The 63,516-nt window shown below is 43.3% G+C and overlaps 19 protein-coding genes across 19 annotated transcripts; 9 read left to right on the forward strand and 10 right to left on the reverse strand.

Moving 5' to 3' along the window:
* Positions 1–12: 12 nt before the first annotated feature.
* Positions 13–380, forward strand: BDB00DRAFT_875964 (uncharacterized protein; the record flags this gene model as incomplete). The annotated part of the gene is made up of 2 exons (XM_053127429.1): positions 13–227; positions 362–380. The coding sequence occupies 2 exons, from the start codon at positions 13–15 to the stop codon at positions 378–380; spliced, it is 234 nt and encodes a 77-aa protein (XP_052976001.1).
* An 84-nt stretch (positions 381–464) lies between these two features.
* BDB00DRAFT_841156 (Septin-domain-containing protein) lies at positions 465–3,035 on the reverse strand. Its single transcript, XM_053124806.1, has 7 exons — positions 2,744–3,035; positions 2,308–2,439; positions 1,925–2,141; positions 1,707–1,824; positions 1,229–1,572; positions 1,034–1,145; positions 465–954 (listed from the first exon to the last, which is right to left on the reverse strand). The coding sequence occupies exons 1-7, from the start codon at positions 2,850–2,852 to the stop codon at positions 832–834; spliced, it is 1,155 nt and encodes a 384-aa protein (XP_052976002.1). The 5' UTR covers positions 2,853–3,035; the 3' UTR covers positions 465–831.
* Positions 3,036–3,727: 692 nt separating this feature from the next.
* On the forward strand, positions 3,728–5,170 carry BDB00DRAFT_841164 (uncharacterized protein). The gene is made up of 2 exons (XM_053124807.1): positions 3,728–4,511; positions 4,649–5,170. The coding sequence occupies exons 1-2, from the start codon at positions 3,783–3,785 to the stop codon at positions 5,096–5,098; spliced, it is 1,179 nt and encodes a 392-aa protein (XP_052976003.1). The 5' UTR covers positions 3,728–3,782; the 3' UTR covers positions 5,099–5,170.
* Positions 5,171–5,683: 513 nt separating this feature from the next.
* Positions 5,684–8,394, reverse strand: BDB00DRAFT_841172 (P-loop containing nucleoside triphosphate hydrolase protein). The gene is made up of 9 exons (XM_053124808.1): positions 8,348–8,394; positions 8,235–8,273; positions 8,057–8,139; positions 7,600–7,972; positions 7,005–7,496; positions 6,809–6,930; positions 6,470–6,703; positions 6,314–6,381; positions 5,684–6,186 (listed from the first exon to the last, which is right to left on the reverse strand). Exons 1-9 carry the CDS (start codon positions 8,358–8,360, stop codon positions 5,838–5,840), a joined length of 1,773 nt encoding a protein of 590 aa, XP_052976004.1. The 5' UTR covers positions 8,361–8,394; the 3' UTR covers positions 5,684–5,837.
* Positions 8,395–8,397: 3 nt separating this feature from the next.
* Positions 8,398–9,983, reverse strand: BDB00DRAFT_597454 (uncharacterized protein). Its single transcript, XM_053117979.1, has 3 exons — positions 9,418–9,983; positions 8,699–9,308; positions 8,398–8,622 (listed from the first exon to the last, which is right to left on the reverse strand). The coding sequence occupies exons 1-3, from the start codon at positions 9,860–9,862 to the stop codon at positions 8,454–8,456; spliced, it is 1,224 nt and encodes a 407-aa protein (XP_052976005.1). The 5' UTR covers positions 9,863–9,983; the 3' UTR covers positions 8,398–8,453.
* Positions 9,984–10,111: 128 nt separating this feature from the next.
* On the reverse strand, positions 10,112–11,206 carry BDB00DRAFT_597374 (uncharacterized protein). The gene is made up of 2 exons (XM_053117978.1): positions 11,191–11,206; positions 10,112–11,110 (listed from the first exon to the last, which is right to left on the reverse strand). Exon 2 carries the CDS (start codon positions 10,905–10,907, stop codon positions 10,143–10,145), a length of 765 nt encoding a protein of 254 aa, XP_052976006.1. The 5' UTR covers positions 10,908–11,110; positions 11,191–11,206; the 3' UTR covers positions 10,112–10,142.
* An 899-nt stretch (positions 11,207–12,105) lies between these two features.
* On the forward strand, positions 12,106–13,625 carry BDB00DRAFT_841181 (uncharacterized protein). The gene is made up of 7 exons (XM_053124809.1): positions 12,106–12,261; positions 12,410–12,512; positions 12,681–12,721; positions 12,877–12,983; positions 13,054–13,141; positions 13,216–13,352; positions 13,445–13,625. Exons 1-7 carry the CDS (start codon positions 12,151–12,153, stop codon positions 13,479–13,481), a joined length of 624 nt encoding a protein of 207 aa, XP_052976007.1. The 5' UTR covers positions 12,106–12,150; the 3' UTR covers positions 13,482–13,625.
* Positions 13,626–13,700: 75 nt separating this feature from the next.
* BDB00DRAFT_931712 (uncharacterized protein) lies at positions 13,701–15,390 on the forward strand (the record flags this gene model as incomplete). Its single annotated transcript, XM_053129049.1, has 5 exons — positions 13,701–13,714; positions 13,786–14,491; positions 14,722–14,982; positions 15,171–15,284; positions 15,368–15,390. The coding sequence occupies exons 2-5, from the start codon at positions 13,966–13,968 to the stop codon at positions 15,388–15,390; spliced, it is 924 nt and encodes a 307-aa protein (XP_052976008.1). The 5' UTR covers positions 13,701–13,714; positions 13,786–13,965.
* A 4,164-nt stretch (positions 15,391–19,554) lies between these two features.
* On the forward strand, positions 19,555–20,411 carry BDB00DRAFT_841194 (cytochrome c). Its single transcript, XM_053124810.1, has 3 exons — positions 19,555–19,690; positions 19,804–20,034; positions 20,136–20,411. The coding sequence occupies exons 1-3, from the start codon at positions 19,610–19,612 to the stop codon at positions 20,148–20,150; spliced, it is 327 nt and encodes a 108-aa protein (XP_052976009.1). The 5' UTR covers positions 19,555–19,609; the 3' UTR covers positions 20,151–20,411.
* On the forward strand, positions 20,412–21,664 carry BDB00DRAFT_841198 (uncharacterized protein). Its single transcript, XM_053124811.1, has 2 exons — positions 20,412–20,444; positions 20,562–21,664. The coding sequence occupies exon 2, from the start codon at positions 20,686–20,688 to the stop codon at positions 21,166–21,168; it is 483 nt and encodes a 160-aa protein (XP_052976010.1). The 5' UTR covers positions 20,412–20,444; positions 20,562–20,685; the 3' UTR covers positions 21,169–21,664.
* A 1,352-nt stretch (positions 21,665–23,016) lies between these two features.
* Positions 23,017–24,684, reverse strand: BDB00DRAFT_770011 (general substrate transporter; the record flags this gene model as incomplete). Its single annotated transcript, XM_053119857.1, has 3 exons — positions 23,017–24,055; positions 24,169–24,310; positions 24,390–24,684. The coding sequence occupies 3 exons, from the start codon at positions 24,682–24,684 to the stop codon at positions 23,017–23,019; spliced, it is 1,476 nt and encodes a 491-aa protein (XP_052976011.1).
* Positions 24,685–27,560: 2,876 nt separating this feature from the next.
* On the forward strand, positions 27,561–28,692 carry BDB00DRAFT_875974 (uncharacterized protein; the record flags this gene model as incomplete). The annotated part of the gene is made up of 5 exons (XM_053127430.1): positions 27,561–27,734; positions 27,900–28,119; positions 28,252–28,397; positions 28,482–28,550; positions 28,633–28,692. 5 exons carry the CDS (start codon positions 27,561–27,563, stop codon positions 28,690–28,692), a joined length of 669 nt encoding a protein of 222 aa, XP_052976012.1.
* A 333-nt stretch (positions 28,693–29,025) lies between these two features.
* BDB00DRAFT_841204 (P-loop containing nucleoside triphosphate hydrolase protein) lies at positions 29,026–32,360 on the reverse strand (the record flags this gene model as incomplete). The annotated part of the gene is made up of 1 exon (XM_053124812.1): positions 29,026–32,360. Exon 1 carries the CDS (start codon positions 32,199–32,201, stop codon positions 29,028–29,030), a length of 3,174 nt encoding a protein of 1,057 aa, XP_052976013.1. The 5' UTR covers positions 32,202–32,360.
* A 2,059-nt stretch (positions 32,361–34,419) lies between these two features.
* BDB00DRAFT_841206 (phosphate transporter) lies at positions 34,420–36,412 on the reverse strand. The gene is made up of 2 exons (XM_053124813.1): positions 36,015–36,412; positions 34,420–35,937 (listed from the first exon to the last, which is right to left on the reverse strand). The coding sequence occupies exons 1-2, from the start codon at positions 36,325–36,327 to the stop codon at positions 34,613–34,615; spliced, it is 1,638 nt and encodes a 545-aa protein (XP_052976014.1). The 5' UTR covers positions 36,328–36,412; the 3' UTR covers positions 34,420–34,612.
* Positions 36,413–39,960: 3,548 nt separating this feature from the next.
* Positions 39,961–41,252, forward strand: BDB00DRAFT_770001 (arsenical-resistance protein; the record flags this gene model as incomplete). Its single annotated transcript, XM_053119854.1, has 4 exons — positions 39,961–40,082; positions 40,159–40,344; positions 40,430–41,052; positions 41,146–41,252. The coding sequence occupies 4 exons, from the start codon at positions 39,961–39,963 to the stop codon at positions 41,250–41,252; spliced, it is 1,038 nt and encodes a 345-aa protein (XP_052976015.1).
* A 286-nt stretch (positions 41,253–41,538) lies between these two features.
* BDB00DRAFT_790812 (beta-lactamase/transpeptidase-like protein) lies at positions 41,539–43,338 on the reverse strand (the record flags this gene model as incomplete). The annotated part of the gene is made up of 5 exons (XM_053120989.1): positions 41,539–41,901; positions 41,972–42,220; positions 42,301–42,549; positions 42,639–42,758; positions 42,835–43,338. 5 exons carry the CDS (start codon positions 43,336–43,338, stop codon positions 41,539–41,541), a joined length of 1,485 nt encoding a protein of 494 aa, XP_052976016.1.
* A 4,184-nt stretch (positions 43,339–47,522) lies between these two features.
* Positions 47,523–50,736, forward strand: BDB00DRAFT_841224 (WD40-repeat-containing domain protein). Its single transcript, XM_053124814.1, has 11 exons — positions 47,523–48,139; positions 48,317–48,604; positions 48,695–48,792; positions 48,899–49,043; positions 49,170–49,305; positions 49,394–49,519; positions 49,613–49,729; positions 49,804–49,952; positions 50,041–50,255; positions 50,336–50,480; positions 50,552–50,736. The coding sequence occupies exons 1-11, from the start codon at positions 47,949–47,951 to the stop codon at positions 50,601–50,603; spliced, it is 1,662 nt and encodes a 553-aa protein (XP_052976017.1). The 5' UTR covers positions 47,523–47,948; the 3' UTR covers positions 50,604–50,736.
* A 1-nt stretch (position 50,737) lies between these two features.
* Positions 50,738–53,307, reverse strand: BDB00DRAFT_841231 (Poly(A) polymerase central domain-containing protein). Its single transcript, XM_053124815.1, has 10 exons — positions 53,154–53,307; positions 52,749–52,998; positions 52,587–52,640; positions 52,366–52,477; positions 51,977–52,299; positions 51,755–51,869; positions 51,516–51,657; positions 51,171–51,433; positions 50,985–51,102; positions 50,738–50,901 (listed from the first exon to the last, which is right to left on the reverse strand). Exons 1-10 carry the CDS (start codon positions 53,225–53,227, stop codon positions 50,862–50,864), a joined length of 1,491 nt encoding a protein of 496 aa, XP_052976018.1. The 5' UTR covers positions 53,228–53,307; the 3' UTR covers positions 50,738–50,861.
* Positions 53,308–60,441: 7,134 nt separating this feature from the next.
* Positions 60,442–61,658, reverse strand: BDB00DRAFT_841234 (Ser-Thr-rich glycosyl-phosphatidyl-inositol-anchored membrane family-domain-containing protein). Its single transcript, XM_053124816.1, has 4 exons — positions 61,448–61,658; positions 61,207–61,361; positions 61,055–61,129; positions 60,442–60,930 (listed from the first exon to the last, which is right to left on the reverse strand). Exons 1-4 carry the CDS (start codon positions 61,579–61,581, stop codon positions 60,683–60,685), a joined length of 612 nt encoding a protein of 203 aa, XP_052976019.1. The 5' UTR covers positions 61,582–61,658; the 3' UTR covers positions 60,442–60,682.
* Positions 61,659–63,516: the final 1,858 nt, after the last annotated feature.

A 63,516-nucleotide genomic window follows, 5' to 3' on the forward strand; every position in this document is an offset into this window, starting at 1 on the left:
CAAGGACTGTCGATGGCCCTTTTCCTGTGTGCAGCAGCCGGTAATCTGACGTATACCTTGGGCATCTTTTCCAATCCCCATCAGACCCGGCAGACACTGTTGGAGGCTGTGCCGTACATCCTCGGCAGTGCAGGAACCCTGTGCTTTGATTTGACTATTTATATCCAATACCTCATTTACAACAACAATACCCAAGAGAAGAAGCCGGCGGCAGATGGCGTGCAGCCGTGAAAAGTCCCAGCTTTGTGTTTTTTTCCTTAACGTTTGTAAATTTTGTATATACTTTTTTTTTTTCCAACCATTTGCCCACACGTCCACTTGTCATTCTCCTTCACTTCATAACTCCACATACACCACTTAGAGAACCCGCCACTTGGTAATTATACCTGTTATCGTCCCATCCACCCAATCAACTCAATAAATCATAGTTTTCAAATTATAAATAGTAATAATAATAGTAATGTAATTATAGTAGTTATAGATTAATCGTTAGTTGGCGGCCCCGGGGGTTATTGTTGTAAGATTCCCTTTATGTGATCTGGAAAGTGTAGAGTGACAAAGAGGAAAAAATTTAGAGTGGAATAAGAAAATAACTTTACTGGAGACATTGGAGGCGTTGTGAAGAAGTGTGTTTCTCTTGATGAGGTATGTACACCAGCTACTATGATGATTCCTGCACGCAACGACATGCATGATTAGAACAAAAGAGAGATAAAGAGGTCGTTATGGATAATGTGAGGCATGGCATGGTGGGGGTGATATTAAGTGAGAGGGGTAGACAGTTTGCTGCTTTTGTTTGTTCTTCGTTCGTTCGTTCGTTCGTCCGTCGTCCTACCTTCTCAGCGTACCACGGCCTTGCTGATGGTACAATTGCTCAAGATCACTTTCAAGTGCCTTGATCTGTGCGTGCTGGGATTCCAAATCCTTATTCAGACGATCACGCTCTTGGATAAGCTATTTGACATTAACAGTGCTGTTTTAGTTTCTCTCTCTCCCTCTCTTTGCTGACACACATACACAGAGCGCATCTTACCTGCTGTTCCCACTGGCGGAAGCGATTCTCCTCTGACTTGACTTGCTCGGTAAACACCTTGCGCAACGAATCTTCCTTTTCTCGATGCTTGGGGTTCTCATACTTTTTGATCCTATCCCCAAAAACCAACAACCCCCATCAGCCCACTTCTTTTTCCCACTTTGTAATCAGAATGGAGGGAGGGAGAAACTTTACTTTGGCTCGCCAAACTTGCGTGTGGCCATCTGCTGTTGACGATAGTTCTCATAGTGGATCTCTTCCGTGGACGAAATCAGATCCAGCATGTGGGAACGAACAAGCAGGTTGCGCAGCTTTTTGAAATCACAGTGCTGCTCATTTTCGACTTGGGCACATCCCCAAGAGTATTGGCGACCGAGTACTTGGCGGTTATCGGGCGTGCGGACGGTCTGGGTCGAGCCAATGATGGAGAACGGCATGGCTGACATGATGTCCATGTTGCGCTTCGTCACATCCTCGTCGTCGCTCTCAATGGGGCACGAGTAGACGCGGATGTTTTGGGCTTCAATCACTTCGAGAATCTACGGAAAGAAACCGGTTTCCCTTTTTTAATCTTCCTCCTCCTCTCCACCCTTTGCCTCCTTCCGAAGCTATCCGGTGTTTCCCTGCTTCCTCTCTCTCTCTCTCCGGACAAAGGAGGAGATCGTAGACTTACTCGTTGCTTGAATTGAGCCAGATCCTTGGGTGTCAGCGTATCTGCCTTGGCAATGACAGGAATCAAATTGACACGTGAGCCGAGGCGTTTCATGATTTCAATATCCAAAGGCTTCAAACTAGCAGCAGCACACGCAATGATCAGAACTTTTTTTCCATCTCCATTGCTTGTATGCCCTCCCCTTTTTATCATTTTTGCTCTTGAAGAGATTGACTTACCCATGGCCATTGGGTCGGATAAAGTACAGACATACATGAACACGCATATCAGTCATGCCTCGACGACTAGGCTGTTGTTCCTGGCGCATGTAATTCTCGTGTTGATCGTCGATAAACTCAATCACCGGCAACCAGCTGTCGTAATTGTTGACATAGTCACCAAAGCCAGGTGTGTCAATGACGCTCAGCTTCACATTGAACATTTGTTCCTCGAGCTCTAATATCATCATCATCATCATCGGTAAAAGGGGAGGGGGGGTAATCAATGATATATTTGTCAGTATTTCCTTATTCTACACGAAAAACGCATCTTTCCCTTTTCCTTTGTCGAAAAAGTGTAGTAGTGAATAAAGCTTATATCTGTCATAATTCTGGGACTTTACCAGCTTTGGTGATTTCAATCTCGACAGTTCTGTCGAGTTGCTTCTCATGACGTTTGGCGGGATTCTTGTACTCCTTGATGGACGTGGTGAAAAGTGTGTTGACAAAGGTGGTTTTACCAACACCAGATTCACCTAGTGGGTATGTGGGAGCAAGTTTCGAGGAAAGGAGGAGGGGATCAATCAACTACACATTGTTGTCAAGCATTTCTAAAAAGCCATCTCTTTTAATCTCTCTCTCTCTCTCTCTCATTTTTATTTTTCTCTCTTGCTCGCGCGCTCCTCTCCAAGGAGTGTCTCTCTCTCTCTCTCTCTGTGTTTCTTCTATAGTCATTGCTTCCTCCCCTCCCCTCACCCGCCCGGTCAAACTACCTCTCCTTTCCCTTTTCTTTCCCGAGATGAACCACCAAGAATGAATAATAGTAAAAAAAACACTTACCACACACCATCACTGTAAAGTTGCAACCGCGGTTCGTGACAATTTTATGCCTCTGGTTCGGCAAATGCGCGACGCCGATACCAGAGGAAGAAACGGTAACTGGAGCCATGGATGACGGAGTCGATTAAAAGATTGTTGGAGAGCAAGTTGTAGCGAGCTAAAGGGAAAAGCAAAGTTAAAAAAGAGAAGAAAAAAAGAGAGGAAAGGGAACAAAAAGAAAGGGAGCCCCACACCCAGACAGGTCCTCTCTCTATTCTCATCTTCTTCACCTAGCACACACACACACACACACACAAAATAAATCTCATTTTGCTTTGTGTGACCTTGACAACTTGCCCAATATGGCTCCCGGCTCTTTATTAAGCTAGAACCCACAGCAATTTCCCCGGTGTTGCAACTTCCCGCTTCTCTTTAAATGGTTCGCCGGAGAACGTGCCAGGCAATCATTGCGACATGGCTCACGCTAACTCTGGTGTCTACATTCTATTACACTTACCACATTCGGTACCTTGATATTGGCCCTATCTCTTCTTATACATGTACTGGCACATCTGCCCGGACACGGCAATGTGTCGTCGAAAACTTTTGTATAGACCATAAAGGTAATTTGGATTAACTGCTTTCTTTTTTTCTTTTTCTCGAATCAAATCTCGGTCAAAAAAGTGTATTTTTTTTTTCTCAGTGAGACTTGTTGACTCCTTTTATATATAACGAGAAATAAAATACAATAAATAGGCGGGTTTGTCGTTGCGGATACATATGAACAAAAGAAACAGTTCCTCAATGATCTCAACATCAACGTGATCAGTGCAGATCAAGAAGGTGATGCCTACTATCGACCACAAGTCAAGTGGCGACACGCCAACGCAGGTGTGCCTGTTCGAAACGATACATTATTTGTCTATGGCTTGTATTCGCCCGAACATTTTGCCCATATGCTCTTCAATGGCTTAATGCCTCTTTACAAGTAACTATTTTGCTGCAAAAGAAAAAAAATGGGAAAGCTAATATTAAAAAAAATCTTAAAACGTATAGCACAATGAAGAAACATGGTGCGTCAAGAGACAGCTGGATGTATCGTGCAATGACTTCGGCCTCCTACCCATTTATGGGACAGCCATTATTCACAGCCGATTTCTTCAGCGACGGCAGAGACATTGTCACTGATACCCACAGCTTGACGAGCGATCAACAACTTGTATTGAAACGTGGCGAAACTGTATGCTTTTCAAAAGCCGTGATCGGCGCAGGCGTAGCATGCTCGCTTTCCTATTATTGCGAACAGCCAATCGACTCTGACATTTATGCGTCGTTCCGAGACGAAGCCGTTGATTACTATGTCACGCAAGGACGATGGCAGCAGCACAATGAACACAGCTTATTGCACGACGCTAACCGAGACGACCAAGCATGTGTGGAATCGATGCAGGTCCACGCACCACCCAATACCATGAACAACACCAGAGTGATTGCCATTCTCAACCGCAGCAAAAACCGCAGGATCACCAATGAGCAAGAGATTGTGGATGCCCTGAAATCTAAATACATTATCAAATTGCTCAGTTTCGATAAAGGCTGCTCGTTGGCATCTTCAGCGTACTTGCTGCATGATGTGGATGTCCTGATTTCACCGCACGGGTCACAGGAAGGTGCAGCTATCTTCATGAAGGATAATTCGGTCGTGCTGAGCGTCGATTCGCGCGGATACTCGGAGGATTGGTTTGCCTATCCATTCACTGCCATGGGCCGACGGTTCTATAATTTCGAGGTAAGGGTCTCTCTATCCCTGTATAGCCTAGATCAAACTTGAAACATTCATACGTTCATCTAAGAACAATAACCTTTTTACAACCCCCCCCTTATTTCCACCTCTCTCCTCTCCCTTCGCGTTTCCCCCTTTATTAGTGCCAAGCCATGAATTGCGTGGATACAGATGTTGCATTGGCCAAGCGCAAATTCGAAGAGGTGGGCGTATATCTTCCGTCGCTGGATGCAGTGCAGGAGTGCGCTTCTTGGTCAAACAATCGATCCCCGGATGCATGCATCAAGGAGTATCTTGGCGACACTGTGGATTCGGAAAAGGCTTCAAAAGCGTCGCTCCACTATCTCAAAGACGCACCACGACGCGCAGATATGAGTCGTCTGGTGCCATTTATCACCAATGTCATGCGAGAATTCGATGATTTCCGGGACATGTCCTACCGCCAGATTTGTGATATGGAGAAATGCTGTGGATATAACTGTGGCTATGCGCTTGGTACGAATGTCTATGGCACGGACCGTGGAGGACAGATGAAAGCATGGCCGCAAGACCCGATCACTAGCGAGAGAAAGAACAGCTGGGTCGTACATTAAAGAAGAATGACCAACGATCACCAAAACTCAAATGTATTAGTAGAAAGCAAAGTAGAGAATGTATAAACACTTTAATAATTGTAGTTTACGTAATAATCATATGTACAGAAAGAATCAAACCGGTGGTTATATTTTTTTACATGCAGAATGGGTCATATCAAAAGGTGAAAGAAAGGGGCTTTTAGTTGGTGTTGCTGTGTGAGTCAGTATTGAGAGAAATAGGGTCTTTAGTTCCATGAACTGGCAACAAGGTCTTTCTGAACAAAGTCGTCTGTGGGTTGCGTGGACATGCCAAACGTGGACCGTGGCCGCTTCGCAGGGATGTCTGTGGGGAAAGCGGTTCTTGTGGAGCAGGTGGTCATGATGGCCGAGCCAAGTTCTTCCCGAGGCTCGCTCATGGTTGATGATTGGCGTTGGCCCGAGTGCTTGACATGCACACGCAGTTGGTTGAAGAAGGCTGAAAGCATGGTGGACAAGATATTTCGGATTTTATGCAGTAGTAGAAATAGTAGTAGTGATAGTAGTAGTAGTAATTGATGCTGTTATGCTTGTTGTTTGATTGATATGTAAAACAAAAAAAAGAGTACAGAAAAAAGAATAAAAAACTCTGGAGATGCTGATTATTTATACGGGGAGAGGAGGAGGAGGGGGGAGGGGGGGAGGTGATAGTTGATATTAGAGAGGGTCGGATAACTTTAAGGAAATCGGTGCGACACGCAAAAACCCGCGCACCAATGAATTACAAATCTTCATCTTCATCGTCAGGGAGTAGTTGCACGTCGTTTGTCATCATTGCCATTGGCTCGTCTTCTTCCTTGGCCATGGCAAACCCGTAGTCGCCTTCGTTGCTCTCACCATCACCACCCTGCGTCTGCTTGCGCAGCTTCTTTTGCATCTGCTTACGTTCCTTGGCAAGCATCTGGTTGCGCTGAAGACTGTTCATCAGCTCTTCTTCCATGGCCGTAAACACCCGCTGCGGCTGGCCAGATCCCGCGCCTTTCTTTTTCATGCGCATGCGCTCGAGCTGCACTGTCAATCCGGATGAATTCACTGCTTCGCCAGAGTCATCCATCATCATGCTGCCAGTCCTACATCATCAACACAACAAGTAAATAGATGAGCAAATGGGGTCCAACAAAAAAAAAAAGACATGTTTCTCCTTTTGCTCTCGCGTTCTTGTGTGTGTGAGGAGGGGGGAGAGGTAGAGAGACTTACTCTGACGGGGTAGTAGTAGTAGCAGCAGTGTCGTCATGGGCATCCATCATGTCCAAATCGGTCGTTTGCTGATACAAGATATTAAATTTAGTTTCCGTGCCATTTCTCTTTCCACCCAAATCCGGCTAAACTCTTAAAGTCAAAAAATCAGCTCACCATTACTACCGCATTACCACCAAAATCGGCAGAGCCTCGCAATCCGCTCAACACTGACTGGTCAGCGGCTTGCAGCTGGTCAATGTTAATTTCTTGTCCCCACGAAGAGACAATGGCACTGCCCAGATCGTGCGATGGCTTGTTTGCTGGCGGAAGGGTATAAAAGGGGATCTTGCCGCCATTCCAGTCTTGCAGAACCGCTCGCGCCACTAGATGGATATCGGATACACCACCCTAAAATCAAACAAACATGTCACGTTAGCATTACAATGAATAGTAGGTAGGTTGATTGGCAATAGAGAAATCACCCCACACGCTTCCAAGTGTATGCTCTCTCACCTTTTTCAGCTTTCCACGCTGCTGTGCGAGTAATACCAGAAATTCATGTGCGTTGTTAAAGTATCCAACGTCATACATCATCATCAGCTGCTCGGTAGGGATCTTTGATACAATTACTTCCACTAGAAGATGCGTGGCGTGAGATATCTCTGCCTTTCCTTTTCTCTCTCTCCCCCCCCCACCCTCAATTTCTTACCTGGTGTTACTGGATCCTCTAATAACTCAACCTTGATACAGTTCCGCAAAACAATCTCGGCATCGCTCTTGCCATCTTGTCCTTGGGTTGCAAATACGATACCAGGGCAATCGAGAAGTTTAATGTTCTTATCGAGCGTAATCTGTTGTGCAACCTTTGTAAAACCAGGCGTCGACCCCACGCCGCACACCTTGGCCCGTGCTAACGAGTTGATCACAGACGATTTGCCCACGTTTGGATAGCCAATGATACCGACATTGATTGACGTCTTGATCTGTGCACTTCGACAATAGTTCTTCAACAGAGCCATCAACGCATCCGCACCCAAACACTCGGAGCCGCTCAACAAATGCTCGGCTGCCTCGTCAGCTGAGACATTTACGCGCCCCAAGTTCCGTCGTTGGCTTTGGGTCGATGATTTAAAAGCGATGGCCGGGTATTCGTTGCGTAGATACTTTAACCACTGTTCAACGTTTTCCTTGGGCACCAAATCTACATTGTAAATATATCAAGTCAACAACAGCGCCTTAACCGTAATAACATACTGCTCTTGACCATTCCCAACCACCGATACGGAGAGAGAGAGTAAACTTACCAATCTTGTTCAGCACCAGGATAATCTTCTTATTTGTACCACTTTCCATAATCATGCGCTCCACATGGCGTGTTCGAGTACCAAGAGGATCGCGTGCATCCAGAATTTCCAATACCACATCCGCATGCTCGAGCACCTTTTTAAATTCACGGAAATAGGCCTTTTTCGAGTTATCCTTTTCACCCGTCAATGCGGCATCCTTTAGCATTTTGCCCTCATCAGCCAACTGACTTTCATGTTGATCGTCAAATGCTTGTCCTCGTTGCTGAGCGTTCTGAACCATATCTAATAATGACGCGCTTTGTCCGAACTTTCTGTTTTTGTTCTGTAGTTGTTGACGTGCTTGTGATTGTCGTTCTTTCGCTGCGGCAGCCTATATAGAATACATCCACATTATATCATGTACATTAGCCTCTTTCTCCCTACTAACATATCACACACGGGTCTATCCGGGTACCTTTTTCCGGCGTTCTTCTTCTTTGTTGGCCTGTTTCTTTTTGAAATGATCCAGATTTGGGATACCGGGATCTTTCTTTATTCCTATCGAATCAAGAGCAATAGAAAACGAGATCAGTCAGTTTGGAAAAACAGTATAAGATCGATTAATGACAGACAGGCAAAGAGAGTCGACTTACGGCCAGTCTGGCGTTTAACATCACGAGCATTTTTCTTTCCTAAAACATTAAAAATTGGGATCCATGTCTTAATATAATGTCCAAAACAAAGAGCAAGATCAATTCATGCGTACCTATGGCTCCCATTGTTAATGATAACTTTTGTTATATGCAACAGAGCAAAAAAAAAAAGTTTTTTGCTTTAATTTTATTTTTCCAAGTTTGCGGAGTTACAGAGTTTTATTGTGGCAATTTTCTAAAGTCATGTGGAAGCAACGCCTCAGGATTAGACTTCCAGGAAACCACCGCGATTTCCAAGTATGGTGCGCACATTTTCCCAAAAGACTTTATCGTAAAGGACAGACTCTTGCTTCTGCTTCCTGCTACGATAGTAATAAGGCATTGACCACTTCTTGCGGGCACGTAGAACTTTGAGTGATGGGGTCTTTTCCACCAATCGAACCACGACATCAGCGGGGACATACATTTCCAAAAACGTTAGCTTGGCTAACTGGTCCTTTCCATCGTGTCCCGTAAAATGATTGAGGATTCCCAAACTCGTGTATTGGACAGGACAAGCAATCTTGATGTGTTGGATATGGGGACACCGAGTGGCGATCGTTTTCAACATGGTGTCTGTTGCGGTAACGTAGTTGTAGTAACGGCAAATGTGTTCATCGTCGAAATACTTGATGCAACTATTGATATCGATCACAATCACTTCCAAAGCAGGGCAGTAGCCAAAGAGCGTGTCCAGATTTTCTTGCGCGCAAGAGGTTGCTCCTCTGAATCCTTCGTAGGTGGGCTTGCTGTTTTCAGTGGAGATACGTAGTTCTCGTAGGGAGGGTGCGTATCCGAGGCATCTTAATGCTTGCGTGTTGACAAAGTATCCATCAAAATAAAGGTACAAGAGCTCTAATGTTGCACGATTCATACTAAAGATTGACATTATGCCGTAACCGGCGTCGTGGAAATCGTTCTCGTTCCCCTCGCTATAGCTGATCCAGTGACCTGAAACCACGTATCGACGCAATCTTTTAGTGTCCCAAGATATCTGCTTCTTGGTTGCTGCTTCTGCTTCTATCCTTTCTGCATCTGATGTAGTTAACAAATTGGAAAGCATCATTTGTTAGTAGTGTTTTTGAGAGTGAAAGCAGTAGGTTGATTCTGCGTCATATGTGGTCACTAGGTTTAATCATGTTACCGTTTCTCTCGTTGTTGCTACTGCTACTGCTTTTAAAGTCGTTGTTAGCGTAGCTTTCCGCAAACGTTTCTTCCACATCCTTATCAATTTGGCGCTGATGATCCAAGATAGTCGGTGGCATTTCTGCATAGGGTGCTACTACCAATGTTTCGAGAAGAGGACAATGATCGAGCGCATGCTGAAAGCAAATGCCGTGACGGACACTGTCTTCAGGGTCCAGAAACAAATGCTTCAGGCTGGGACACCGACCGAGAATAGCAGCTAGCCAAAATGTAGTGGAACCATGGAATCCTTGCTTAGATAGCTTCAGGTACGTAAGCCGGGGAAACGCGTATTCTTTCAAATGAACGGAAATTTGTGGAAAAGTAACGAGTCTGTAAAATTTAAGCGTGTCGTCTTCAATGTCGCATCGATATTCTGTGATCCTCGAAAACGAAACCCGCATTAGGTCTGAACAGCAAGTTAACAAGGGGACGAGTGTTTTACAGGCTGGAATCAGGCAATCCCGAAACTCTACAGCTTTTATTCTTGATCCGATCGTTCGTAAGTCTTGTGCCAACAGGTTAACGGGTTTGTTGCGAGGAGTGTTTCTTAGATCCAGTTTTGAAAGACCTTGCAAAAAGCAGAGACCACGCCAAAAAAAAAAAAAAACAAGAAAAAAGTTGTTTTTTTAAAATAAGAATCATAAGAGTGCCTTTTCTCTATTATAGCAACAACATCGTCTTCTAAACACACTTACATAGCTCTTGTATTGAAGGACAACTGTCCGAGTCCGTCAAAAATGTCAACAGTTCACAAAGTACGTCAATATGCATTGGCCCCTCCAAGTGAAGAACGCGTATTTGGTGACGGCACATTAAGGGAATCAGTGGAGACGCGTGTATGACTTCTGGACAGGAAGGTATATAGGTCGGCACTTTTTCCCAAAATGGGAGCCACGCGACCACAAACTCGGCCCACGCTTGACATGCCTGTGCACACCGTAACATGTCCATGAATTCCAAATCCTGGAATATCAGCACAAGAAGCTCGTAGGGCAGCAACTGCTGGAAACGGTGATTATAGTATACCAGGGCGGATCGTGTCTCTCGTCTCTTATTTTCCAAGTCTGTGTGCTGAGGGTTGTTGGGTGATACGTGCTGTAATCCTTCTTCATACACTTTTAACGCGGCTCGGATATTGCCTTGCGCTCTGTGGACTTTTGCAGATGCAAGATAGCCCTTGACTGATGTCGGGTCCTTGACAATGAGGCGTTGAGCCACCCGTTGCTCTATCTTTTGTTTGGCAGCTTGGCTGAGCTGGAGCAGTAGTATGTCTGGAATAAGCGCATCAGAAGCTGTCACAACCGCTTCTTGAGCCCATCGAAGAAAAGGTTGTGTTGGCGAGGCTGTGGTGGTGGTGGTTACGGTTTCTATGATCGTATCATCTTGGCGGTGTCGCCGGCGACGAAAAGGTTTAGTGAATATCTTTGTGTTGACCCTATTATACATGGAGGAGGTAGAAAGGAAAGAAAAATAAGTGATTGGGTGTCAAACGATTTGTGTAAAACTCTACTTATGCTAGAATCTGTTGGGAAATCCCATGACTAGGGTGCGCCGTCGTCGGTGTGTATGTATGTCATTTGATCCATGCACTGTGTATCACCTCAAAAGCGAAATTAATGTTCTTCTTGATGTATTCTCGAACGTGAAGACTGCAAGGCATAGTTAACACCGCTATAAAATATGTTGTATGATAGATCAACCTTATTTTCATTACATACAACAAGCTTACATGATGATTTTGCGAGAATTACATGATTCGCTTATAGTAGCTGATAAACTGTGTACAATATAGAAAGCCATCATCAGCTATTTCTGCATAATCAAAGGCCATTTGCCGTGCTCCTGCTTGGTGGAAGAATTATATTACGACTCTTTTGCAAGCAGCAACATGAAGCTCTTTCAATGCAAAAGTTCTCTTCATCAGCTAAGGTTATACGTTGCCAAGGAAGAAAGCTTGAATTATCATGCTATATGTGCGTTTCTCTGGTAACCAGTAACAATAGTGATATGGCATACCAAGGGAACGTTGCAGACATCACGGAACATCTGGCTTTATAGTGCAAAAGAATCAAGTCGCCTCATAATTTCAGTCCCCAACGCTATTATAATCGAGCGGCATACTGAAATAGAACCAGCGCCGTTTTGACGCAAACTAGCGTACACAATGGCAAAGCAGTTGTCGGTGGAAATAGGTGTCACCAATGCATTGATCCATGTGTAACTAAGAAATTGCTCCCAACCATTTATCTTAGTAGCGGTGACGCTAGCCATAGCCAATTGAGTATGTTATGTCTAAGCGACCACAAATCTGAAAATGTAAATGTTCTATCTCGGTGCTCACAGGGGCGATGCAAAGACAAAAGGCTACATCATATTCATTTCGGTACTGTCCAGTAACAACGATGAAAACAATTGTAATGATCTGGTCACAGCAATTACTACCACCTTATACATAACGCCACTGTTTAGTTTGTTTGTTGCAAGACAATGACCATCAATTGGATAGGGTCTATCAAAACATGGATCGACAGCAGTTGTACTAATTGCTCGAGGTAAAAGGTTTATGTATGTGCCTTTTAAAAGTCAGCTACGATTTTCTTGTTATTTCTAGCGCCAGCGCCCAGTGAGACGAAAAAAAAAAGACGCTTTTTGCAAACCCCACCCACCAACACACACATTAATTAAAAAAATGAGTCAACCAGAGCCCAAAACCGCGACTCCCACTGACGAGCCTACGATCAATCAAGAAGAAGAGAACCCTACCGTTGAAGAAGGTGAATCGGGCGGTGATGTTGACAAGGTAAACACAAAAAATGGATTCTACCTTTTTTGATTTTGACACAATGCTTGCAAGAAAGGTGTATACGTTTTTGTGCGCAATGTGTCAAACCTCTGAGGAAGAGTAAAAAGTTGAATTTTTGGTATCTTTTTTCTCTTTCTCTCTACAGGAATTGGAAGCCATGAAGGAACGAGTTAAAGAAATGGAAGATGAGGCTGCTAAATTACGCGAGATGCAGGCTGAAGTAGAGAAATCAATGAATCCAGAAGAAGGTTAGTTTTTATTTTCTCCCCTGGTTTTGATCCTTTCCACCTTTTCCAATCATAAAAATAGTCAAAAAGAGGGGGAAAAAAAGAAAGAAAAAAAAAGAGAAACTGACCAACGTAAAAAAAAAAATATGTATGAAAAAAAAACGTACGCGTTTTTTCTCCCCTAAACAGACAAAGAGGCGGTTGATTCGCGCTCTGTATATGTTGGCAATGTAAAAATCATATGAACAAACATTGAAGAGAAAAGAGGACATAAAGGAGGATGAGGATAGTTTTAGGGAGAAATCGCTTGATACGATCATGGTTAATGACTGACACGCGTATGTTACATTGGATTATGCTATGCGTTACTCTTTTTGCTCTTTAGGTGGACTATGGATCATCACCTGAAGAACTGCAAGCTCACTTCCAGTCTTGTGGCACCATTAACCGAGTGACAATTCTCTGTGACAAGTTCAGCGGTCAGCCCAAAGGGTAAGTCTGCTATGCTATGTCTACTGAAGAATTTGAATGTGCTGTGACTAATCTATTTTTTATATAATAGCTTCGCATATATCGAATTTGCTGAACCAGCATTCATCAATGCCGCCGTCGCATTGAATGAGAGCTTGTTCCGTGGTCGTTTGTTAAAGGTGAGGAAGAAGCATACAGGCGTGCATGGTTGAAATGCTGAATTCTTCTACCTTGTATTACATCCGATGTATAGGTTTCGCCAAAGCGGACAAACGTTCCTGGATTTGCCCAGCGTGGCCGCGGCCGTGGTGGTTTCCGTGGTGGTTTCCGTGGCGGAATGATGCCGTACTATGGCCATTCACCAGCATATGGCCATCGTGGTCGTGGCAGGTAATGTGGTCTACGGAAATTGGGTTGCCGTTGTGGTGTACGACAAGTTATACTGATCTTTCAAACACACATTCTGTTATTGCTTTGTACAGAGGCCGTGGCCGTGGTGGTTACTATGCTCCTTATTAGTGTGTAGACAAAACTTGTTGCTTTTTTTCCGAGGATGGGTAGTCTGTTCAGTATCTTGCGTTTTATCGAAACGAACTATAAAAAGATCTTCTGTTTATACTCTCTTTAGAACAACCTCTTTGGATGTGTTATGTATGTAACTAGGCAAAGTGTTGCCATGGTGACATATCCGAGGAACACATTGTCATGGATCATCTTAAACGCAGTGTGCATGTATACAAAGTTTATCCTTGGTAATACATGGAGAGATTATTTAGGGACCTCATGACATGTACACACACACACAAGATTTAAAAAAGCGCAGTCAAAAAGACCGCAACTTTCCTTTTTTTTTTTCATTGAAATCCAAGTTCTCTCGTTTTTTACAAAAGGAGGAACCCAAAGACACGGGAAACAAGCAAGTCTGGGTTGAAGAAGAGAGAAAAAAGAAAAAACCCACCCCACCCACAAAGCGCATAAAACCACTGTCCTTAATATTACTCTAATGAACTCAATGAACTCGAATTCTGGTCTGGATGAACCCAAGAGCAACAGGCGCAACAGTGCCTATGTTCCTGTCCACCGTCGTACGAGCAGCATTTCTGACCGTCCCCAGGATGATGAACAACTGAAGCGTCTTTCCCGAAAATCTGAAGACACCTATGACTCCCGAAGGTCGTCCCGCCAGTTCGCATGGAGCCGTCAACAGCAACAGCAGCAGCAACAACAACAGCGCAATAACCAGCGATATTTCGACGATGGAGACGATTCAGATGATGTCAGCATCGCCTCTACACCCGCCAACCGCTTCTCACGCGGTATCGGTGGTGGCGGCAACGACATTGATAGACGAAGCGCTGACAAGCTACATTATGCACTTGAGAATCTCTTAATACATGAGGAGCAGCAGCAGGACTGGGAGGAACTGCTGCGTCAGTACGATCGCTACGAGGATGTCGAGGACATCAAGGCGGCCAACCGACGAAGCAAGCGAGCGAGTCGTATCATGGATCCTTTCAGCGAGCCTCCTGGTAAGAAGTCATTTTAAGGGGGGAGGGGGCAGAATGGATAATGAGGGCGCATTTTTTCTGGAGGTTATATATGCGTATATATTTAGCTACAAACACAGCGTCAAGAGAGAGAGAGAGGATGTGTGCATTAGATGTGTTGTGTGTGTGTGTGTAAGAGTAGGAGGAGTCTTCCATACGTCTTGTTTTGTGTATGCATATTCACACACATATATTTCCAAACAAAACAACAGCGGAGGTACCTCTGGCGGAAGAGCCAACAGTTATCCTGGACTGCCATGACTTTCCGTCGGCATTCAAGACCCATCACTTGCACGACATTTTCCGCGAGTACGAAAACATGCGTGGCGGTTATAGGATCAAGTGGATGGATGATACCCGTGCTTTGATTATCTTTGAGCACCACACAACTGCCAAGAAGGCCTACATCGACAACGTCTCGAATCCGCTGGCAAAGATTCGCCCTTACAATGGGCCGACTGACTTTTTGAAATGTAAGTGCTTCGACCATGATTAATAACACTCCCTCTCCTTTATTTTTTGTGTGGCTCTCACATTCTTAAACACACGCCCTTATTCTCTCCCCCCCTCCTCGTTCCATCAACCCCCCTGCTATGTCTAATGCTTTATTGACGTGTGTTAATAACGATTCGCCACACATATTTTTCATACATACATGCAGCCCCCACCGTCACTCAATCGCCACGCCGCCCTACGTCCATTGACGTCAAGAGAGCCAGCTATGGCGGATTTGGTCTCAAGTCGCCTGCTCGACCTGAACGACAAAGCCTTCGAGGTAAGCTCGCCCATGTCCATAAACATGAACACACATGCAGCATAGCGGAGTCACTGATGACTCGAAAAGGCGGTATTGTCTAGGAAACCCAGTGATGCAACCGTGAATACCCGGATCAACTTTATTTTGTATCTATACTTTTTATTCCAACAACAAAAAGGTCATAAATGTCAAGATTTTTTGTATATGAACTAGTACACAGTCAACTTCTTGGGTTGAGGAAGAGTGTGAGCACAAAAGAGGGGGGTGGCAATGGAACCGTCTGATGAGGGGCGAGGAAGAGATTATGCTCCTTTGTATGTGTATTAAATAGTAGGCAATTCGTTCGACTAGAAGTTAAATTGATTGTCTGTAAGTGGAACGTAGGGCTGGGATGGAAAAAAAAAAGGATTCCTGCTGTGGCCCTATCAGTAGTGTAACCTTGTCGCCCGTCCTGCTCCTAGTACACACCTATCTACTACTTATGTAACAACTTCACAAGACGCATTACAACATATCTATCAAAATGAACGTTTCCCCCTTACAGGCACAATGTTTAAACCGATCTTTCTTTAACGTATACTTTTCAAAATAGTATCAAGGATTTTTGCTCGGCGTTGACAGTCTCCCTCGTAAAAGTAATAGCGGAATGGGTGAAAACTGCAAGCGAGATACAAGCTACGACAATGCAAACCCAAAAGAAACCATGAATAGCCGCCTAATAAAGGACCAACAAGTCCGCCTTGCAAACAGTATGAGAGTTATTGAATAAGAGGGTCTTAAAAAAATCTCACCTATATAAAACGATGCATTGATAAGACCAAAACCACGTCCACCCCCATCATCATCGGTACCTTGGGCTAGAGCTTTGATACTTTTGGATAGACAGGGGGGAGAAAGCAATTTAACGCACAGGGTGATTGTTGGAGTCAACACGATAAATGGGGCTGGGCCTCCTGTAGTTTTGGTAGGCCTAACACGGTAACTGCCAAAGCAGCCCGTCAACGTTGTTGTCGTACAAAGACATTTGGGACCATCGAAGCGATCATGGAGGTATCCCGAGAGCGGCATGGCGACGAACGAGGGGAACGAGAGAACGAGACTCCAATTTTGGTTGAGTCGTAGCCCCAGTGCTAAGCGAACTGGTAAAGAAAGGCTATAAAGTAGCAATGTTACTTACTTTCCACTAGCTAGTACGAGTAAAAAGGGTTCTCCATTATGTGCCATGTTTTATAATATAACCTGTAGTGCGCCAATGACGAGACCTTGGGAGACAACAACTACGAGTGCAGCCAACACGCGTGTGCTCCTTAAAATCCGTAGAATACTAACACTTTTTCTCGGCTTCTCTTGCTGCTGATCGGGCGATGGCAGTGCGCGGTTGTCTGAGCCATTCGTAACATACTCCTGTGGCTCTACTTGTTCTTCACTTTCGACAACTTGTTTTTTTCGCAATCGATGGGACTTGCCACCTGTTGTGAAAGACTTTATTTCTTTTTTGCGGTTGCCCCCGAGGATAATTGTTTGGTATCAACACCCGCTTCTGCACTGGTTTTGTTGCTCCCACTCCTAGGTTCGCTTGGATCGACAGCAGTAGCTGAAGTTGACTTGAACCACTGTTCTGGGCTATTCCGACGTTCTACTAAAAGCAGACGCAAGAAAAAAGTCGATTCTCGCGAGGATGACGCGAAAGATGAACGAAGCCTTGTATCCAAGACTATCATAAAGTGCTGTTTTGTATATTTGATAGATTAGCTTACAGAAAAAAAAGTCATAAATTTGCTGGATGTGTGTGTGTGTGTGTGTGTGTGTGTGTGTGTGTGTGTGTTGTACAAAGTAGTTTGATTGCTCATGTAACTTACCGCCTTTCATGTATGATCAAACAAGACTTTTGTTAGAGCTTTTTTAGTAGGCATCTTTTTTCAGTATAGTGATTAGTGAAATCATTTATAAGGTTACCAACCTCCATTGGGTGCACCGATACTCATGCCAATAAGTTGGGCTATCATCACTCTGCCAACCTGAATTTATAAAGTGTTAAACTGAAAAGTATATATATATGTGATAAAAGAAAAATAACAGAGTACAGCAGTTGTAAGAACACTATTCAACTCATCTGTGTCCCAAGCTGATCTTGAGGAAAGCTATCAGAAATTTCAAGACAAAAGCAAGCGTCCAGACACAAGCATCTGACAACCCCAATAAGAAACGTGCAATAGACAGCACCCAATACTGGGTTCTAAACAATGGGACCCGAGTAGGGTTTGAATGCCCAATAGCATGGGTGTTCTTCTATGCTTCGACACATCTCCTAATGTGATAATATATATCATCAACAAACAATAACGAATCATCACCGTGGTTTTAGTGGATGTGGGTACTTTTTTTGGCTACCGAATTATGGAAATAGGTTACGCTATGTGAAATCGTACCAAAGTAGCCGAAAATCGGAGACGCGACCACGGCAGCTGCTGAGAATAAAGCCAAAAGGATTTCCTAAATCTTGGGACGCGCCTTGAGCCAAGTTCCCACCATGGTATGTAGATGCTGCATCCATTTCTTTCGGCGATACGCCTCTGTGCAGCGCGTCAATTATAAATGGAACTAATATAGAGATCATCAATATGCTTCATCTTTCATTCTTTGGGACATTAGCGAAAAATAGCAAAGACTTGGTATTACTTATAGGGATGATGACGGTGTACACAAGTCCCTAGATATTTAAAGATATAAGAACACCAAAAAAAAAGCAGATACTGGCATTTGCTTTCTGTTGCGTCAACTGGAAAGTCCCACTCACTCCTGTGAGGATCGAAAAGGTTTGCAGTAATTGAAATGTAGATGTTATGTGACCGGTATTTCAAGAGAAACGGCTTTTTACGCTGTCTTTCATCTCCATTGTTCTTTCCGGCTGGTTGCTTTTCTTCTTGAAGGGCGTATCATGATGTCGTTCTTCCCGTCTACACGTACACAAGAAGTGTTTAAATCAGTAAAATATGCTTGACTGTATGTTACAAACCACCATTATCACAGATTTCCCAGAGCAGATATGTACCGAAGTATATGCTGTAGAAACTTGGCACGGAGCAGAAGTTAATCACACAGACATGATATACTTTTTAAGAGTGCAGTATTATATATGTACAGCTTGCTGCGCAACATTTTGCTACTTTTTCAAAGTACCCACGCTTGCTGATACTGCTATCCCGCAGTAAAATTGCAGCACATGCTGCACCGTCACATGCAGGTTCTTGATCCAAGTTACTGCTGTGGCATAACAACTTATAAATGCTTTTGTAATTTCCAGCTGATTATCTATGACATCTTCCGTGATGTTACTAAAGCTTCCTTTGGGTGTCATATATATAAATACTATTTGATTTCCTTCAACGGAAAGTATTACATTGCAAAACGTTTGAAAGAACGAACTAGATATTCAACACACAACTTAGAAATATACGTGATGAAATTAACGAGGATTCACTGTGTTGTCCAAATAGTTGCAAAATTTTAAAAGTTCATAATTGAACATCATAAAACCAGAGAAAAACATATATAGCTCTTTTATGATCAACAAATTAAACTTCTTACATATAACTCAGTTTCTTAATCAATCAACAGTTGCAAGTAACGAGAGAGTACTGTAGTCGCATTAAGAGCCTGGAGTTGGCCGTTGACAAACATTAAACGTGCGACAACGTATACACAGCATAAACAATAAAGACGCTTCCGCTGCTCTACTATCGATGACAGCTGTCATTAGATGCGCGATAGCGAAATGCTAATAACGAGCTTCTATAATGCTGTAACCATGACAAACATACGCCGAATACGCGAGCCCTGGATACAGCGGTAGTGATACTCCCTATTATTGATAATTTGTCATCAGTAGCTATAATTATAAGTGACAATCATCTTTGTTGTCGCACGCTCGGTTTTTGCCAGTAAGCTTATGTGTCGAATCACGTACAAACACCGGTGAGAAAGTGTTGCACATGCAGTATCCTCTTTAATCCCTCAATGTTAGGAGTACAAGCTTCCATCTATAAGTTATCGGATCAAAAGCAGACTTTGAAAGAAACATAACATATGTCTGTTACAACATTTTCCTCCTTTCAAAAGACAACTTTTATAGGGCCTCGCTCCACATATCGCCTGTGATAATATGGCGCTGCGCGAGTGGAACAAGCGGAGTTTGTATCTGTTTTTTCGAAAATCGGCCCCTGGAAAAAAAAAAGAAAGTAACGGCTGTTAAAATAAACAGTCAGCCGATTGTTGTTTCGACAGAACTCTTTCTCTTTCTTCTCTCTTTAACAAAACCCCCCACTCGTAAAAACATATCTACAATGGCCGTCCCCGAAGGTAACGCTACTGCTGGTGCCAAGCTCTTCAAGACTCGTTGCGCTCAATGCCACACCGTCGAAGCTGTATGTATTATACTGGGTCAATCTTATGTGACATAGCATTGCCTAGAGCGCTCTGCTACCTACCTGAAGCTCTTTATAAAAAACAAAACGATATACTAACGGATAAACAACAGGGTGGCGCTAACAAGGTTGGACCTAACTTGCACGGTGTCTTTGGTCGCAAGTCTGGTCAGGCTGCTGGTTACTCTTACACCGAGGCCAACAAGAACAAGGGTGTCGAGTGGAACGACCAAACCATGTTTGATTACCTTGAGAACCCCAAGAAGTACATTCCCGGTACCAAGATGGCCTTCGCTGGTTTCAAGAAGCCCAAGGACCGTGCTGATGTCGTCGCTTACTTGAAGGTATGTAGGAACTACTGTGGAAGATTGCTGTTCGTTTGTTTGTGTTTGTGTGTGCACACATATGGGACCTGAATAACTGATTTATTTCTCTTTTTATATAGGACGCTACTGCCTAAGCACCTCCTCCCCAAAATAATACACACCACATCATTAGCATAGACTGCATCTCTTGTTTATAAATAAAAAGAGGGCTACTTATATAGAGTAGACTTTGTATCTCATTGAAGAAACAAAAAAGTTAACTACCCATACTACTGTTGAGTACTGAGAAGGATACGCTGTTTGTGTGGATCGGTGAATCGGGATACGCATGGTATTGAGTGGCAAACAGGCAGGCGCTTTGTTTACGAGGGCGTACGAAAGTGAAATGGGGGGGGGGCGATGTGCAATCGGTATTTGTCGGGTCGTAGGTGAGTCAAAAAAGAATTGAGCGCCTTTTTTTTTTTTTACACAAATCAGCCAATAGGGAGTTTAGGAGGTGCAGTGGTCGGGATGTAAGTGGCGTACTGACTGGTTATAAAATTAAGAAAATCAATACACACACAGGAGCACCGGAGCACTTCATGCTGGCTCCCCATGTGGGGATGATGTTTTAGGCACCGTTGTCCTGATCCATGGCATCAATACGCACGTGGCAAACGACAATCTGTCATGCGAGCGAAAATAACCCGATGGGCACAAACCTGGAGTAGCATTCTCTTTAGCAGACCATATGATGTGTATTGCCTATTACATGTACGGGGCCTTTCTCTGAAGAGTTGGGGCGAGCGAACTTTAAAAAATCGAAAACGCCAATCGTTACTGTCACGGATAATTTCGAGAAGCTCGTCCAAACTCTCTTACCTGCTGTTTGGCTTTGAGATAGCACAGCTTTTATCAGACGCATTTTATTCGGAGTATCAAAATGATACTATCAGGTCTTCTGCACCTACGAACCCTTTGATCCTGCGCTCTCCGCTTCGTTTTGTGTCAATATCTGCAGGACTTTGGCTTGAACGACTCGTTGTAAGATTTTTCGCTGACCTCCCTTCAATGGGGAGCAAGGCCCCCAAGCCCCCTGTTAGCGATTTTGCTCGAGGCTGGATCAAGTGCAGCAGACACATAGTGTATCTTATCACTGCTATTCCTCAGTAAGATAGGAGCGATGATTAAGTATTAGACGGGTATAACGTATACCAACTGATTTATCCAAGAAAGAGCATATATCGTAACCTTCTTCAAGCACGCACAGTATACAAACCTTCAAAAGTCAAGAATAGTTTGCTCAGTGCCAAAAATAGGTATCATAGACGAGAAGCCCGTATCACATGGATTTTATGGCCTTTACCGAAGGACTGTAATCATTGCTACCACCATTTGCCCCTGTTGTATACGTGGCTTGTGGATCCTTTGATGACGATTGTGCGTAGAATTTTGTAACACCGGGCAAAACATTTAGTTCTAATACGTGACAGTCTAATGAGTTAGACAGTACCTTCTGCAGAAATCGTAAAATAGTATTGTATGTGCTGTTTGATGCTCTTACTCTTCATGACTATTTTCCATATTGTAAAAGTTTGGACAGTGAGATCAACTCCCAACTGTCCGAAAACGAAGGCTAAAATAAATGGGGTATTGCTAGTTGATGGTTTTCATAACAATGAACCGATTAATTGGAAAAAGTAACAATTGTACTATTTCGTAGATCTGGGCGTTCTGTTTGAGCTTAGTGCACAGTTATTTTCGTCTAGTGAGCGTTGGAGTCTGTGTTTCAACGAGCTCAATAGTTCAAGCTATGCCTTTTATCTGGTCTTTCATCTTCAGAAGTTCCGGCGCATCTGCAGACTATGCACCCCTTTTCGACGTAGTGTGTCTGTTTTAAAAGAAAAACTGTCGAGCAAACCAACTTGACCAGTTGATTTTTAATTACCAGCCACGTAGCTGATATTATCATACTTTGATGTAAACAATTACGCTGTGTCCGACTTGCCTATGCAATAATCAATCGATATGAGGACCTGAATACAGAGCGTTCACGGTAGGTAAAGCCATTGAAAGAAGAACCACCGTCCTGCAGCAGTAATACAGATGCCTTAAACTGAAGTGTTTACGCTCCCTGTAGCAAAACTATCGTCTATAGATGTTCCAATACAGCAGTATAAAGATCATCGCCAAACACGCTTACTTTAAAGTTGTGCACGCGCTGCATGAATCGGGGGACATTAGGGCTCAAAAAACCCGCTGGCAAATCTTTCACGCCGCCAAGGATTGGGTTCCCCACAATTACCTTAAGCCACCCCCCAGCTAAATATTATACAAGCCAAAAAAAGTTGGAAGTGTCCTATGTTGGTTTGTCATTGATACTATATACAAGAAGAATGCCAGGGAAGGAGGATGAACAACATCCAGTTGCCCGTTCAGAGTGAGTTATACCAATCACATTGGTGCAAAGAGTAATTTCTTTCGGAAGCTTGCCCATTCGGTGAGACATAGCAGTCTGTGCTTTTATTTGTTTGTTGGGATAGACGCACATGGCAAAAAATATCAAACGTTAGTTGTTTAGAGACCTGCAAGCTATCTAGTTCCACATCACTTTCTCCAAAGATACTCAACAAATGTGCGGCTTTGTAAAAACATCACAGTGGTACTTATAGCCAAAGCCACACATTTTGCACCTACAAAAACAAACATGTGAAGGTGGGAGGGACATGGTGGGAGGGGGGGGAGGTGTTCCACGAGCCCAAAGGAACACACAGCCACACAAAAGAGAAAATACCGTCCTAAACCAATCACCGACAGTACCCTCCCCCTCCACAACCTTACCAGCCCTTACCCCAAGTAAACATCATGGTTTTGATCGCATCGCAGGCATTATCCTGATCTGCTGTTGAGGGTAATAATCTCAGCCACTCTTTCTAGCCTTGTGCAAGGCCACACAGAAAGAGCAACACCCCTTCAAAGCCACGATGTCTGCAAGAGACAAGGTTTATTGTGTTGTTGATATCACTTTGCGCCAAATACATACTCCATTTCCTCCAAGGTCCTCCCTTTCGTCTCGGGCAGCCACCAGATACCAGCGATCGTTACAACTTGACACGCACCAAAGAAAAAGTAGACACCAGAAACCGAGGACGCCATGAACAGAGGAACGCAATAGGTGATCATGATGGAGAAAGCCCAGTTCAAACCGTACACCAGACCCATGCCCTTGGCGCGAGTGCGCATGTTGAAAACCTCGGCCGGATACACATACGTCGCGATGCCCCACGTGAAAGCATAAGTGCCACCAAAAATATACAGGAACGCTATGATCGTGTTTCGGGCGTTGGTATTGGTAAGAACAACCTCGCCCGTCTCGACATCCACAAAAGTGTAAACCTGGAACATGGCGCCGACGATGAACATACTGATGGCCATGATCAACGATCCGCTCAAAAACAGCTTCTTGCGTCCCCACGTATCAATGACCCACTGGAGAGAGATTGCGGCGCACACCAGCGACAGGAGACCAGTACCACCAGTGGCAGCAATTGACGACGAGACATCCGACAGACCGGCTGTGAGGAAGATCTGAGGAGCATAGTACCAGATAGCAACGATGCCGGTGAATGACGTTGCAATGGCAACAAATGCAGCAGAGAAGAAACGGTTTCGGTTGGTAGGGGCGAATAATTCGGCATACGTGCGCTTGCCCAGGGAACGCTCGAATTCGATTTCGGACTTAATCTCGTCAAACTCTTCTTGCACATAACCGACACCGCGAAGTGAGGTCAATGCGGTCCAAGCTTCTTCAGTGCGTCCTTTGTCGACTAACCAACGGGGCGAGAACGGCATAAAGAGCATTGAAATGCCAAAAATCAGACATACCAAGGATTGTAGCAAATAGGGAGCTCGCCACGACCAGTTGGTAGTAAGGTAACTCGTACCAAAAGTAACGAAATAGCCAGCGACTTGCCCAAACGTACTCATCAACGTGAAGAAACTGATGAGTCTGCCACGGATATCGGGTGGGGCAATTTCGGAATGGTATAAAGGAATGCCACTGTTTTTCAAAAAAAAATTATTGTAAATTGGATTAAAAAAAAATTATTCTCATCCCTTAACCCCTTATTAGGCAATGATTAGATCACGAAATCTGCACCCCGTCCCACTTACTTTGTCATCAGACCAGCACCCAGACCACCAACGAGGCGTCCAGCCAACAAAAGACCAAAGTTGTGACCGATAACGAGAAAGATGTTGCCGATACAGAATAAAATAGATGCACCCACGATGGAATACTTTCGGCTGAATCGATCTAAAACAATTCCGGGTAATAATTTAGTGAACAACAAGTTACGGAAAAAGAGAAAAGGAAAAAGATAAAAAACACATACCGCAGAAAAAGCCAGAGAAAAACGCGCCCAGCGCAGCCGTCATTAAGAAAAGGGCTAACAGGAGCCCCTGTAGATATCCTAAATTTTCTTCTGTGAAGAAGCGCTCCTGAAATGGCACCATGGTAAGAACACCACTTGTTGCACCGGTATCGAAACCACAGAGGAAGCCGCCAATGGCAGCCACAATAGAGGAGAGGTAGACACCTTTGCGAACACCAGGCTTCACAGTGTCGACCGATTTTACGCTCAGCGCTTCTGGATCTGCTAGATCTGTGAATTGTGTTTTGTTGGACATATTAAACAATAATTAAAAGGTAATATAAAGAGACGCACAGACGCAAGTTCTGTGTTTGTTATAATTTAAGGTCTAGGAGGTAAAAGTTAAAAAGTAAACAATAGAGGAAGAAGAAACAAACAAAAAAAGAAGATTCAAGTCATGTAAGATGGAGTCTTTGCCAGATGGGCTGGATCGGGGGAATAAGTGACTTTGAATCTGCAACCCGTTAATACCCGTGAAGTTGTTGCGGAGATCTGAGAGATCGTTACTCGTCCTACATGCTTGCAAAAATATACTGCACCGGTGTCGCGGTGAATACCATTCGCTTAATTTGTGGCATCTTTGGGCTGATGTTAAGAAACGTCTTGTCAAACCCCTCAAGGTCGGAATGAGAAGAATTGCGTGGCTTAAGAATTGCCATGGCGTTAATACAACGATTCTCTTATTCGAAGAAATGACTTATATAACAATGAAATCAATTCAAAGTTGGATGAAAAACGCATTATGAATGAGTGATACAAGGATATAACAAGAACCTTTGCGGATGAAACTAGAACAAAATTGCTCAGACCATTAGAAGGCAGGATTTGCCACTATGTAATTCGAATGATCCGTCGTGAACTGTACAAGGTATAGAAAGTACTCAATGAAAGCTGAGACAGAATTCACCCTGTTGAACGATGCTTATACTGCTCAAGCAGTAATCACCTATCATCATGTCACGAATCGACTGATGGAGATCGAAACATCAATATTAAACTGTAAATACATATCATCGCTGGACGATGGTACCTTGTTCCAAGAGATGGAATAGATGATGGCATGTCAAATAAAAATTGCTGTTTTTTCTCTCATGATTGCTTTTATCAGAGAGAACATCTTTTCGTTTCTCCTCTCTCGGTGACTATGCAATTACCAACAGGAAAATTTTAGATCTAGAAGATTTATAAACATCGTTACATAACCTACAATGCAAGTTTGATTTTCTCGAACACGTAGACAATGCTATATATAGCAGCTTTTCCCGTGTTAACAACCTTTTGCTGTCCGCGGCGAGGAAGAAGACTCTGTGAGATCCGTATGACAGCCCTCACTATATATCAATTTGAAAAATTCATCCCTGACTTAAAATATGTGCTTTTTGATCAAGTGTTTTGTATTTAGCGACGACAAATTTGCCGAATACATAATGTCAATAATGATGATTCTTTAAGTGGACGAAGTAAAGGATCATTCTTGGAGAGTATTCCAGCAATATCATTTTTCAGAAAGTCCTTTATGAACGGTGAAGGTGTATATATAGATTTAACATTGTGTTGTTGCACAAGTCATGCCGGTGGAAAAAGCTTAATAGCACTACACATTGGTGCTATCATATCACCGCCTACATGCTAAATTCAGCTTTTATGATTTACATGCTACTGTGTGGCGCTATAGGTTTCAAAACTTCGTTGCTATAAACTCTGGTAACGGTAGGCTCCCGCTGCAGAATGCCCAAGGTAGGATGACTTCGTTTTCGGATCTTATCGATCGTCTCTTGTACGACTTTCTGCCTCAAACAAGAACTTACATCTCCAGCTAAAATGACACCATCGATTCGTCTGTCGACGTGCGTACGTAATATAATATCCACTTATACTTTTGTGGGTTTCCGTTAGAAGGATGGTCTTGAGCAAAACACAATCGTCCTTGCATACAACAGACTCTGCCTCGGATCTTTGTCTATTTCTATTGTTAATCATGACTCAATAGTTGCTGACATTAGCACAGTGTGAATGATAACTTCTTCCTACTACATGACATTTTTCTTTTGGAACGAAGCGAAGGTATTGTCGAAAACGAATTGGTACAAATACAGTAGATACGCATCAATATTCGATACTATCCAAAATGCTTTTGTTGTTTATCACAGCTCGTAGGTAGCAAAATGCATCTAAAAGCCATATAAACAACATAAGGTGTTGTGTGCGATGGGAATAAAGAGCTAGATACGCGCGTAGCATTGAATACGATACTTAAAATTTACCCATTTATCATCACCACCACCACCACAAAAAGTTTTACTCTTGCACAGACTTGTTTTCTGTCAGCTAGTATATTGTCATAATAGTTTACTACACAAAACAACGTCTACTTATTAAAGAGCTCTGTTTTTGCTCGTTGAGTAGCATCTTGTAAATAGATAAAAATAGTAGCTTTTCATCCATAAAAAATCCGTTGCTTTTAGGCAGTGAGATGTAGACCAAAGTACCATTCTGTTGGCGAGCAAAAAGAATAATTTATAAATAGGTACTGTACACATTGTAGTGAATGCAAATGCGATAACAGACTTGCCCACGCCTTCTCCTCCGCGTGTATCACTGCAAGTATGAACTTCTTGTACATGTTTGATAGAAGCGATACGAGAACCATTATACTTGCGAATGTTTTACGAAGTAGTAGTTAAAATCAACAGCATCGATGGCGTATAAGAAGGTACATATGTTACGTGCGCTTTGATTAGAGATACAACAATACAATATACCATGCACATCATCACATGAATTCCATATGCGTGCGATCGCGCTTTGCTGTGTATTCATAGTCATTACCAAAAACAAGCGATGTTGCTTTTATTAGCAAGATGGTTTGGAAAAGAGCAAAACATGCGATAGAAATCGAGGAAAGGAAGGATGAGGGCTAATCAACCATACATAAATGCAGAGAAACAGTGAAATTATTATGCAGACTCCCGAGAAAGGCACAGTTAAGCGACCATACAGCACAGCCACAAATCATAATATTCAGACATACAAACAGTTCTGGGGTAACCCCTTATTATATTTCGAAGAAAGTATATAAATAATAGATGCCAGCATGATAGCGATGTGTTTCAATATTTTACCGTGTTTATCATGAAATCATTCATCACTCTCACTACTACTGCCCTTGGTTTGTTCGCAGCCAGTGTCAGTATCCAATTTGCTCAAGCAAGGACTGCAATCGATACCGTTGCATTGATGCCCTATGAATCCTACCAGTGTGCACATGAAGAAGGCTATGAAGGTGCTGCCATAGGCTGTTACGAGGTATAGACAAGCACTAAAGTTGGAAAGACTATTTTATTGCACTGTTCGTGCTATCATCCTCAATGTTTGATGACCTAGTAGCAGCAATTAGCAGAGTAATCTATTGCTACTATTGTCATGCTCACTATTCCTGTTGCATCAAACTCTTTTGGTTTTGCTACTCAGGAAAATGAGTCTTTATCCGACTGCCCTACCAATTATTTTCGTGCGCGAAGTGCCGGATTTAAAGATGTGGATTTGTCTCTGCGTCCTTGCACTCATAGAGGCTGCAAGTCCGCCGAAGAACAAGTGCAAGAATTTACTAGGTTTGCCAACACAAACAAAATGGGCTACCGATACTTGTGGTTACATGTCACGTCTGGAAATTGGATTTCACCCCAAGCTAGTAAGTATTTTTTTTTCAACGACGTACGTAGTAACAAAACACATATGTCTTATAATCGATAGAGGGAGCTAATCATATAAGCTACCACTTTTTTCCCTTTTTCTCAACAACCACGATTATGTATAAAATCAGCCTTGAGTGATTTTAAAAAGGCATTAGATACTGCATCTGAGAACACGCTTTGGGATTGGGGTGTTTTTACGAGCGCTAAGGAGTGGGAAGAGATAACCGGATCGTCTAGTTTCGAGCTAGATCCATCCGTTCCACTTTGGTACGCTGTAAGTTTACATTTTCATTTTTCTATTCGCAGAACAGAAACAGGTCCAAGTTACCACTCACTCTTGCTACATTATATGTCAAAGAACCACGACGATCAGCCGAATTTTAACGATTTTACTTCGTTCGGTGGCTGGGATAAACCATTCGCAAAGGTAAAGCCGCAATATTAGATGACAGTAAACAAGCATATCTGTTTGTGTTTCACAGCGTTAATAAGTATAACTTCTTTTTTAGCAATACTCCAAAGATTCTGATATCTGCAGTGCCACATTTAGCCAGAGCTACTACGAATAAGAGCGATTGCCATCATGCCTTGCCTCAACCTCTTGGCAATAACAACAAGCCTATGCTCTTAATTAGAGTAATGAGACCCTAGCCTTCAATTTTGTTTATCGTATCGAATTAAATAGCAAGCAATGACTGTACTTTATCCCTTTAGCAAAAGAAGATTAGTAGAACGATAACAACAAACAAAAAATTATCGTTGAAACAAGCAGATGCTTCTTTTTAGGTTTAAAAATGATCTTGAGGATACAAATACGGATATAGACAACATATGAAGAGATAGAAACACGAGGGATATGCGGATAATGATGGACAGGGGGGTTGGGGGAATACTACATTTTGCTTTACCAATCGTCTTCGTCAGAGAATACTTCTTCGCCACGCTTGCGTCGCTCCATGCGCTCCTTCTTCTTCTTTCGGAGTTCCTTGGAGCTAAGCTTTTCTTTCTTCTTGACGGCCTTGACAGTATTACCCTGAGCGTCGACCATGTCTTCGGCTTCTTGTTCCTTGATGGCAGTTGCACCATTGCCAGACACCCAGTTGTGACCTGAAGCAACCAGATTACCATCGTCGACCTTCCAGACTTCAGAGCAGAGTGCTTCAGAAAACTGTCGGTTGTGGGTAACAATAACGACACCACCACCATATTCCTTGATGGCACCAGCCAAAGCACCGAGCGAGTCACGATCCAAGTAGTTGGTAGGTTCGTCCAGAACAAGCATGTGAGGGCGGTTCCACATGGCAGCACCAATGACGAGCTTGACCTTTTGACCACCGGACAAACCACGGATGCGCGAGTGAGTAGCAAACTCGGGCTCTAAACCAACTTCAGTCAAGTGCTTTTCGATTTCCTTGGACGTCAACGGACGGTTAAGACCCAGCTTGGCGGCTTCTAGAGCGTCGACTTCGGCAATCTTTTTGCCAAAGCCCATTTGTTCGAGGCGCTGACGGGAGATCCAGGTGTTTTCGACCGAAGACTTGCCCTTCCATGAGACTTCGTATTCGTAGGACTGCTTGAGCTTGCGACGGCTGACGATATCTTCAACAATGCGCTTCTCGCCTTCGATCACGAAAACTTGGTTCATTTGCTTTTCCTCGTCGGCAGTGATGACACGGTCGACCTTGTCCAACTCTTCACGATCTTCACCGGTAGCGTAACGCCATTGGATATACTCGTTGGGAGTGCTGTCCAAGTGCTTCTCAATGTGATGGAAAGCATGCTGGGCGACGTATGCAATGCGCAAGTTGGGATGCTTCCAGACAGTACCGATTTCGGCCTCCATTTCACCGGTCAGCAGCCTGATCAAGGTAGACTTGCCGGCACCGTTGGGGCCAATGACGGCGACACGCGAAGCCAATGAGCATTGCATGGTGATGTTTTTGAGCTGCTTCTTCTGGGTACCCGGGTATTGGAAATCGACGTTCTTCATCTTCAAGATGGCACGTTCCTTGGTCTTGATACCTTCGAGGTAGCCAGGCTCGGGGAAACGGAAGGCGAGCTCGGAAGCGTCCAACGAGTAGTAGGCGGCAGCACTGGGAACCTTCTTGACGAATTCGGACAGGTTACCTTTGTAACGCTTGAGCTTGTAGTTCTTTTCATAGTGAATGATGTCGGAGCAGACATGGTCCAAGAAACCAGAGTCGTGGGACACAATGATGGAGGTGACTGTCTTCAAGCCAAGCAGGTAGTTCTCCAACCAAGCGACGTTGACAACGTCCAAATGGTTGGTAGGTTCGTCCAAGAGCAGGATATCGGCGTTCATCAACATGGCACGGGCAAGAGCGAGCTTCATCTTCCAACCACCAGAGAGCGAACCAATGGCCATGGAGGTGACCATCTCCTCAGAGAAACCGTAGTCGCGCAAAATCTTGGCAACCTGGTCGCGGTCCTTGGTCTCGACACCATCGGACTGAATGATGAAGTCGACCAAAGGAGTATCAGCCTCAGACCCATCAATGTCATGCTCGACATAGACCGTCTTGAGCTCAGACTTTGGTGGGAAACCGTCTACTTGCTCGTTGGCAATGGCACGCATGAGAGTCGACTTGCCACAGCCATTGTGGCCGCACAAACCATAGCGACGACCACGCTTGAGACGCAGCGCGGTCCGGTTCAGCAAGATCTTGGCACCATAGGCGAGCGAGAACTCACAGTTGCAGAGATCCTCACCCTCTTCGTCATCTTCCTCAGGGTCCTTGGGTGTGACAGCCTCCTCGCACTTGTCGAGAGCCTTGGAGACGAGCAACTCGGCGTCAGCACCAGAGAGGAAGGCTTTGATGTAGGGCGTGAGTGACTGGATCCAGACATCCTTGAAGAAGTTCTTGGCAACACAGAGCGACAAGGCCACGTCGCAGACGAACTTGGTAGTGGGTTCAAAGAAACGGTCCATCTTGGCCGGCAACAGTTCATTGAATGACTTGTTGACCTTGTCGGCCTTGTCAGCCTTGGTGTAGATTTCGTGCGACGAGGTACCCACACGGGCCAACGTGGCTTGGGCCTTTTCGACGACACCACGGCACTCGGGGTCGGCAACAACATCCTGGATCTTCTGCAAAGCGGGCAGCAAAAGTGGCAAGAATGGAGCGGCGACTTCGGGATCATCGACGAGCTTGCACATGTTATCAATGATGAGAGCAGACTTGCGCTTGATGGGCGTGGCACGTTCGTTCAAACCACGGCTGAGAAGAGGCACCATGATGGACAGGGTGGCGGAATCGACTTCCTGCACAAAGGTAGTAGCACCGAGCAAGTGAATGGTCTCGGGCACATTCTCAGGCTTGTTGATGCATGCAATGACGGCAGGGATAAAGCGCTCAATATCCTTGTTGTTCACCAAGCCGCAAATGTTACCCATGGTGGCTGTGGCGGCCTTCTTGACGTCAGCCTTGGTGTCCCACATGCAGTCTGAAACGGTGGGGATCACATCGGGAATGACCCACACAAACTGCTCAGGGTTGGTCTTGACGAGCTCATCCAAAAGCGCCAGGGAGAGCATCTTGGTTTGCCACTTGCACGAGTTGCCCAAGCCTTCCAAAATGAAAGGAATGAGCACGGCAGTGGCGTTGGCATTGACCTTGTGGGCCAGGTTCTTGGCAGCATCGGCAGCGGCGGTCTTGATGACTGCCTGCTTTTCTGCCTGAAGCTCCAGCAGGTTCTTTAGGTAGGGCAAAATGTAGGGCTCCACTTGGCCGTCAATACTCTTGTTCGTGAGAGCCTTGATGGCGGCGACGGCAGAGTGGCGAGCACCCGCGTTCTTCTTGTTGCTAATATCCTTTGAAATGGCCTCAAGAACATTGAATTGTTTAAGAGATTGGACGCCATGAGAGTTGACAAAATCAGCGAGTTCTTCGGCGACAGACTCGCGATCAGCATCGGAGGCTGCTGTCAGCTTGGAGAAAAGATCCTTTGCTTTCTTGGTCTCAACCTCGCTTGGAGAGCCACCAACTGCCTTGGCAGTCAGTTTCAGGGTCTCAACGTCGCTCTTGGTGTTTTTTTGTTGGGCAGCGGCAGCTGGCATTTTTTTTTATGTCTAAATGAAGATGCTGAATTACAAGAAATGAAAGAGAAAGGATGAGCGATGAGACGAGGGAGTCCTCAAAAAAGTGAAGGGGCGAAATGAGGTGGTATGTAAGAGTGAGAGATGCAGAAAAGGTGAAAGAAGAAGAAGAAAAAAAAGGACTGATGCTCCTGTGCCTTTCTATTCTTTTTTTGAAAATTTTTCAAAGGGGGGTCAGATGACATTGTTGCATTTTCATCCATTCGCTCTCTTTCGTTCACTATCTGCGCACACACTCTCACACACACAACAGTGCACATGTAAGCATGTAGTAGTGCTTCTGAGTGCAAAAAAAAGCGATCTAAACGCTCTTGCGTCCTGTTTTGGGCAGTTGCCTTTCACGAATTGTTTTGTTTTTGTGTTTGATGTTGGGTATGTTGTCCTGCTAAGCAAAGAAAGGGGGCGGGGTGGGGGCCTTGCACACCAAAGAACAAAACCAGCGGCTAGGAAAGTAAGGAGCTATGGCCACACTTTAAGTCATATCGACTGCTCTGGATCTGAAATGCGGACAGCTGCATGAAAGTTGGAGCAACTGTCTAGCCTACCTTGCCATTTTAAGTTGCTGCTCCTCAAATATTCAAGAAGCGTTCACCTCTTTGCGCTACTTGGACCTCTTGAGCCACCAACCATCATACGAAGCTACTTGTGCAACCCCGTCGACGGCTTGCCTTCGTGCAAGATAGCCCATACGCTCAACCTGTATACACGTTAATTAAAAGGAGACGGTGATCATTATCATCTGCATGCATATTATGTGTAGTACAAACAAAACATTTGCATTTTTTCAGTTGGGGCGTTGCACTTAGAGATGAAAGTGTTTCTTTAACAAGACTGATGCAAAGGAACGAGAGAATCAAAAGCCACTAAAAGCGTTAGGGTTACGCTGGATGATATGTACGTCTAATTCCTTGTAGGAAATGTCACTGATACAAGGTAAACTACATCCTGTTCATACACCGTACTTTTTTCAAAAAGAGCAACGTTATCAGCGCCGTGATGGCTTCTACTAGAGCAAAACCAAGCGTTGCTTTAGGCTACGAATCCAATGACTCTCACAGTGTCTCCACAACAGTTGTACGGACAATGACGGTCGTTCCTTACCAAAACTTGCGAAACCGCACTAAACACGGGCCAGCGACCGTGACTCCCTCGTCTGAATTTTTCTTATCGATATCCACCGTTCCGGGTTGTGCACAAGTGCATCGGCAGCTTCGATCTGAGTTGATCAACCTTTGGGAGTACGGATACCAGCCGATTGTATCGCCCTTTATACCATGACATTATGCCATCTGGCAAAGCATTATCTACAAGTTTGTAATTCGGCACCGTAGCGCAGACGTATAAAAATACTTCACAAGGTCTGTCATTCTTCAATTTCAGTCGATGCATCATCCCATCATAGGTCGTTCGAAAAAGAAAAGAAGAAAGTGCTTACACAGCATAAGGGCAGGTGAGGTTTTGGATAAATGCATAACAGTGATGCTCCCTCTATGAGATCTCTCTGGCCAGTGAGGATTGATGATTTCATCCAAAAGCATCAGCATTTAACAGTAAATCGTACAACGTCCACGATAATCATTGGGTTGTAGAACGTATCTTTTTCTCTACAAAGCAAAATCCCATTCTTTAGATGCTGCCCATCCTCGCATACATGAGAGAATTCAATAGAGCGCCATGACCTTACTCCAACCGGTAATGATAATATGAGCACATTAGTAGCCAGTTCACCACACGTCATTGACGGTGCTCTAGAATAACTCAAAAGGAATATTCCTCTTATGATTGACTGAAACGGTTCCCAAATAGCGTTATCTCAGCACCCATGCTCTTTTCGTCTACATATTGGAAAGGAACATCTTCCTGCTGATCATGCTCAAACAACTAATGTAAGCACTGATGATGGAATGTTTCTTTCTGCTCGTAGCTCTACATAGAAATGTACGTGAATGCTTCTCCTATTGATAAGATAAGCACACATTATTTGCATTGGCCTATCCGTGCTTGACAAAAGCTTAATGATGTCAAAGTGCTTGAATCAATATATTACATCACCCTTGGCAATATATGAACATCAATATACAACAGCTATCTCATGGCTTGTGGCAAAGTAATAAGTAGGAAATTCAGGAAGCTAATTAGCCAAAATTTGCCTTGTATAGCAACATGCAAGATTCGAGGACTGATAGTAAAATGGATTTTATGATTTGTCAGTAAAAATGCAAAAATGAATGATATATTTTTGGATGCCTGCTTTGTCTTACTACAACAGCGGCCAAGTATGTACATATGAGAAATATAAAGATGAATAATTATTATAAATTACAGAAAAAAAGATTGCAAGAAGTCGGAAAGAAGGTTGTAATGGATGACTTTTATCGAAGGTAAACAAAGGAAGGACCATAAGCGCAGAATGCGTAGATAAGACCGGACACGAGACCAGCGGCTGGCAAGGTGCAAACCCAGCCAAGCATGGTAAGGGCAAGCATCTTCCAGTTGACAGCACGAAGGTTACCATTGCAGAGACCGACACCGACAGTAGCGCCAACGATGCAGTGGGTGGTCGAGACCGGCAATTCCAGCTGAGAAGCGGTAAGGACAGTCAAAGCAGCACCCAGTTCAGCAGCGAAACCACGGCTTGGTGTCAAGCGAGTAATGTTGTTACCCATGGCACGCATCAAACGGTAACCCATGGTGGCAAGACCAATGTCGATAGCAGCACCACCATAGACGAGAATCCAAACAGGAACGCTGGCTTCTTCAGCAACCGCGCCGGTTTGCCAAATTTCAAAGATGGTGGCCAATGGGCCAATAGCGTTCGAGACATCGTTGGAACCGTGAGCGAACGAGGCAACAATGGCGGTAAGAATCTGCAAGTACGAGAACATAAACTCGACGTCGTCGTCGTAAATTTCAGCGGCTTCGTGCATCTTCTTGAGCTTATCGTTGTTCAAGTTGCGAACATCCTGGCGAAGACCGTGCAGCACGACAGCCAAGACACGTTCTTTGATTTCATGGAAACGCTCACGGAGTGTTTTTGGTGGTGCTTGTTCGGCGGCAGAGGAAGATTCGACGTGCACATCTTCGGTGGTAGCGAGCTTGTCAGAGACATGGTCTCCAGCGACCTTCTCTTCGTCGTCAGCCTTGGGCAGCTGAGCGTTGGCTTCAGCTTCTTCGAGCTCCTTGCGAGCAGCTTCGAGACCTTCTTCAATGGAGCGTTGCTTGGGGACCCACCAGATGACAGGGATGTGGTACCACTTGACGTCTTCACGGTCGATAACAACGCGCTTGAGCCATGGGCAGAGGAAGACAGCCATGTAGATACCAATGGCACCACCGCAACCGAAAGCAATGCCAACAATGTGGCTAATTTCAAGACCAGCTTCCTTGGCACCGGGAGCCTTGAAGCAAATGTAAAAGACAGCAATGGTGACGGTGACAAAGAAATAAACAGGTACAAGGCGAAGGCCCCACTTGACACTGTCAACCTGGCGGAGCACGGCGTACTTGGTGATAAGATAGATGATGGCAGCAACGACGCCAGCAAGGCAGGGCGACAAGAACCATGAAACAACAATCTGGATGATACCGTTCCAGGTCCAGTCGACAGCACCGCCACCATAACCAGCAATACCGAAACCGCAGACAGCGCCAATGATCGAGTGAGTAGTACTAACGGGCCAGCCGAATCGCGTAGCAGCTACAGTGAAGAGAAAAAATGGGTTAGTGAGCTAATCAGGCAGACAGACAATGCGGCATCTACCATCAAAGACTTACTCAACACCCAAGTAGAAGAACCAATCAAGGCACACATCATGCCCATCATAAGCATCTCGGGAGTGCCATCGAACAATGTAATATCAATGATACCGTCCTTGATAGTGGAGGTGACACCGGAACCAAGCAACAAAGCACCCAAGAACTCAGTGAAACAGGCAATGATAACAGCCTGCACGAGCGACAAGGAACCGGACGAGATGGAACTGGCGAACGAGTTTGCGACGTCGTTAGCACCGATACCGTAAGCGTCAGTGAAGGCGACGACCATACCAACGCCAAAGATCCACGTGAAATCATAAGGGTTCATCATCTTGGCTGACTAGCGATGTGTTGTGCGAAAAGAAAGCTCAAGAAGAAGAAGGAGAGAGTATTGTCGTTTTGGAGGGAAGCGAAGGTGAAGAAGGAAAGAAAAAAATCTACAAATAAGGATTTTTCCAAGCCAAGTATTTATACGTCGTAAACGACTCAGTAATCAGTTTGACATTGGGATGGTTTCTCATTTTTCGGTACACTAAAAGTAGAACGGTCCAATCGTTTTCCATCTGCAGCGCACGCTACCTTCTGAGCAAGCTAAAGACTGGTGGAGCGGACCTTTTCGGGCAGCCTTTTGGAAAACCAAAGTTTCTGTACGCTCGATCAAAAAAAAAAGTTTTTTGGCGACTGCTCCGAAGTCTAGCATCGATCGAAACGAATGGGGGTTCGATAGCTAGAGCTGTCATGTTTGGTTATTTTTCCCCTCACGGCTCGTTTGGCGTCTTTAACCTGTGATAGACTCAACAAACGATGTCGCTGATACTAACGGATATGCGCTCTTTTTCGAACAACCGTGGTTGTATGTATCTTTGTACCACATCAATCCGTACGACTGATGGGATGTGGCCGTGGTGTCACGCCTGCGGTGTGATTGTTCCGTTAGAGCCAATCGTCAACCGAAGGTGTTTGCACATGCCGTCTTGCAAGCCATACACATTTGTAAGCTGCTCCCAATCTCTTCCCATTACTAGCCATAAACGAGGTGATGATCACACGGGAATATAAAAAAGCTGAAACCATTTATACGCCCTTTGGGTCTTTTTTTCTTTAAAGAATAAAATCTATACTACGCACGTTTAAAACCCGCCATCCAACCACGTCCCCATATTTATCCACTTGCTAATTTCCTTTCACTACGTTCGTCCCTGTCCAAATGATAATCACAAGAAAGAAGATGTTCCTCTAGGAAAACCGTTCTCATTAAATGCACAAAAACAGTAAAAACCACCATCCATCGTGTGTCCGGAGATGATAAATACTGTATAAAGTCATTTTCGAGCTTTTTCCGGCTTAGCTGCAAAAAGATTATGTTCAAGTTGAATGTGCGCGGTCTTTTACTTGTTTGGAGCCCGTTGATAGCGCCCTACTTTTATTTTACACCGCACAATCTATACGCGGTGACAACAGTAAGGTTGTAAATTACTTTCTGTAATAGCCTAAATTAATCAGACATGGATAATGGTCCATCAACAACAACAATAAGATTCAAGGGGACAACCATGCAGTATAACCTAGACTTAGCGCAGATCAAATTAACACGCAGTAGCATCGTATAATAAATACCCAGACAAACATTCTAACCAAGCATTTCCCGATTTTTTCTTAGCTAAAGGAAGATCCTACACTAATTACGGGTTTTTGCAAACTAGATAGTCAAGTGTGAAACTTAAAACAACCCCCCTTCTACCATCGTTGCATTAAAAAAACCTAGTGGGCCTTTAACTTTGGGACAGAAACCCAATCACGATGGGAAATCCCGATAAATGATTTGCTGGCTAATTTTGACCGTGCGGTGCTATGGACTCGGCATCTCCGATGTATATCAAAAAAACGGCCTCTTCTTATTTTTTAAAGTTACTAATAAATTCTTGGCACGAGGACATCGCTATAAAACGACCACTCGTCCTTCTCTCTTCATCAAGTAGCACATTGAAGAGTAATATCTTAAAAGCTACAGCACAATTATAAACAATAAATAACTTCTTCAAAATGATATTGTTCAAGCATAGAGTGCCCCACCATCGTGCTTCGCTGTAGTTGAAAATCCAAGACACGCGGGGCACGTTGCTACACACCACCTTCCCAAAATAAGAGGCTTTGGATATTCACTACCCTGGTAAACAATTTCATTGGATCTGTTTAATCGGAGCCCAGGTTGGCCCCTTGTTATATTGGTTAGTGCGTACACGCTAACCAAAAAGCGCTAACCAAAATCATTACAGACCACCAGAGAAAACGTCCTTATTCTTTCGTTGTATGGTTACAAAATTAACTCTTAGCTCTTGTTACGAAATCAAGATGTTCATTTTGTCCTGTTAAATAGATGCCGTTGACGATATTATCTGCATAGCAGATGATATTTATGGTTTTAAGTCGTTCTCATGGTCATTAGAGAGCGACTAGCTGGCAAAAAAAAGATGAGTACTGGTTTACGTCGTAATGAGTGAGAAGCGACTATTATCTAGTAAGTTTTATTTAGTAAGGATGGCTTAGGCTGAGGTTCTTATTTGTACAGTTTCTAAACGCCTATCTATCGTAATTAGACAGTAACTTTTCAAGTTGTTGGGTCTTTTCAATTAATCAGTGAATAAATAGTTAAAACTAATAACTTTGATAAGCTCACCAGAGCTTGTGAATAAGCCAATATATCACAAGATGCACCCGATCTAAAAACTGTTTTCATCAGTGACTTCTGTGACGAAGAAAAAAGACATATCTTGCGAGTGCTCCACAGAAATGGTAGCAGTAGTAGAACTAATTGCTGGAAGGTTTCCAAAAAAAATGGATATAGGGAACTCTTTCAGTCCTCAATATAACAGTTCTGGTCCAACATAGCAATGCTCTCAAAAATCATCCATAATAAATCTAGTGTAATAAACGAGTTGGAGCTCTTCCTATCCGCTCTGTAGACCGCCTTTTTCGTTCATTTAAAGCATTTGGGGCAGATAACTATCATGAAGCAACATGTATGACCATATTGCACCTCATCAATGTTTTGCTTTGGCTAAATTATTAATATCTAATCTTTGCTGCGGCCACGAAAACAGTAATGAATGGTGCCTCCAACATACACTTATGAGTGGGTTATTAACGCATGGATGGAAACAAACTCAGGATGCTTTATGGCATTACTCTACAATGTCTTTGAAGTTGCTGAGTTCGATTTAAGCAAGTTTCAACCAACAGTCACCTGCTTGCGTACATTGTCGTCATTGCTATTGGTGAGTCGGAATAGCTTTTCCTCATGCGGAAGGTTAACGCACGATTTCCTTATTAGTTTATACCGATCAGTAATATTGAATTTTAATCTTATTTACATTAACAAGATCACACATAGTGATATTACAAAGATGGCTGTAAGAAAGAGATAAATGTGAGATAACAATTTATATGGGAAGCAGCTGTCATGCTGTGCATAGTAGTAGTAGTAGTAGTAGTAGTAGAACATGTCACTTTAGACTTTACAGATGATTTGAAACCATAGAAATTCCGGAAGCGTGCCCGAAACGTTTTAAATAGGGAATTGATCCCAACTGCTATACTCTTGCCTTTGAAAACATACCAAAAAATTAATGTCGTGTCGTCAACAAGAAGAAGGTGGAAACGCCTCTGTTTGCTATAAATCAGACGATTGCAACTACAACTACTGTGTTGAAAAAAGACAGGAACAGTGTTACTGGTCACCCGATTGCAACTATGATTACTGCATCAAGCCATCCGAGTACCAAGCAATGGCTGCAGAACAAGAGCACGCTAAACCAGTCAAAGGAACAGGTACAGTCATCAGTGCTTTAGTCATACCTTTTTGAACGTCTGTGGAATCTAAAATCTTTCCTTTTGCAAATCATTAGCTTTGCTACGACAATTAAGTTTTCTTGATCGATTCTTGGTTATATGGATCTTGTTGGCTATGATTGTCGGCGTTTTGATTGGATATTATGTTCCCGGCGTTCAAGAATCGTTTGAAACTGTACAATTTGCGTCGGTATCGGTTCCTATTGCTATTGGACTATTGATCATGATGTATCCAGTGTATGTACATTATATTTCCTATCTTTTTTTCTATTCTAAAAAAGCGTGCTAACTTATATATATATATTTCTTTAAGACTATGTAAAGTTCAATATGAGCGGATGCCATCCATATTAATGACGAAGCAGGTGTGGATACAGATGGCGATCTCTATCTTTCTGAACTGGGTGGTTGGACCTATCATCATGACAGCCTTAGCATGGGCGACTCTGCCTGACCTTCCAGAGTTTCGTACGGGTGTGGTGATGGTCGGATTAGCAAGGTAAAATGAGGGAGGGGGTTCTCTCTGTGTGTGGCTGTATCAAACTTGAAGTTTCGTTACCAACCTTTCGGTCGATCAATGTTAGATGCATTGCTATGGTGTTTATTTGGAACCATCTTGCTGGAGGAGATGCCGACTACTGCGCAATGTTGGTGTGCGTCAACTCTATATTCCAAATTGCTCTTTTCTCGCCCTACTCTGTTCTTTTCATCAACATCGTTCCATCCTGGTTTGGAGCCCCCACAGATGATGCCATCAATGTGGATATCTGGCCTGTCGCCCAATCCGTCTTGATCTACCTTGGTATCCCACTTGCAGCTGGTATAGTCACGCGCTTTGGTTTCATGTGCACAATGGGTCGTTCGTGGTATGAAAAGAACTTTTTGCCCTATGTCGGCCCCTGGGCACTGATTGGCTTGCTGTATACGATCGTCGTCATGTTTGCGAATCAAGGTCACCAGATCATCGAACATATCGGATCTGTCTTCCGCGTCGCCGTCCCCTTGTTTGTCTACTTCGTTCTCATGTTCTTTATCCCCTTCTTTGGATTGAAGGCCATTGGTATGCCGTATGAATTGGTCGTCACACAGTCATTCACAGCTGGCAGCAACAACTTTGAATTGGCTATAGCTGTGGCCGTAGGCACATACGGTATCAACTCACAACAAGCACTGGCCGCAACAATAGGGCCACTGATCGAAGTGCCTGGTAAGCTTGTTTGGAATTGCCTCTGTTCATACATGTACATACCTGTTAGTTTAAAGATTAATGATCACTCACTCTGATATTGACCTCATGTAGTATTACTGGCGCTGACCTATGTCGCTTTACATTTACAAAAGAAAATGAACTGGTCGAGCCGATCTCCACATTTCACTGTCAATACTAAAGATGAAGAATCCCGCTAGTAACACTTCATCATTGCATGGAAGTTGTCATGTTCTTTATAATCTGACATTATTTGCTTTACTGTTATATATAATCATTAGTAAAACTTGTTTCATATCATATTGCATTTTTCAATAGTCAGTATGATGTATCTATAGGGTTTCAAGCTGCTCAAGTGTTGAACAATTGCATGTGCATGTTAAATTATTCAATGATTAATTGAATATGCAGCGGGAGCTAAACAAAACAGTTTTTTTTATTAGAGCACAATACCAAGCATCACATTGATTCACGCAATCTCACAGCTTATTTCTTTTTCAAGACCTGTTTTACGAGGGCACGTAATATAGAAATGCTGCGGTCATCTGGGGAGCTGGGATCTGGAATACCGTTCATACAATAGCCAAATCCAATTTTATGCTCACTGTTCCACATAAACACAGAGCCTCCCATGCCTGCCCAACCAGTAAACTCCACACCACCAATAACAAAATCATCGAATTTGCCCCAGCCGCCTCGCTCTTGTGGCATAGAGCGCTGGATAATCATATCGAACGCCACCGGAGCGGGTTTAGTAGCTACAGCATAGCCCTCGCGAGTTAACAAGTCTGGTTCGCCATCCATAATCGCTTTACCATCGTTAGCCATCATTGCCGCGAGTTTGGCAATCTTTTTAGCCAGGAAGCATTAGTATAAAATTATCTATAGCTCTTTTATCAAGAGAACACACGAGACTTACTGAGCGAGCATTTGTAAATCCAGAATATGCCGGCGCTTCAATACGGCGCAGTTGTAGATTGTATTCAAGCAATGCTGGGGTACCCTCGAGTGGAAGCTTGAATGTCTTGGCTTTGGCGTCGTTCTTTTCGAAAAGTAATCGTAAAAATTTGACAGGGCCACCCACAAACTTGATTAAGCGTGAGAATCGGTAAAGCGGTGTAGACGTATAAAAAGGGGAGATACGATTGTCAAATTTAAGCTGGTATGGCTGCAAAATAAATTTGGTGAATACCAGGATTTTTTAAGAGTGCTTAGAATGATGCAAAACGGCGTGTTTGTTTGTCCTACCTTGAGGTACCACTCAATATCATAATCTTTGTTGAATTCAGCAGCTACATCATCCACTGTGCAATTCGCGGTACGCTTTAAGATCTCGTTGACATACCAACCATACGTAGACGCATGATAGCTGCGTGTTCGAACACCACCAAAATTATGTGGCTGCGCGGCCAAAATGCGTGAGAAACGCTCGGGATCTTCAGCTTCAGCAGAGGTTATTGGAACATCGATGAATCCCACGCCACCAGCATGGACCATCTGTTTTATATAATTGTGACATGATTTTATATATAGTCAGTAAAAATGGCGAGAGAGGATACGAAAAGCTATATGTGTCTACCCATTACCAAATCACCCAGTGTTACGTTTTCCTTGTTGCCTTGAGCGAACTCAGGCCAGTATGTTGCAATCTTTTCGTCATATGATATTACACCTTTTCCAACGAATTGAGCCACAACAATGGAAGTCTGATATCGTGAAAGAGTTTTTTTTGCTGGTCAGTAGTCAAGGCTCAAATTCTTTTACAAAAGAGGTGTTACTTACAAAAACTTTAGTGCTGGAAAACACCAACTGTAAAGATTCGTTCGAGTAGGGTGTCCTCTCTTTAACATTCTGCCAGCCCCCTTGCATATCCATGACCAGCTCGCCTTTGACATAAGCAGCTACAGCAGCACCGACGTCTTCGCCTGCAAAGAAATTGTCCTTGAACGCCTGCTCTGCCGAGCTGTAATCATCATGCACATAACCGTGAAAAGGTACATCGTACCGTCGCTCACATTTGTACCCAAATACAGAACAGGTCCATGGCGTGTATGGACCCTGGCTGAGATATCGTTGTGCGGCGACAGCCCCGAGCAACGAGATTACAGCTACAACTTTAACCAAAGACCCAAGCACTGTCCGTTTGCTGGATATGTCAGTGGTTAATGGTGGAATACCGGTAGCAGATGTGGATACACTAGTATTGGTAGTAGACACTTTTGCGCTCTTCACCATTGTGTCTCGATTGGTTTTTGCACTGTTGCTGTTGGCCTCACCAGCGGTCATTCTTCTAGGGAAAGAAAGGTTTTACAAGAGTCGATTTCCTCCCTTGTTTTTCGCGATCCCTTTATATAGCAAAATGCATGCTTTGTTCTGGATTTCTTGGAAATTGTCACGCAGCATACTCTAATATTTGGGTTGTGCGTTAATATTTGCAACAGCTTCCTAAGTTACACAATCCCACCGCTCTTGAGTGCTATTATCAAGCTGATGCTTGAACCATATACATATTTGAGGCCTTCTTGATAGTTCGGTGATGTATTCTTTGCTAACCCGCATGATAAAAGCGACAGTTATCATATATACTTTGGCGGGAACTTGTCTGTTTGTGCTTGTTGCAGATTATATGAGAGTTCAAAATGTGGCGCATTCCTAATCTGTTAGTAATAAAGCCGTTGCTGCGGAACAAAATTAATCGCCTGACAGCCAAATAATCCAGACACGGTCTAGCGCGAATGTGTAGCACAAGTGATTTTCGAGCTCTTATATTATATATACAGCATCAAAGTAGAATCGACAATGAATTGATAAGCAACCACATCACCTTTTCACATTTCTATTGTTTGAACAATGACAGGGGTATCAATATGGTTTGATGTAATGAAGGTAAAGTGTATTTATGCTGGTTTTTGGAGAAGCAATTGAGCGGAATTCCCCTAACATAGTGACCTACCCGAATGAATGTAACAGGATGCTCATCGTCAATGTGTTGTTAGCGGAAAGCTTATACCGGATAAAAACGCGGCAACTCTTCTGCGCATTGGCTGAGGCTCAAATATTAATCATTCCCTCCTGCTATTATCACTTCTATTATTGAAAAACATTTTAAAGTAGTTCCAGAGACCATGTGCTCATATAATGTTCGTTTCTTTTAACAATTAGGATACGAAACAGCATTACAAGGAGGAGAATCTACGTTGGAAAAGAAAAGGAATTCTTTTGCAAAACTTGTTTGACAGCAGCTGTAGTAATTATGGAAATACTTCGGTCATCAGGGGACAGCAAATCTGGTACTGTATACAAACATTAGGCGAATTCAATCTTGTATTCATGACTTCAAAAATATACAGATCCGCCTATACCGCTCCAACTGACATATCCAATACCGTTTATACCAATGTCTAAAAAAGTATTTTATCCATATTCAAGTGCTGACATTTCTAACCGGAATAACAAGTCGTATTCTGGCGAGTCAATTCAGTAGCCATTGCGTATCCTTCAGGGGTCAGCAAATCTGGTTTACCTTTCACAATCGCCTTGCCTCCATTTGCCTTCAATGCAGCCAGCTTTGCCACGTGTAGAAACGTGATATTTGAAACATACAAAGCCATAAGATAAATGGAAGTAGTATATAGAATGCGGTACGAATATACCATGCTACTGTCATTATTCTTCTAATAGATAAATATTGTGGTGCCAATACTTACAGATCGAGCTTTTGTAATAAACCAAAATAAAATGTTGCTTCAATACGACGTAGTCGAAGATCAATCGGATTGTCTGAAGGTAAGAACGTTGTTACTATATCAGTCATATTGCTCGTGAGCGTAGTATGTTATACGCTGTGCAGTATAGGTCCTCAGTACAGCAAGGCAATGTGATCGTTGTATATTTGAATGAAACGGCTTTAAATTCCATTCAATATCGTTTTTCTTATTGAGCTCGGGTGCTACGTCGTTCACGGCGCAGTTGGCCACGCACCTCAGGATTTCATTGATATATCATTGATATACCTACCCCGGGTAGTTGCATGGTATAGTAGCTCCTCTTCCGTACTCCAGCAAAATTATGTGGTTGTGCAGTCAAAATACTGGCGAGACGATCAGAATCTTCGGCTTGTGCTGAGTTAATTTGCTGATCAATAGAGGCGACACCGCCAGCATGTTGCACCTATTCAATGTTGTGATCATTTAATAATCTGATACACATATATAGGACATTGTCCACTGAGCATGTACACGTGTAATATCCCTGCAAATGTGATTTATCAAGTCTCCCAGCGTCACATAATCCTTGTTTCCTTTACCGGATTCAGGCCAGTACGTCGCAAACCTTTCTTCATATGACAATACGCCTTTGTCAGCAAACTGAGCTACAAAAATTGCAGTCTGCTTTTGTTGTATTATAAACCATCAAGTCCATTTATGAGTAAATGCTAGTTGATCGATAATCTCCTACTAGACCACATAATTGTAGTAGCTACCAAAAGTTTTATACTAGAAAACACCCGTTGTATAAGGTACCGTGTGTATACGGGGGTCGTATTTCAACGGTTTGCCATTCGCCTTGAATATCCATAACGAGTTCGCCATCCACGTAAAGTGCAGCTGCAGCGCCAATTTTTCGCCTGCGCAAAAATTGTTATTGAATGCGTGTCCCATTGAAACATAGTCGTCGCGTAACGTAACCACGGAACTAGACATTGTATCTTCGATCACATTTGTATCTGAAAACGGAGCACGTCCACGAAGTGAATGGCTCTACATTAAAATATCGCTGTGCAACAAATAGTGCTACAAGGACGAGTGCAGTGAAAACTCTAGTAGAAGCATCTCGAAAGAAAATGAACGACAGGTAATGGCAATGTTGTTGTAGTAGCAATACTAGCGTCCTTCTTATTTTTAAGATTGTCTGTTTCCTTAGATATCATTTTTGGAGCATATTGTGAGAAAAGGGGCTGACGCGAGATGCGGTTTGTTGCAACTGTTTATGTAATGCATGCCGTGACTTTGAAGTATGAAGTATTAGCCGATAGTCTATTATGCAGAAGAAACGGAGCACTGATGTTCCGTTCACCTAACATCGTAAGCTTCGTTTATGTATGTACATGCATAGAATTGCATACGCTCACGCTTCTTTTTGGAACAGCCTTCAATTAAGTCACGCGAGCTTTACTTGCCTGGACTCCTTTTAAAAATTCTATGTACGCACTGTACAGCCAGCAGACATTTCTCCTTGCAGCATGATGAATGTAGACAGAGGAAATCTGAACCATTTCTGCTATCTACGTCACCACGTTCTATGTCACTGCCTTATCTAGTTTACGCAAGAAAATGAGCTTTCGATCAATGGTCATGTGCCTATAATTATTATCGTTATAACATTTTAAAGCAGGTTTTAAGAAGAGGCTTTTAGCGCTACTCTTTACATCTTTACTGGAACCAATGTGTTGATATCTATGCTGTAAACATTCTTGATGTTTGAAATACAGGTCCTGTTGTAACCAGAAGTTTCTCGTAATTTTATGTTGCGATCGATTGAAGGCGGTGAGAGGTTACTGCTTGAAAAGGTTCCTAAAATTAGACTTATCTTCAGTGCTTTTTCTGTCTAGCATTACTGCCGTAGTCGTCGCACACAGGAAGCAATATCGGTTTTGATGCACTGAGGTGTCATCAGCTACTAAGAAGAATTGTGTGTGACCAAGAATAATACTAGCAGTTATAGTTGCACAGCCGCATCACAGCTGGCAAAAGCTCTCTACGTAGCTTTTCCTCAAAATCATAACAGCGGCTATCATAAAACTAATAAAGCAACATTAATAAGTTAGCATGTAGGCATCGATGGTTATAAACACGCATATATCGAATCATGGCGTAGCTGCTGTTTATTATTCGTTGTGAGTACTACTCACGCGACGGGACATATTAATTCCTTATAGCTCTCACGTACTCTTTATGCATAAAATATATACCCTCGTAATAGTATAGTACAGGACAAGAGTATCATGTAACATGTATCTACAATCTCCACTTACCACGAACAGCACTCCATTGACACGGCTTTGTCGAATGTATTTCCAAGAATACTGTCTATGCTCACTGTACTGCATCCGTCGTAGCAATTGTACACTCTTGTTCGGTACGTATCAGTTAGTCAACTATAAAGTCAGCGAGCAGTCGTATGACAACTTTCATGCACCTTTTGGAAAAAATCCTTATCACCGGAATTTCTGCTGTTCTCACCAACGACACTTCCTGCTTGTTGGAAAAAGACCGCTGTTTGACACAGGTGAGCATTCTATTTGCTCAAGCAAAGTGTCATAGTAAGCTGTCGAATCGTTTCCGCGTGAAAGAATGCAACAGCAACAACGGCAACAAGGAGGTGGCAAATAGAGATCATGATGATCGCGATATTGTACAAGTATCCTTTGGATCTCAGCTGTCGTATGTGATTCGTGGCCATGCTTGCGGCTCTTTTTAATTCAAGCAACAACACGTCGTTCTCCATATACTCTTTCTCCCCCCAACCAACTACCTACCTTTACTACCAAACTTAAACTCCAAACATACTTCAAAACCGCAACCTCTTTCTTTTTCTTTCCGCTCTCAAACAACAAATCTTTGGCACTTTTGGCGAAACAAAAGTAGTGCTACAGCTTTCTTACGTCTTCTTTTATCCAAAGCAACCCAAGTTTGTAAAAGCAAAACCAGCTTCCCAAAACGCCCAACACGGATAGGAATTCGTTATCACCACCATCAGCAGCCTCCTCTGCTGGCCAGCAACAATCATCTCGCCCTTTACAATCCATTGACCCATCTTCTTCAACCGGTTTGCCGAAACGAAAACGCCAACGTCTAAATTATACCCTAAGCGATAGTACAACCAACGACGACGACATGCAAATCAAAGACAGCAACCACACCAACAACCACACAGCTGCTGACGCTGCTGCTGCTACTATCACCACGGACTCCCAACAAAGTAATGGCAAATCGTCAGTGGACGCTTCACCTGACATGCTCGGTCGTGTCAAGAAAGAAGAGCTGGTGCGACTGATATTGCAGTCTTTGAATGACCTTGGTTATCGGTAATTGCAGTTTTTCCTTTCCACTATACTCTTGTTTGCATGTGGGCGCCACTAGTTTACTCTCTTTCATTCTTTTTCCTTTCCTTTGACGTACTTTTGGCTTGTAATACCGTGCTTATGCAACGTCATTTAATGACTAAAAATTATCTCTGGCTTTGGGGGTTGGGTTCTTAATAGCGATGCTGCGGGAGCACTTCAAAAAGATTCTGGGATCGCACTTGAAACAGACACAATTACTCGTTTCCGTGGAGGGATTCTATCGGGCGATTGGCGGCTGGCCGAATCATTGCTGGCTACCTTGCCGGGAATACAAACCAACGACTTACTGCAAGCACAGTTCCTGATTAGACAGCAAAAGTTCTTGGAGCTGCTCGAGGCACAAAAGACAATGAAGGCTTTACATGTATTAAGAAATGAGTTGACACCGCTTGGTCAAAGTATCGAACGGCTGCATCAATTATCAAGGTACATTTCGCGCATACATAATAGCATAGAAACACCAGAGCATGATATGACATTGTGAATTGAACTGATGCTCTTCTACCACTCCTTTAGTTTAATATTCTGCTCGTCAGTGGAAGATATCAAATCACAAGCACAATGGGACGGTGCAGGCGGAACATCACGGCAACAGTTGCTTGTTGATTTACAAAGTAATACTGAACTTTATCTCACGAGGCAAAGCATCCTCCTCTTCACCATGCCTTATCAGACAAAGGGCTCACACGCATTTGCGTTTCTGCATTTTTTAAAATTTAGATTATATCCCGCCATCGATTATGATCCCGAACGAACGGCTGCTGACATTAATTAACCAAGCATATGAATGGCAGCGACGAGGATGTCTTTACCATAGTGACAGCACAGCTGACTTCTCTCTATTTGCGGATCATGTTTGCGACAAGTAAATCATCCTATTCAAAACCAGTGTTGAGACAGTCAATGGGCCGTGCTTGGATGGATGGGAAGGGAAAGAACAAGCCAGTTGAAACTGACTGATACCGTGATTATCAACATGCTTTTTTCGTAGGAGCTTATTCCCATCCTCGACTATTCGAATCTTGGAAGGTCACACGGACGAAGTATGGCATCTATCTTTCTCAAACAGTGGTCGATATCTGACGTCGGTATCAAAAGATAAAACATGCATTGTCTGGGATATGACTGTAAGTGTAGATAATCATTAACAATTCGGTGGGTGAATCTGCCTTTAAGTCATTCATATGCTAAGCTGCTACATATAACTTCTTTTAGACATTTGAGAAAGTACAGATTCTTGCGGGTCAGGACGAGTGTGCATCTTATTGTGCATGGTCGCCGGATGATTCCAAGTTACTGGTTTGTGGTATAGACACGTCATTAGTACTATGGGATCCATTGGTAAAGAGGCAGTGATATACAAAAGCTACGACTACATTTTTTATCGAAACTGTGCAACATTACTTATGAGCTCACGATGATAATATGATATAGAACGGAAACCTGTTGCATACATATACCGAACACAAAGATCAAGTAACCAGCTGTGTGTGGCTACCTGATGGAGAACATTTCATCTCTGGAGCATGCGATACTACCTTATGTCTATGGGTAAGTTATATATATACACGAAACGCCATCATACCTTCTGCTAACTTTTAGCGTGTGTATATATAAATAAACAGCATATAGATGGTCGAATCCAAAATACGTGGCCAGCACATCGAACTGTCGACATGAAAATCACACCAGACGGACGACGATTGGTCACTATCAGCTTCGACAAGTATATCGGAATCTACGACCTCGACGATCTTAAATTAATGGATGTTGGGTATGTCATCGTGATTTGTTGTAAACGGATAATTGCCTAATGATAAAAAGAACTCACGGCTTTCATGTTCTATCTTTGCCGTGTATAGCAAAATTTCCGAGAATGAAATGATCACTTCACTGACAATCACTAAAGACGGTCGATATGCACTCACAAATGTCCAGGATTCGCAAGAATTGCACTTATGGGACTTGGATGAACAACAGCTCGTACGGAAGTACTCTGGACAGAAGCAAAAGTCTTTTGTTATTCGTTCAACGTTGGGCGGCGATGATGAATCATTTGTCTTGAGCGGTAGTGAAGGTAAAAAACTGATACACCTTTAGATTTTTGTCATGGGCCGTACTGGAAAATCCTTACAGATATATCTCTACCTATGTTAGATAATTGCGTGTACGTGTGGAGTCGGGAACATCAGACGCTCCTGGAAGTACTGGAAGGGCATACAGGAACGGTAAACTGTGTAAGTTGGTGTCCTGTTGGATTACCCAAGTTTGCATCGGCCAGTGACGATCAAACCATTCGAATGTAAGTTTTTGTGTATTTACTAACGATCTTCAATATGTAAAGAAGGTTACTAATTCAATCACTATGTTTAGCTGGGGTTTACCGAATGAAGCACAGAATGGTCAAGATAAGATTCATGTATAGCTTGCTTCTTTCTCTCCGTCTCTCTGTTTACCCTTCCTTGCCCCTTCTCTGTACAGGAACAGCCTTCTTTTGCGATGATTACTATGCTTGTCTATATATCTTTTCTATTTTCCGTCTGTACAGAAATAACAACATCTCTTTTATTCCTTTTTTGTGTGTGTTTTTTACATTGTTGATTTCACTTGTGTGAGCCCAATAATTGTTTGCTAAAATAATGGAAAAGTTTTATGATACAGGTATCGAATTTGATGGAGAATATTACATGGAATGCTCTTTGATGAATCGAGCAATTTCCTTCCTATGATAATAGTAAACACAAAATAACATGTGGTAAGCAAAACAAAAAGTACGATCCAAAGTAACTGCCTTTCCATTATCTACCTTTTCGTAGCAACAACATTAACGACAAGATCACGTTCCTTGGAGTTGCGTTTTGAGTCAACTACATTTCGAAACAGTGCGATTTGCCGGGATATATCAATAGTATTATTTACTATATCTAACATAGAGCCACAGGTCAGAGAGACATATCCACAGATTCGTAATCCATTCATGCTTTTTTCTTACCATCTGGGTCACCAGGAGTAACATCCACACCGATGATATAAGATATCCGATGTAAAGATCCTGGATCCAGGGGCGAGGTCTTTTTTCGATCTTTCTCTGTCTTCTCGACAAACTCGCCGAGTTGCACTGCAGTCTTTTGCAACCGATTCCGATAGCCAATCGTTTTCACATACGATTTGGTGTATGGTTGTAGCTCTCGAAATTGTGGTACTTCTTCAAGAAACTCCACTAGTCTTGGGAAGATATCCGGAATTTTGCGCAACCTTTTTGTTTGTTTCTTTTTGTTAAATATCACGGTATATATGCTTGTTTTTCCTCTTTGTTCCAACTTCAACACAAAATTACCATGCTTCATGCGTAGCGACCGTATCGGCTGAAAACATGACCTTCAGAAAATGAGTGTAGTTTTTGACCAAGTCAAATGGTTTGAGAAGCTTTCTAATCATTGCTTCTTCACTAGCAAAGGTTGCCCTGGTGATGTTGTATCCTAGCGGCACGACAATTGTTGGAGTTTAGTAAGTGTGGTAGCTGAAGGCATCACTCTACCTCTATGCAAGGATGTCTGATGGTTTATTCTCGTATACCTCTCGTAAACTCTCGGCGCAAAACGCGTAAGGTGGACTTGGTAACGTCAGGGGCAGCATTGGTGACCCTGTAGCATGGTGTAACGATGGGCATGTATGCATTCTCAAACTCTACCTGGAACGGTTCAACGGTACAAAATTCTTCAGTTATATGTTTACAACAAAATAATCCTCTTCTCCTTCCTCTGCTTGATAAAGTGCAATAAATGATAACATGTATACCAGTGATTGATAATCGATTGGGCTGCCATCATGGTTGGGAATATAATCTGTCAACATGACAGGAGCAGGCCAGGGCCACGTGGACCATTGTGCGAAGAATGCTGAAACAAGGCTATAAACATTGATGGAGCGCCCAGACGTTCGCTCGATAATGTATGTCTTGAGTAAGAGTAGTACCAATGCACCGCTGTTGAGATATCCGAGCTGTTTATCGTACAAATGACGCTGAACAGACCACCATTTAATACTTTGTGCTGCCGTTCGAAATGATTGTAAATGTGCCTTGTCGATTCGTTTGAGTATAAATTTCAATGTACGAGGGCCTGTGCGTGTGCATGCAAAGTGTCAGCCTAACTTGACAATCCCGAAATTTCCTTTCTTTGTCCTACCTGCCAAAGATCCCATGCACGGTTCATCTAGACCAGTGAGAATTTTATTGTCCAAAATATCGATATCTGCCGGAACCGTTTCCATCTTCAAGCGGACAAAGCAAATGTCCACCTGCACACAAAAGTCATACATAACAAGGACGTAATAAGTCAGTCCATATAGTTTCTTTCTTTCTTTTTTTGTCCCGTGCTGCATTAACAAAAATAAAACTGATGCCTACCGGTATTCGGTCAATTGTACATTTGATAATAGGTACACGCGCTTGATCAATTATCTACCAAGGTAATGAAAATAAGCAGACAGTACTTGGATGAACTAACGCACTAACACGCTTTGCCCTTTCCCGTTCTCGCTCCCTTAACCGCAATATCCACCTACTTACAAGAACATCTCGTACAGTCGCCTGCTTCTTTAAAAGCTCCTCAAAGATTCGAAAAAAGTCGCGTCTTCGAACTGTTGACGGACCCAAGAATGCAACATCAATGTCACCAGAAGCGAGATGCGCGCCCAAACCGTACGAACCAAAAGGAATAAACTGACATTGAATCGTGCTCTTTTGCAAATTGTACTCTTTCTTGATTTGGTTGACTAGCCCAGGTACGAGGAGTCGTACCATATCCATTAGAAGCCGACTACATGAATATTCCGTGTCCGTTTTAGTTTGTTTGAATTTGTGAGTGCATGTTAAATAAAAAAAGTGCCTTTGGGAAATCAGCGATTATCTGTAACGTATACACCCCACCCCCCCAAAAAAAACAAAAAACAAAAAATAGCCAAATGGCATTACCGTCTACCCAGCTGATCCTCGTTCTCGATGACATTATGGCTTATGAGGTATGTCGACCATGAGTCCGGGTACATGAGAAAGGAAGATAATTGCGTGAATTTCTGGCAGTAAGCAGCAGGAGTTTATGTGATCATTTGATTACTGCTGAGTTCCACTTCAAATGGTCGTTTCGCCAGTGATCAGCGGGCCAATGTTAATAATGTTATTACTGACCTATTGTTCCCGTACCGTTGACAAGGACGATAACTAGTCCAGATAGTAACATGCTGTCTCCAATGATCTAATAAATTTGGGTCTTGTATACATAGATAAATACTCTCTTGCTGTAATATAATCTTTATATTTGCAGTACCATTTGGTCACATATTCTTCCTCATGGCATGATGTTGAATGCTGTATCATTCTCAAGCCAAACCATATTCTTTCTCCAACAATGATGGCTGCTGTTTCAATAAAGGCATGTGGGGAATAGAATCCTGTGTACTATGATGCATGTGCGACTTAACGGCAATGGTGTTGCAACCAGAATAACTACAAAAAAAAACAACGTAAAGGATGTCTTATGCTTTTGTTTGGCACCGAGAACATCTATTTTGAAAACCATACCCGTTGTGAGACTGAGGATGAATAAATCTTTTATAATACGATCAGGTAAGTACTACTACTATTTCTCTTTATCACTTCATGTCAATGTGTGTGTATACTTGAAGATTATATACCGCATTCATGCTCAAAACAAAATCAATATTACTTCGCCGACGATCTCATGGCAACTATATTGCTCAATGCAAAAGTCTCCACTGTACAATCAGGAGCGAGAACGACGAGTCTCGCTCGCATATGAAGAAGAAGTATTACAACAATATAAAACACGCACAAGCAAGTTCAACGAACGGGAAGAGAGAAAAAACATTCTTTATTTGAAACATGATACTACTAAGCAATAATAGGGTGTCGATGTCTTAGCTTCCCTGCACTTAGGCAGGTATTGACAGGAGCAACCAACGAGAAGGTGCATCGACATCTGCTCCCACTTACCTTCAACCACTTACCTTGCGCCTTCGTCGCCCGTGCCTACAAAACAAGCACCACCACCCACCCACACACCCACTTACCTTCACCCACTTACCTTACGCCTTCGTCGCCCGTGCCTACAAAACAAGCACCACCACCCACCCACACACCCACTTACCTTCAACCACTTACCTTACGCCTTCGTCGCCCGTGCCTACAAAACAAGCACCACCACCCACACACACACCCACCCACCCACGACCTACAAAACCCGCGTTAGCCCCCACTCCCTCCCCAGACATCCACAAAAAAAAGAAAGGGACTTACCATAAGTGAAAAGAGAAAGAAAAAGCGAGGAAGCAACACGCTGCGGAAAATGGGTGTCTTTTTATGGGCAAAAGTTCATTTCCAAAAAGAACGCTGGCCTGGACCCCTACGGGTTCCAGGGTCCGCGTACAAAAAACCAAAACTGGCAAAGATAAGCTCCGTGCTCAACAAAGCGCAGAACAATGACAAACGACAGTAACACGATCACAACGCGCTTTATCACACTTTGGTACGCCTTTTCCATCTTTTTTCTTTTTATTTTACCTTCTGTGTTCGCGTAGTTCTGTTCGCGAAAATAATGGAAAGGAAAGAAATTTGTTGGGAGGGTATGCACACCAGCAACAACGGCGCTAAGGCAAGCTGTTCTAAGCTGAGAGAACCAGTTTAATGGTATGTTTCGCTTGCTACGCCCGTTTCAACCCCTTGACTAACCGAAAACATCGTTGGCACAACTTTCATGTGCTCAGAAGCAAGGCTAAGATTATGCATGCTTGACTCTCGTACGAGCCGACCATCCTCATTTTGTTTTTTTCCCACATACATCATACATCACCCACACATACGCCGATGAAGTCACACCACGTCTGATTGACTTTGTACCGCTATTGCAGAGGGAGGTGGTTGATAAAACGAGCAAACCAAACGACAGTATCAACCTGAAGAAGCAGCCTGTATGGATAATAGTAGCTCTAGGATGACGCGCATACTATGCTGAAAACAGCCATGCTGCTCGATAATTTGCTCTTGACCACTTATTTTAAGCAGCCCACATCCATCATTGCGGGCTTGGAGGATCGGCAATCGCTGATTGTCTTGGGCATATACTCGTACAAGAGAGCGTTCTTTATTTTCGTTACACACGCCACGACAGTTGATATAACAACGGCCGAGACTTTCTACAATGTCTCACTGATCCCATGAAGACGCTGGCTGCGGCGTTCAGCACATGTTTACTCCAAATAAAACCCAAACAAACAATTTATTGCTCAATATAAACAACATTGACCCGAACCCTGTCAGAAACCCTTTGATCATTGGCTTGACCTTTGCGCTATCCAATCTAATACACGCCCAGTCATCCTGCTGATGAGATACTTAGTCACCATAATGCAAAAAGCATGTGTGAACCAAACAAAACAAAAGAGAGAAGCAGTCTCGTGTGTCTATGACAGTGGCGGTCTGTGTGCGAAACAGATAGAACAGATAGAACAGTTTGACAATATGATACATGAGTATGACTTTAGCTAAGAACAATAAAATGTGAAGGAGGAGATGGAAAGAAAAAAAAAGAGCGGTAGGTTGTATCTATATTTTGCTTTTTGCTTTTTTTTGGGGGGGGGTGGGTGGGTTGTTACAGTGAAGAGTGATTAAAGGGGTGGGGGCCTAAAGCGGGCTAACAGAGAAGAGACCTGGGTGGCGACCATGCATGGTACGAATGGCTCATCGTGGAAGAGAAATCGCCAATAATAGGCCGCCCAGATTGCTTGCAGGATGCAGGCAATGATAGTTGGTATTATGGTAATGGGGTGTGTACGTGGCTCGTCAGGTAAAGTGACTTGACAAAGAAGCGGATTGATCGAGTTTGGGCTAGGATTCGAGTACCGAAGGCGACCGCCACACTTGATATTTGTGGGGGGCACTCGAATAGGAAGAGGGTCGTTTGTAGAATCGATGTTAGAGCGACAAGACGACAGTCAGATGATGGAGCATGAGAGATATTGAAACGGTTGAAGGCGTAATAAAGTCGGTAATGTCCCATGGATAGCGCATAACCAGACGTTGCGGGCAGTGTGTTCCATTGGTCATGACCAAGATTATGACCATTGTCGAGCAGTAATGCCAGTGACACTGTGTATTGGTGGTGAGCATGTGCGGCGATATCATTTTGCCTGCCATTTCGGCAATGTGGTATGCAAGCGGTGAGAGAGCGGTGTCGCATCAATTGCACCAAGACGTCCGCAGTGGCTGTTGCCTGAATATACTGGGGGCAGACAGAGACGTGCAAAGCTATTGATCATGAAGAGTCGTTCTTGACATATCATTGAAAAATCCATTAGTCAGGATCCTTCGTATAATACCATCCGCAGCTGATCGACGGCGGAGATAGCCAAGTGAGGCATCGAAAACAGAGAGATCAGATACTTTCATTGTTTTGAAGCCGGGACGATGTAGGCTCGTGTTAGCCAATGTTGGTGCCCAAATGGCGTTGAGCGGTAGCTGGAGAACTGATGCGGCAGAGAGGTTGGATGATAACCAGTCAATTGGGAGGTGATCGATAGCATGATACAGCAGGTGATGCCATGAACAGGTGGTGAGATATGTTTTGGAGTTGAAACTTGGTCAAAAAGCGGTTCCAACCATCGCGGTTGTAACGCTGACTGTGGTAGTAGCGGATTCAAAATGACAACCCCGCCGTGGCTGCGCGGCTGGCAAAGGTGTTCGAAGCCGATGCGAGGAAACATGCGAGTCATGAAGAATTGGCCACATAGTGAGCGTAACTTGCTGAAGAAAGATGAAGGCTCAGCGCCAACGAGTCGTAGTACATGCCATAGTTTGGACAAAATTGGCGAGTTGAGTACCGTAGCGCGGCCGCGAATTGATAGTTGACATTGCGAGGAGTGAAGCTGGCAGGGCGACCGGATCTTGACTAGTAGCTGTTCCAAAAACGCGCGTAGTTGATGTCGAGATGATGCTAGTGGGTACCCGAGGTAGATTACCGGGTTGTCGTCGGCATGGAGGATAGCCCGACCTATCGAAGATAGGTGCCCGATCTGGAAGCGGCCTTCCACAGAGCGATATGAGTTGAATTTTGTGAGCAATCATCCGTGCATTCGATGGGGCCTGATAGCGGTGTAGATTTAGGCGTAGGCGCTCCAATTCTTGGGGAGAAGCTAGGAATACGAACACATCATCCGCGTAAGTCAAAGACGGTTCTCCGTCCTCTTTTCGTTGGTCGGTAGCTTTGTAAGAACAGTAAAAAGGCTTTACGCAAAAGTGGTTTTGTAGATGGGAGACCATACTCGAGTGTTAGTTTGAAAACGGGTATCAGGCTCATCCTTGACTTCTTTATTACACATCAGTTACTTGGCTGCTACTAAAGACTGCTGCATTGACAAAGAATGATATAGTCATTGCTCTGTCGCGTAACCGTGGCTCAACAGCCGATGGCTACGTGCATATGTATAAAGATGGCAATTCAACTTGAACAAGGTACGCATCGTTCAAAGGATACTCTTTGTAGTTCAACCAAGTGCCTTAAAACGTTCCAGAAATTCATGGAAAACAGAAGACTTTCAGAAATCTTTCAGGTATTTTAATTGCAAACTGTCGCTATAGAAGCAAGAGTAAAGGTAGGCAATCTTGTTTGAAAGAGCCATATGTAGTAACAACGACCATCTCGTCAAGCAGCAAAAGATTCAAGATGATTAGTAGGGTTCTCTAGCGAAACTGTTTGCGTTATGCTGTTTTCAAGGATAGAAATGTGAATATACCAGTATCATATATTACTTGATGCAAAACCCTACAAGAGTTACTGTATCAGTGCTGTACAACAAAAATCTTTCAATATATACATGTTGTGCGGAGAGATTTTGGTTGCTTCAGGTCGTTCTAGCCGTACCAATCTAATAAAAATAATCGCCAATGCTGCTAAAAATATGATCTTGGTTATTATTGTCCTTTGAATTCGTTGATCGTGGTTCGCTGCATGGGCTTGTGTACAGCAGTCCGGAAATACTGTTGCTGCAGCACACGCCATCACAACGGCACTACCACTGTAGCTTAGTACCATGCTAAAAAGACATCTTTAGTTCAAGACTTGTTTTCATAAAAAAAAGAGGGTCTTGATGGCAAAAGGACGACCACTAGAGGATAATGTCTGTGCATTATGAATACATCACTAATTTTATTTAGCTTGACGCACCCTGGATTCAAAATGTCTTTTTTCCCCTGAAATTAGCTTTTTGTCGCCTGTATGAGCCTTTTACCAGTTTGCTGAGCGGTGATAAGTTTTGAAAAATGAGACCTGGAAAACTGGATGGAAACCACCATCTTTTTTACATAGGCAACTTTTGCAAGAATAGCATGAGTAAGACATCACAATAACCTTTCACTGTACGTATGTATGTATTTTTGCACTAAAACGAGAGAAATAAAACGTCTGTCAATCTTGTAGGAAAGCAGTATACCTTTTTAGATGACCTTGTTGATGTAGTGTCACGTATGAGACCGTACTTCATACATACAATGTGACCTTCTGCGCCAGCGTTTATGTTTTCCCTCCACTAATCGCGATGGCGACCCTACTACAAAACAACTGTATATGTGTATACTACTGTACAGTATTTGCCCTTTAATAACCCAAGATACATATGCGCGTACTAGCCATTCCTCTGCTATATAGGGGTATCATTAAGCGAGAAAACTCGTACACTTTTCACGTTGTTCTTTCTTCAATCCGCACCCACATTCAACCCCCAAACCACACGTTTGTACCATGCGAGAAAAAAGACTATCGTTAGAAAGGGGATCTTTATATTGTTTTCTCAGATTTCTGGACTCGTACGGTCTTAGACTAAAAAGCATGGATTATTTTCCGCATATTTTAGCGTCGATTTTTTTTTTTACCAAATTATATGTTTCACATAATCAATCGGTTATCCGTTTTGTGGAACGGTCGATCCCCACAACGCGACCTTACCAAAATTAGGCAGTAATGCGCCTCATATTTATCATTTTCTCGGGGGGGAGGGAGAGAGACAGAGTGAGAATAGATCTACTCAGGCTTTGACACGTAAAAAACATCTTTACATCGTAAATAGTTGTTGACATTCTGTTGTATTGTTACTGTATGACAAACAGCTAGCACTATCAAAGCATATCTGTTTTTCTAAAGACGATGGCAACCTGGAAACTGGTAGAATATGCTTGAATTTTCTCAACGCGCTTTTTTTTCCTTAGAAGCAGACTCGTGACATTATTCATTGCTCTCAGGAATGAAATAGTTGGTCCTTTCCAATCAGTTCTTCGTCTTTAAAAAAACTGGAGGACAAGCACCTGATATGTACACCATCATGGTCATATGATCTCGCAACTGTCGCATGGATTATTCAGAATACATACTATTGAGAGGATACCCGCGTTTTCTGGCAGCAACTGATAAAAAGCGAAACTTTCTCAATACATGTACAGCTATTGCCGTCAGCAGATAGCACCCGTTGGATATAGCAAAGGCCATTGTTGCGGTACGATAGCTTGGGTAATCACATACTACTATTGCACACGCACTTTTGGACACACGTAAGTTTAAGAGCTGGTTTATCATCGTCGGCACAGTCACTATTTATCGTCTACCATGCGTTCTCGAGAACCAATCCTAAGGAGCAAGGAATTGACTTATCATCTATCAAAACATTCCTGTCTTTTTTCGATTACTGTGTTGCAGTTCTGTGATGAAAACCACTTGCTTTATTTTCTATCAAACGGCTAAGCGCATCCAGCTTGCATAATGTTTTGCTATTGTCACTCGAAATTCATGCATCGACTCTAGTCCATTCCCACCTCCTCAACGCTTACCTTTTTCTCTTGCACCAACGCAATCACCAAAAAAATCGCACTGTTTGTGATGGAAATACGTCAGGTACGTTCTTTCTATCATCACCACCAAGCGATCCCGGTGCAAGATGAGCTTTTGTGGTTATAAAAATAGCATTCTAGGTTCACGGAAGCACTTGTTCATCACAAAAGACGTGTAGATGTAACATCAGCATCTTTTCTCTGCTACTCTCTTATTTGACCATTAGGTAAAAGATGTATAAGAAGGTGATGTCCCCTTTTACTCCTCGCTCTCTTCCCTACCCCCCATATTTCTATCCTTGCGTCACTTTAACTTTCCGGAAACCGACTTTTTTGAAATCAGCAGCCGCAAAAATCAGACTAAAATAAATTGCTATAATGAGGAAAATAAAAGAGAGAAAGTTTATTTTTTCCTAGGAAGGGAAAAAAAAGGCGTATATTGTAGAAAAGAGGGAGTGTATTAGAATAGAGTAGATAGAGCGGACAACAAGTACAAAGAAAAAGAGAAAATGAGAGAGAGTGTGTGGGTGTGGACGTGTCAAGATGTTTGTTTCCTAATGGTTTCTCAAACAAAAAGAGATCTGTTTTAAAAGAATGATGGTCATAACCATCATTTAAAGGAGACCAGCAGCGACGGCACCAGCAAGAGCCAAAGCAATGGGAGCGGCGACAACCTTGCCAGCGGCGCTGTCGGCGGATTCCTCAGCCGAGCCAGCAGAGTCAGAAGAAGAGGGCTCGGAGGACTCCTCATTGGAGCCAGAGGCCGAGGCCGACGAACCCGAAGAAGGCTTGGAGTCAGAGGAAGCGGAAGCGCTAGGGGAGCTACCAGAAGAAGCGGCACTGGAGGAGGTAGAGTTGGAGGCTAATTCATCAAAAAAAAGTTAGAAACAACAAACATTTTGCGAAATCCCATGACCTCCCCCCCGCCTTCTTTTTCTACCAGCTGGCTCCTCCATCTCCACATTATCGATATAGAGCACACTTACAAGAGCCATCACCAGCCTTGATGGTAAAGTGGCCGGTAAAGGCCAGATTGGGAGACTGGCCCAATTCAAAGGCATCTAATGAGATCGCCATCCAAAAGTTGTTGTCAGTTCACACAGTTCATCTTAAAACGAGTAGCGTTGGCAAAACTTACAGTCGTTGCCAGGGGCAATGTCAGCGGGAACAGTCCACTTGTAGCTGCCGGCCTTGGCATCCACGTTGGAAGCAACATCAGCAACGGGCTGCAGGGCAGTGGCAGAACCCTTGGCAAGGACAATCTTGGAGATGGTGTCAACGGTTGGATTGATCCTGTTTTAGAAAGAAAGACAAAGTTAGCGATCGTATATACCGATTCCCCGAGTTTCTCGGGTATCAATCAATCCTCCTTTCTTTACCAGGAGATGGTGGCCTCTTGACCAGCAGTGTAGGTGGTTCCCTCGAGAGGGGAGGTGATGCTGACAATGTTGGCCTGTTGGGCAGAGACGGAGGCGACAGCAAGAGCGGCAATGGCGGCAACAATGGACTTCATGGTAGTAGTATTAGTAATAGTACTGAGATGACAAGGAAGGTTGCAGTAAGGAAGGTTGTAATGAAAGGCTGGAAGAGGGTAAAGAAAAAGGTCAGATCCAGGAAGCATACCTGATCCCTTTTATATGCATTTTTTCCATGTGCGTGCCGTACAGAAAATTTTGGCATCACAGATCGTCCCCACCCTCGCACAGAGAAAACGCATCATCTCTCTCTCCCCGACACACACACCCCCCCCCCTCTTTTTTCCCATAAAAAGACTGGATATTGCATTGTGACACCATCGCTTATTGAATATGCCGCAATATGATAACTTTTCGTGTATCATTGCGGGCTCGCATAATCCCAAAAGAATCCTTGGAAAACAGTCGACCTCCAATAAATGTACCAAAACAAGCGCAATTGTATACTTCTTGGTCTTCTTTTTTTTTTTAGCACACATCATCATTGATACGAATTAGGCGAAAAAAAGAGATCTGTCGGGTTAATTTTTGTTTTTGTGTCTGGGTGTAGTAAGTAGGAGTATGTGACAAATTGGCCAACTCATTTCCCTTTTATTGTCAGACAGTTAAGAAAAAGACATGTGGATGCGACGACGAAATAAGGATGGCTTGAATTTGTATTTTATTGCCATGTTGATATCTCACAATCTCGCTTTAGCCTAATCAGGCCTTTTGCACTCACACATAATACTACAGAGAGAGAGAGAGAGCTTAGAGTACCATTACCGGGTTAGATTAAGGAGAAATCATCATGAAATCATCAGACTGTTTATACGTCACATATACCTCTTTATAATGCAGCTGTTGTTGTTGTTGACTGCCGTATATGAAGAACACATTGCAAACTACGTAATGAGAATTGCTTATTCTCTCGTCATATATATGGTGTTGAATAGAAACGTTAGCGCTTAACTATCATGTACAGCTTTTAAAACACAGGTCTCTTTCTATTGTGTATGATACCTATCATCCATCGACTTATTAGTGATTATATCCTATGTGAGCTCTCTCATTACAGACACTCGCATCACTCACGACAAAAACGTGATTTCAGATAATACAAGGTAAATAATGCTTTTCAACACCACCATGTTCTACTAGGCTCTGGCTTGATCGGGAAAAATCTTTTTTTTTCCTCTCAGTACCAGTGGTAGGAACAAGATCAAGTAAGATGGGATCGAAGCACTATGTATCCTTTCCTGGCCCCCACTCGATCAGTCCTCAATCTCATTCCTTTATTATTCAAACACTCATTCAAAAAAGAGGGTTTTGGCTAGCTCTCTTGTGCTAGGAGAAGAGTGCTTATTGTGCCTTTTTTCTAGACACAAGCAATCATTAAAGCTTGATTAATATAAACGAAATAATAATGGATATCAAGTAGTAGGATCTGATTTGCTAACCTGGTCTTCTTCACCTAAAGTAGGTAGGGATTTGGGCGACTGACCGGGTTTAACAAAGGGGGAGAAAAGAAGTATACATATTTACTGTCTGATGTTGATGAATTTGTTCTCGTTACCGGTAATGATTTGTGATCGTATCATCGTAAATCAACAATTCCTATAACGAGGTGGTTTGCTAATGATACACGGTCACTCACGATACTGTAATCCTGTCTATATTGTTGTTGCTGACGATCTCACACAGATCGCACCGACAGCCCCCCGATACTTGTATTTCCTTCTTCTTTTGTCCTTTCTTCGTAGCTAATGACTATGATACTTGTAATGACCAGTGCTCGAGTTGATTTGTATCAATTATGTAATCAATTAATACTGCCCATACTGATGTAAAATTCGCAAAACTGCAAAGTAGTTTAGTCTCATGACGTCTATTGTTGTCTCTCCGAGAGACCCGTTGGGTACTTGTGCTGTCAAAATTATGCGATGGCACAGACATACACATCATCGGTAACAGCACACAACTGTACTGCGCAT

This window comes from Zychaea mexicana, assembly GCF_025766255.1.
Source record: "Zychaea mexicana strain RSA 1403 chromosome Unknown BDB00scaffold_81, whole genome shotgun sequence".
Taxonomy (NCBI): domain Eukaryota; kingdom Fungi; phylum Mucoromycota; class Mucoromycetes; order Mucorales; family Lichtheimiaceae; genus Zychaea; species Zychaea mexicana.

Bases quoted from the DNA above. Each gene is read 5' to 3' on its own strand.
- BDB00DRAFT_841156 (XM_053124806.1), bottom strand. From the start codon at position 2,852: ATGGCTCCAGTTACCGTTTCTTCCTCTGGTATCGGCGTCGCGCATTTG. The intron at 2,142-2,307 runs GTAAAGTCCCAG...TGATGATATTAG, and splicing joins GATTGAAATCACCAAAGCTG to AGCTCGAGGAACAAATGTTC. The intron at 1,825-1,924 runs GTAAGTCAATCT...TGCTGCTGCTAG, and splicing joins ATCCGACCCAATGGCCATGG to TTTGAAGCCTTTGGATATTG.
- BDB00DRAFT_841164 (XM_053124807.1), top strand. From the start codon at position 3,783: ATGAAGAAACATGGTGCGTCAAGAGACAGCTGGATGTATCGTGCAATG. The intron at 4,512-4,648 runs GTAAGGGTCTCT...CCCCTTTATTAG, and splicing joins GACGGTTCTATAATTTCGAG to TGCCAAGCCATGAATTGCGT.
- BDB00DRAFT_841172 (XM_053124808.1), bottom strand. The intron at 8,140-8,234 runs GTAAGTCGACTC...TTGATTCGATAG, and splicing joins TGTTAAACGCCAGACTGGCC to GAATAAAGAAAGATCCCGGT. The intron at 6,382-6,469 runs GTGAGCTGATTT...ATCTTGTATCAG, and splicing joins GTGGTAATGCGGTAGTAATG to CAAACGACCGATTTGGACAT.
- BDB00DRAFT_597454 (XM_053117979.1), bottom strand. From the start codon at position 9,862: ATGCGGGTTTCGTTTTCGAGGATCACAGAATATCGATGCGACATTGAA. The intron at 9,309-9,417 runs GTAACATGATTA...TAACTACATCAG, and splicing joins TAGCAACAACGAGAGAAACG to ATGCAGAAAGGATAGAAGCA. The intron at 8,623-8,698 runs GTATGTCCCCGC...GCCCGCAAGAAG, and splicing joins AAGCTAACGTTTTTGGAAAT to TGGTCAATGCCTTATTACTA.
- BDB00DRAFT_597374 (XM_053117978.1), bottom strand. From the start codon at position 10,907: ATGTATAATAGGGTCAACACAAAGATATTCACTAAACCTTTTCGTCGC.
- BDB00DRAFT_841181 (XM_053124809.1), top strand. From the start codon at position 12,151: ATGAGTCAACCAGAGCCCAAAACCGCGACTCCCACTGACGAGCCTACG. The intron at 12,722-12,876 runs GTAAAAATCATA...TTTGCTCTTTAG, and splicing joins GCTCTGTATATGTTGGCAAT to GTGGACTATGGATCATCACC. The intron at 13,142-13,215 runs GTGAGGAAGAAG...TCCGATGTATAG, and splicing joins TCCGTGGTCGTTTGTTAAAG to GTTTCGCCAAAGCGGACAAA.
- BDB00DRAFT_841194 (XM_053124810.1), top strand. From the start codon at position 19,610: ATGGCCGTCCCCGAAGGTAACGCTACTGCTGGTGCCAAGCTCTTCAAG. The intron at 19,691-19,803 runs GTATGTATTATA...GATAAACAACAG, and splicing joins AATGCCACACCGTCGAAGCT to GGTGGCGCTAACAAGGTTGG.
- BDB00DRAFT_841198 (XM_053124811.1), top strand. From the start codon at position 20,686: ATGCGAGCGAAAATAACCCGATGGGCACAAACCTGGAGTAGCATTCTC.
- BDB00DRAFT_841206 (XM_053124813.1), bottom strand. From the start codon at position 36,327: ATGATGAACCCTTATGATTTCACGTGGATCTTTGGCGTTGGTATGGTC. The intron at 35,938-36,014 runs GTAAGTCTTTGA...TCTTCACTGTAG, and splicing joins TTCTTCTACTTGGGTGTTGA to CTGCTACGCGATTCGGCTGG.
- BDB00DRAFT_841224 (XM_053124814.1), top strand. From the start codon at position 47,949: ATGCAAATCAAAGACAGCAACCACACCAACAACCACACAGCTGCTGAC. The intron at 50,256-50,335 runs GTAAAAAACTGA...TACCTATGTTAG, and splicing joins TGTCTTGAGCGGTAGTGAAG to ATAATTGCGTGTACGTGTGG. The intron at 50,481-50,551 runs GTAAGTTTTTGT...CACTATGTTTAG, and splicing joins GACGATCAAACCATTCGAAT to CTGGGGTTTACCGAATGAAG.
- BDB00DRAFT_841231 (XM_053124815.1), bottom strand. From the start codon at position 53,227: ATGTACCCGGACTCATGGTCGACATACCTCATAAGCCATAATGTCATC. The intron at 52,999-53,153 runs GTAATGCCATTT...ATATTCATGTAG, and splicing joins GAGGATCAGCTGGGTAGACG to TCGGCTTCTAATGGATATGG. The intron at 52,641-52,748 runs GTAAGTAGGTGG...TTACCTTGGTAG, and splicing joins CGACTGTACGAGATGTTCTT to ATAATTGATCAAGCGCGTGT.
- BDB00DRAFT_841234 (XM_053124816.1), bottom strand. From the start codon at position 61,581: ATGAAGTCCATTGTTGCCGCCATTGCCGCTCTTGCTGTCGCCTCCGTC. The intron at 61,130-61,206 runs GTAAGTTTTGCC...CGATCTCATTAG, and splicing joins CATTGCCCCTGGCAACGACT to ATGCCTTTGAATTGGGCCAG. The intron at 60,931-61,054 runs GTAAGTGTGCTC...TTGATGAATTAG, and splicing joins CAAGGCTGGTGATGGCTCTT to CCTCCAACTCTACCTCCTCC.